Raw genomic sequence first — 60,948 nt, forward strand, 5'->3', positions numbered from 1 at the left:
AAGCAATCTATGATGGCTTCTGATATCTCAATTAAACTTAAAAAATCAGAACAAATGTCAGATTTATCAGTATCTACATAGCTGTGGTAAATAATAAGTTGACTTTTATGGCTATGGTCAGTGCTTTCATCACATAATAAATTAATGAAAGGGGCCATTTTTACTGCTTTAACCACTTACCGACCAGCCACATAGACCTACATCGGCTGCCTTTAAGTGATTGTACCAGGGTGATGCCTCTAGCTAGAGGCATCACCCCGGTACCGTTTTTTTTAGATCCGGCGGTCGGCTTTCCAACTGTAATGACCAATGCGCCTCAGGAGCCATTAGATTGATACCTCAGCGAGTGGGAGGGGACACCCCCACCGCTTTCAGCGGCTCTGCCAATTGTCTCCTGTCCCACTGTGAGACCTGAGCAACCAGCCGGGGCGTCCACCCACTGGATGGAGTCCCTATCAAAGTCGGGTGCGGCTTCGATCTAGTCTCCGATGACATAACCCGGAGGTGGCGTCCGTGACGTCACATCTGGGTTACTCGGCTGCTAAAGGCGCCGGATTTAAAAAGTGAATGCATCCACAAATGCCATTTTCGGCGTTTTGAATACAAGGAAGTGCAGTGGAGGGGTTTGGGGTCTTTTAGACCCCCGATCCCTCCATAAAGAGTACCTGTCACTCCTATTACTGTCACATCCCCCCACCCCCTCCCCCCCCCCCGATTCCTCCATAAATAGTACCTGTCACTGCCTATTACTGTCACATTCCCCCCGATCAGTGGCGTCACTAGGGTTGGTGTCACCCGGTGCGGTAACTCATGGTGTCACCCCAACCCCTTTTAATAATGTTTTTTTTAATGGCACTGATGGCCACTCCAGACCTTTGCCGCTCGTCTCGTTTGCCTGCTCCCAGGACCCCAGCAATGTACAGTACACAGGAGGAGCCAAGCCGAGGAGGTGGGGTCAGGTAACACACCCACCATCTGTTCGTGACAAACACTGCTGGAGGAGGCTGCTGGTCTGAATAGATTATAACACACTGCAATTTCGGCGGCCGCGAGACACAGAGGCAGCGAGTGGTGGGGCCACAGACTGGCAGCTTCGGCTCCCGCCTCAGGTACACTGGTGTCACCAGTGTTGCCAACCTACCAGACTGAAATTCACTGACACGACACTCAAAATTTACTGGCACAGCCAAGTTTTTACTGGCATTTTCCAAAAGTTACAAAATGACAGGTTTAATTGCAAATTTCAGTGCATAAGCTACAAACAAGTACAATATGCAATTAGCAATGTGGTTTAAGATAGACATTAAGGTAAAATAACATATTTCTTATGTTATTTTTGATATAGTAAGCCAGATTAGATTATAACCCATCAGATTTTGTCACCTATGTCAAACTGGAGAGATTTCCCCTTAATTTCTGTTCCATAGCCATCACAGAAAGTGGGGGGAAATCCCTGGAAGCCACCAGGATCACCCAAATATTATGTCCCCAATTCTAAGGACCGCCTGTCTGTCTCCATCACTCCATCCCTCCATCACCTCCTGTCTCCATCATCTTCTGACGCCATCACCTCCTGTCTCCATCACTCCATCCCCCATCACCTCCTGTTTCCATCCCTCCATCATCTTCTGACTCCATCCCCCCGTTTCCATCACTCCATCACCCCCTGTCTGCATCACTCCATCACCCCCTGTCTGCATCACTCCATCACCCCCTGTCTGCATCACTCCATCACCCCCTGTCTGCATCTCTCCATCACCCCCTGTCTGCATCACTCCATCACCCCCTGTCTGCATCCCTCCATCACCCCCTGTCTGCATCTCTCCATCACCCCCTGTCTGCATCTCTCCATCACCCCCTGTCTCCATCCCTCCATCACCCCCTGTCTCCAACCCTCCATCACCCCCTGTCTGCATCCCTCCATCACCCCCTGTCTGCATCCCTCCATCACCCCCTGTCTGCATCTCTCCATCACCCCCTGTCTGCATCTCTCCATCACCCCCTGTCTCCATCCCTCCATCACCCCCTGTCTCCAACCCTCCATCACCCCCTGTCTCCAACCCTCCATCACCCCCTGTCTCCAACCCTCCATCACCCCCTGTCTCCATCCCTCCATCACCCCCTGTCTCCATCCCTCCATCACCCCCTGTCTCCATCCCTCCATCACCCCCTGTCTCCATCCCTCCATCACCCCCTGTCTCCATCCCTCCATCACCCCCTGTCTCCATCCCTCCATCACCCCCTGTCTGCATCTCTCCATCACCCCCTGTCTGCATCTCTCCATCACCCCCTGTCTGCATCTCTCCATCACCCCCTGTCTGCATCTCTCCATCACCCCCTGTCTCCATCCCTCCATCACCCCCTGTCTGCATCTCTCCATCACCCCCTGTCTGCATCTCTCCATCACCCCCTGTCTCCATCCCTCCATCACCCCCTGTCTCCATCCCTCCATCACCCCCTGTCTGCATCTCTCCATCACCCCCTGTCTCCATCCCTCCATCACCCCCTGTCTGCATCTCTCCATCACCCCCTGTCTGCATCTCTCCATCACCCCCTGTCTGCATCTCTCCATCACCCCCTGTCTCCAACCCTCCATCACCCCCTGTCTCCATCCCTCCATCACCCCCTGTCTCCATCCCTCCATCACCCCCTGTCTCCATCACCTCCTGTCTCCATCACCCCCTGTCCATCCAACCTTCCCTCCCACCACTTCGCCCTCCATTATTTTCATTTTTCCATAACTCCATCGTTTTATCTCTTGGTCCATCCGTCCCTTGCTTCATTTGTCTGCCCCTTGCTCCATCTCTCCATCATACTGTCCATCCAAAAATCCTTGTGCCCTATATATCCCTCCCCCTTTTCTACCCTCCATCATTTTTATCCTATTATTCTGTGTGTCTCTCACTGTCTTTCCATAACTCCATCCCTCCATCACCCCATCCCTATATCCTTTGCTCCATTGTTCCATTTCTCTGTGTCTCTTACCATCCCTCCATCTATCTGTCACCCAATCTATACCTCCATCCCTTACTCACTCCTTCCATCTCCCTCCCCCATCACTCCACCACTCTGTCTCTGTCTTTCCATTTTACACTAATAAAAATGCTCCAGAGCACTTCCACTGCAAATGTGCTCTCTACTTACTCTGATAGGTATATGAATGGTAAGCACCTTAAGACCACCAAGCACAATAAATAAATAATGATCATACAGTATACAGTACATATACACTATGCAAATTTAATCTGAAAATCAGCCTGATCTGTCTGCTGCTGCCTCCCCTCTCCTGGCATGCTTGGATTTGTAGTGCCACAGACATAAGGTGGTAATGCAGGAGAGGAGTCTGTGCCTGAACTGGACTGATGAGCAGGTAAGGGATAGGGATTCTAGGGAGGTGTATTAGACACTGGGGTAGAATGTAGAAAATATCCACCCTTCAGCAGCAGAGTAGATCTCACACAAAAAAAAAAAAAAAAACACAGACAGCAGCCTGCTAGAGAGAGCCCATTCTCTCCCCCCCTCCCTCCAGACAACAAGCTACGGACATGACATGTTTATTGCCTAGTTTAGCTAGCAGCTTACCTTAGTGCTAGGCTAAACAAGTCCGTCCTCCCCTGCAGACTGCACTTCTCCCCCCTCCCGGCATCTCTTCCTGTTTAGATCAAATAAGGCGCGCTGGAGAAGGGGGAGGGTGCAAGAAGCATCAGAAGCACTCAGAAAGATCAGTGGAGACTCGTCAGGCAGGCTCCGGAACTGCAAGTGTCACAGACACAGGCTGAGACAGGCTGTTTTTTTTTACTGTCTGGCAGCCTTTTTACTTTACACTGGGTGTCACCCCCCCTCGATGGACACCCTGGTGCGGCCCGCCCCCCCCGCACCCGGCTCGTGACGCCTGTGCCCCCGATCCCTCCATAAAGAGTACCTGTCACTCCTATTACTGTCACATTCCTCCCGATCCCTCCATAAAGAGTACCTGTCACTCCTATTACTGTCACATCCCCCCACCCCCTCCCCCCCCCCGATCCCTCCATAAAGAGTACCTGTCACTCCTATTACTGTCACATTCCCCCCGATCCCTCCATAAAGAGTACCTGTCACTACTATTACTGTCACATTCCCCCCGATCCCTCCATAAAGAGTACCTGTCACTCCTATTACTGTCACATTTCCCCCCAATCCCTCCATAAAGAGTACCTGTCACTCCTATTACTGTCACATTCCTCCCGATCCCTCCATAAAGAGTACCTGTCACTCCTATTACTGTCACATTCCTCCCGATCCCTCCATAAAGAGTACCTGTCACTCCTATTACTGTCACATTCCCCCCGATCCCTCCATAAAGAGTACCTGTCACTCCTATTACTGTCACATTCCTCCCGATCCCTCCATAAAGAGTACCTGTCACTGCCTATTACTGTCACATTCCCCCCGATCCCTCCATAAAGAGTACCTGTCACTCCTATTACTGTCACATTCCTCCCGATCCCTCCATAAAGAGTACCTGTCACTCCTATTACTGTCACATTCCTCCCGATCCCTCCATAAAGAGTACCTGTCACTCCTATTACTGTCACATTCCCCCCGATCCCTCCATAAAGAGTACCTGTCACTCCTATTACTGTCACATTCCTCCCGATCCCTCCATAAAGAGTACCTGTCACTGCCTATTACTGTCACATTCCCCCCGATCCCTCCATAAAGAGTACCTGTCACTCCTATTACTGTCACATTCTTCCCCGATCCCTCCATAAAGAGCACCTGTCACTCCTATTACTGTCACATTCCCCTCGATCCCTCCAAAAAGAGTACCTGTCACTGCTATTACTGTCACATTCCCCCCGATCCCTCCATAAAGAGTACCTGTCACTCCTATTACTGTCACATTTCCCCCCAATCCCTCCATAAAGAGTACCTGTCACTGCCTATTACTGTCACATTCCCCCCGATCCCTCCATAAAGAGCACCTGTCACTCCTATTACTGTCACATTTCCCCCCAATCCCTCCATAAAGAGTACCTGTCACTCCTATTACTGTCACATTCCTCCCGATCCCTCCATAAAGAGTACCTGTCACTCCTATTACTGTCACATTCCTCCCGATCCCTCCATAAAGAGTACCTGTCACTGCCTATTACTGTCACATTCCCCCTGATCCCTCCATAAAGAGTACCTGTCACTCCTATTACTGTCACATTCTTCCCCGATCCCTCCATAAAGAGCACCTGTCACTCCTATTACTGTCACATTCCCCTCGATCCCTCCAAAAAGAGTACCTGTCACTGCTATTACTGTCACATTCCCCCCGATCCCTCCATAAAGAGTACCTGTCACTGCCTATTACTGTCACATTCCCCCCGATCCCTCCATAAAGAGTACCTGTCACTGCCTATTACTGACACATCCCCCCCCCCCCCGATCCCTCCATAAAGAGTACCTGTCACTGCCTATTACTGTCACATTCCCCCCCGATCCCTCCATAAAGAGTACCTGTCACTCCTATTACTGTCACATTCCCCCGATCCCTCCATAAAGAGTACTTGTCACTCCTAATACTGTCACATTTCCCTCCGGATCCATCTATAAATTGTACCTGTCACTGCCTATTACTGTCACATTCCCCCCCCCGATCCCTCCATAAAGAGTACCTGTCACTCCTATTACTGTCACATCCCCCCGATCCCTCCATAAAGAGAACCTGTCACTGCCTATTACTGTCACATTCCCCCGATCCCTCCATAAAGAGTACCTGTCACTGCCTATTACTGTCACATTCCCCCGATCCCTCCATAAAGAGTACCTGTCACTGCCTATTACTGTCACATCCCCCCCGATCCCTCCATAAAGAGTACCTGTCACTGCTATTACTGTCACATCCCCCCCGATCCCTCCATAAAGAGTACCTGTCACTGCCTATTACTGTCACATTCCCCCCGATCCCTCCATAAAGAGTACCTGTCACTCCTATTACTGTCACATTCCTCCCCCGATCCCTCCATAAAGAGTACCTGTCACTGCTATTACTGTCACATCCCCCCGATCCCTCCATAAAGAGTACCTGTCACTGCATATTACTGTCACATCCCCCCGATCCCTCCATAAAGAGTACCTGTCACTGCCTATTACTGTCACATCCCCCCGATCCCTCCATAAAGAGTACCTGTCACTGCCTATTACTGTCACATCCCCCCGATCCCTCCATAAAGAGTACCTGTCACTGCCTATTACTGTCACAAGGAATGTGGACATTGCTTGTGACAGCAAAAAAAGTGATCAGATTTTTTTTTTTTTTAAACCTGTGCTAAAATTTAAAAAAAATTAAAATAAATAAGGAAAAAAAAAATTTTTTAGCCGCCCTCGTCGCACTAAAGAAAACGTATATGGAAGTCGCGTGGCAAACTAAATCGCTGTTCAAACCACACATGTGAGGTATCGCCGCGATCACCAGAGCGAGAGCAATAATTTACAAAGAGAGCTACACTCTAACTCAAAACTGGTAACCGTTAAAAAATGTTAAAGCGTCACCTATAGAGATTTTTTTTGACCGTAGTTTGTCGCCATCCCACGGGGGGGGCGCAATTTTAAACCGTAACATGTTGGGTATCTATTTGCTCGGCATGACATCATCTTTCACAATATACAAAAAATTGGCTTTTTTTACTGTTTAGTTTTTTTTAAATGCAGTGAAATGTAATTTTTTTTTTTAAAAAATGGTGTTTGAAAGGACGCTGCGCAAATACCGTGTGACAAAAAATATTGCAATGACTGCCATTTTATTCCCCAGAGTCTTTGATGAAAAAAAAAAAAAAATATATATATATATATATATATATATATATATATATATATATATATATATAATGTTTGGGGGGTTCTAAGTAGTTTTCTAGCAAAAAATACTGATTCTAACTTGTGAACAAAATGTGTCAAAAATGGGCTCGGTCCTTAAGTGGTTAATTGTGTCACTGAACATATAATCGCCTATGTATTCAGTGTTTCTTGCTACAGTTCTGGCACTACAGTGTAGGTGTTGAAACAGTGCACTAAGCATTTTCCCCACTTTTTTGTTTGTGTGTTGTTTTCTTTGTTGTGTGTCACTTCACTTTCACCTTTTCTTCACACGATGAGTAGGGTGTGGGTCCTCGGGCCTACCTTGAAAGTCTTGAGAGGGGGCTGATATGGCCTTTTGGCTTAGTTTGCCTCTCTCATGGGGTCTCCCTTCGGCGGAGCCCCACCTAGTATTTGGGGTGGGCTGTTTCGGCAGTCCTCCCAGAGAACGGGGTTTGCCTGGTTTCGGTCGGGCAGACCATGGAAGTATCTCAGTCCCTGTCACGAGTCTTGCGCCCCGGGGGATCAAGGTCAGGGTCTGTCCTCTTTGGAGGTGGATCATTTTGCACACCCTGTGCACTTATTGTGTTTCTCACATTTGCGTGCGTGCACTTTTTTATGCACCAGGTGCTAGTCTGAGTGTTTTCACACACCAGGGGCTTTAACCACTTTACCCCCAGCCCTATTTCGGACACTTTTTGTTCACAAGTTAAAACCAGTATTTTTTCCTAGAAAACTACTTAGAACCCCCAAACATTATATATATTTTTTTAGCAAAGACTCTGGAGAATAAAATGTCGGTCATTGCAAAATTTTTTGTCACGCGGTATTTGCGCAGCGGTCTTTAAAACGCCATTTTTTTGGAAAAAATTTGAAAAATCACATTTCACTAATTTTAAAAAATACTAAACAGTAAAGTTAGCCCATTTTTTTTGTATATTGTGAAAGAACATGTCACGCTGAGTAAATAGATACCAAACATGTTACGGTTTAAAATTGCACCCCCCGTGGGATGGCGACAAACTACGGTCAATAGAGATCTCAATCTGCGACGCTTTAAATTTATTTAACGGTTACCAGTTTTGAGTTAGAGTGTAGCTCTTTTTTTTAAATTATTGCCCACGCTCTGGCGATCACGGCGATACCTCACATGTGTGGTTTGAACAGCGATTTCATTTGCGGCTCGACTTGCGTATACGTTTTTTTTTGTGCGCGAGCTAACGGTGACGGGGGCGGCTAAATTTTTTTTTTTTTTTCCTATTTCTTTTTTCTTTTTTTTTAACTTTATTACAGGTTTTTTAAAAAAAAAAATCTGATCACTTTTATTGCTGTCACAAGCAATGTAAACATCCCTTGTGACACCAATATGTAGTGACAGGTACACTTTATGGAGGGATCGAGGGTCTAAAAGACCCTAGACCCCTCCACTACACTTCCCTGTATGCAAAACGCTGAAAACGGCATTTTTGCATACAGCCGTTTTTTAAATCTGCCGCCTTTTGCGGCACAGTAACCCGGATGTGACGTCATGGACGCCGCCTCCGGGTTACGTCATCGGAGACCCGATCGATGCCATTTCCGGCATTCATCGGGACTCCATACAGCCGGCGGACGTGCCGGCTGGGTGCTCGGGGCTCCCGGTGGGACGGGAGCCCCGAGCAAAGCCGCGGAAGGCGGCGGGAGGGGGGGACGTCCCCTCCCGCCCCCCCGGGTAACGATCGAGCGGCTCCCGAGCCGCATCGATCGTTACCGACGGAAAGCCGACCGCCGGCTTCAAACAACGGTACCGGGATGATGCCTCTAGCTAGAGGCATCATCCCGGTATAACCACTCAAAGTCAGCCGACGTAGATCTACGTGGCTGGTCGTTAAGTGGTTAAAAAAAAAAAACGGTATGGGTTTTGGAGCAACTTCATTAAAAAATAACGCCAGCAGTAAATGTTAATTTGGCTTTAGCCAAACAAAAGACCAGATTGATGTCATTCTGTTCCTCTTTGGCATCTCTTTTGAAAAAATTTGACCGATTTTTTTACCTCTGTGACTCGCTTTGATTTTGACTTGTTTTTGTAAATGGGTCATATTTGACGTTTTAGACAACATTTTTCAGCATGATCACGAGCTACTGTTGACTTCAGTTGTTTCATTACTTGTCCACATCTCACACATTCCATGAGACAATCTGTTGATCTTTCAAACACTAAATATTCAACTTCCCAAGCAAGGTTGAATGTTCTCTTTTTGACATTTTTCGATGCCATTATCAATTAACAAACTTGTTAAGGCGGTGAAACTAGATGTGTGAGACTCAGTCCTACAATTGATAAAAATATTCGCTTTAGTTTTAAAAATGATAAACACTGGCATCTAAACTAAATGAAACTCCTGATCATCATGGATGGTTGGTTACTTACTTGGTTAGGTAAGGTTTGTTGCTGGTCAGAGTAGGCTCTAGGCAGAAGTCTTCACACCAGCACCAGGCTGTCGCACAGACAAAGATTCTCATCAGGAATTGGGATGGATCATAACTCACAACAGACCCTTTTCTTCCCATTATGTGCCCTACTGTCTCTTGTAGGAATACTGCAGTATATTCAAGTACTGGGTATAAAGAAGTATACACACCCCTGTTAAAATTTGAGGTTTCTGTGATGTAAAAAAATGTGACAAAGATAAATCCTTTCAGAACTTTTTCCACCTTTATTGTGATCTATAAGCCATACAACTCAGTTGAAAAACAAATTGAAATCTTTTAGGGGGGGGGGGATTAAAAATAAAGAACTAAAATATTGTGGTTGCATAAGTGTGCACACCCATTTAAACTCATGTTAAATAAGAGTCAGTACACACCTGTCATATTTTAAAATGCCTCTAATCAACCCCAAAGAAGGGTCCCCCATATACATCCCCCTTTAGAGCAGGCCAGGGTCCCCATAGATCCCTCCTTAAGAGCAGGTAAGGGCCCCCATAGATCCCCCTTTGGTCTTACCTGTTCACCAATATTCCCTGTGCAGTGCTACCAAGATTTCCTGCACCGCCAGGTACTCCAGGCTCTCCCTGCAAAGAATATATATACTATATATATATATATATATATATATATTAGGGATAGATTGATATGGTTTTTCCAGGGCCGATACTGATACCAATATTTTGGTCACTAAGTATCGGTATCGGCCGATATGGACCGATATTCTGCACATTCAATCACACATCCAATGCAGAGTGACCAGTGCCCCCATCAATGCAGAGTGGCCAGTGCCCCCATCCATTGCAGAATGAGCAGTGCCCCCAACAATGCAGAGTGACCAGTACCCCCATCCAATGCAGATTAACCAGTGCACCCATCCAATGCAGAGTGACCAGTGCCCCCAACAATGCAGAGTGACCAGTGCCCCCATCCAATGCCGAGTGACCAGTGCTCCCATCCAATACCGAGTGACCAGTGCTCCCATCCAATGCCGAGTGACCAGTGCCCCCATCCATTGCAGAATGACCAGTGCCCCCTTCCAATGCAGAGTGACCAGTGCCCCCAACAATGCAGAGTGACCAGTGTCCCAACAATGCAGAGTGACCAGTGCCCCCATCAAAGCGGAGTGACCAGTGCTCTCAATAATGCAAAGTAACCAGTGCCCCCAACAATGCAGAGTGACCAGTGACCCCAACAATGCAGAGTGACCAGTACCTCCAACAATGCAGAGTGACCAGTGCCCCCATTCAATGCCGAGTGACCAGTTCACCCAACAATGCAGAGTGACCAGTGCCCCCATCAAATGCAGAGTGACCAGTGCACCCAACAATGCAGAGTGACCAGTGCTCCCATCAATGCAGAGTGACCAGTGCCCCCAACAATGCAGAGTGACCAGTGCCCCCAACAATGCAGAGTGACCAGTACCCCCATCCAATACAGAGTGACCAGTGCACCCATCAATGCAGAGTGACCAGTGCCCCAAACAATGCAGAGTGACCAGTACCCCCAACAATGCAGAGTGACCAGTGCCCCCATCCTATGCAGATTGACCAGTGTACCCATCCAATGCAGAGTAACCAGTGCCCCCAACAATGCAGAATGACCAGTGCCCCCAACAATGCAGAGTGACCAGCGCTCCCATCCAATGCCGAGTGACCAGTGCACCCAACAATGCAGAGTGACCAGTACCCCCATCCAATACAGAGTGACCAGTGCACCCATCAATGCAGAGTGACCAGTGCCCCAAACAATGCAGAGTGACCAGTACCCCCAACAATGCAGAGTGACCAGTGCCCCCATTCAATGCCGAGTGACCAGTTCACCCAACAATGCAGAGTGACCAGTGCCCCCATCAAATGCAGAGTGACCAGTGCACCCAACAATGCAGAGTGACCAGTGCTCCCATCAATGCAGAGTGACCAGTGCCCCCAACAATGCAGAGTGACCAGTGCCCCCAACAATGCAGAGTGACCAGTACCCCCATCCAATACAGAGTGACCAGTGCACCCATCAATGCAGAGTGACCAGTGCCCCAAACAATGCAGAGTGGCCAGTACCCCCAACAATGCAGAGTGACCAGTGCCCCCATCCTATGCAGATTGACCAGTGTACCCATCTAATGCAGAGTGACCAGTGCCCCCAACAATGCAGAATGACCAGTGCCCCCAACAATGCAGAGTGACCAGTGCTCCCATCCAATGCCGAGTGACCAGTGCACCCAACAATGCAGAGTGACCAGTACCCCCATCCAATGCAGAGTGACCAGTGCCCCCATCAATGCAGAGTGGCCAGTGCCCCCACCCATCAATGAAGAGTGACCAGTGTACCCATCCAATGCAGAGTGACCAGTGCCCCCAACAATGCAGAGTGACCAGTGCCCCATCCAATGCCGAGTGACCAGTGCACCAAACAATGCAGAGTGACCAGTACCCCCAACAATGCAGAGTGACCAGCGCCCCATCAAAGCGAAGTGATCAGTGCTCACAATAATGCAAAGTGACCAGTGCCCCCAACAATGCAGAGTGACCAGAGCCCCCAACAATGCAGAGTGATCAGTGCCCCCATCCAATGCAGAGTGATCAGTGCACCCATCCAATGCTGAGTGACCAGTGCACCAAACAATGCAGAGTGACCAGTACCCCCATCCAATGCAGAGTGACCAGTGCCCCCATCAATGCAGAGTGGCCAGTGCCCCCACCCATTAATGAAGAGTGACCAGTGCCCCCATCCAATGCAGAGTGACCAGTTCACCCATTCAATGCAGAGTGACCAGTGCCCCCAACAATGCAGAGTGACCAGTGCCCCCATCAAATGCAGAGTGACCAGTGCCCCAACAATGCAGAGTGACCAGTGCCCCCAACAATGCAGAGTGACCAGTGTCCCCAACAATGCAGAGTGACCAGTGCCCCCATCCAACACAGAGTGACCAGTGCCCCCAACAATGCAGAGTGACCAGTGTCCCCAACAATGCAGAGTGACCAGCGCCCCCATCAAAGCGAAGTGACCAGTGCTCCCAATAATGCAAAGTGACCAGTGCTCCCAACAATGCAGAGTGACCAGAGCCCCCAACAATGCAGAGTGATCAGTGCCCCCATCCAATGCAGAGTGATCAGTGCACCCATCCAATGCTGAGTGACCAGCGCCCCCAACAATGCAGAGTGGTCAGTGCCCCCAACAATGCAGAGTGACCAGTTCCCCCATCCAATGCAGAGTGACCAGTGCCCCCAACAATGCAGAGTGACCAGTGCCCCCAACACTGCAGAGTGACCAGTGCCCCCAATAATGCAGAGTGACCAGTGCCCCCAACAATGCAGAGTGACCAGTGTCCCCAACAATGCAGAGTGACCAGCGCCCCCATCAAAGCGAAGTGACCAGTGCTCCCAATAATGCAAAGTGACCAGTGCTCCCAACAATGCAGAGTGACCAGAGCCCCCAACAATGCAGAGTGATCAGTGCCCCCATCCAATGCAGAGTGATCAGTGCACCCATCCAATGCTGAGTGACCAGCGCCCCCAACAATGCAGAGTGGTCAGTGCCCCCAACAATGCAGAGTGACCAGTTCCCCCATCCAATGCAGAGTGACCAGTGCCCCCAACAATGCAGAGTGACCAGTGCCCCCAACACTGCAGAGTGACCAGTGCCCCCAATAATGCAGAGTGGCCAGTGCCCCCAACAATGCAGAGTGGCCAATGCCCCCATCAATGCAGAGTGACCAGTGCCCCCAACAATGCAGAGTGACCAGTGACCCCATCAATGCAGAGTGAACAGTGCCCCCATCAATGCAGAGTGGCCAGTGCCCCCATCAATGCAGAGTGGCCAGTGCCCCATCAATGCAGAGTGACCAGTGCCCCCAACAATGCAGAGTGACCAGTGCCCCCAACAATGCAAAGTGACCAGTGCCCCCATCAATGCAGAGTGACCAGTGCATGGAGATTAGAGAGCCGCCTGATTACACAGAACAGGGTTCTTCTGCTTACACAGCGCGAGCGCTGTCATACAAAGTCTGCTCCTATGATAGACGTCACCAGTGTGCTGTCTATCAAAAGTAATAGCTGGTCCAGGAGGTGGGACTTCGTATGACAGCGCCCGCGCCGAGTAAGCAGATGAACCCTGTTCTGAATATAGACCTCCCCTCCCAGTAACACTAAATCCCTTCAGCAACAATAGACCCCCCCCCCTCAACAACTATGGAAACCTTCAGCAACAAAAGTTTTCCAAGCAACAACAGTTATGAACAGCAAAAATAAATGCCCCCAGCAACAGACCACCCAGCAATAATAGATCCATTTCAGCAAAGTTAGACCCCCCAACAGAAATAATAGATCTACCAGCAACAGTAAAACCCCTCCAGGGCCTGGACAAGGGTTGGGCAGGAGGGGCGGCTGCCCTGGGCATTGTGGTATCATGTGAGATTTGGGGGCACCCAGGGCCAGGACAAGGGGTGAGAAGGAGGGGGCGGGGCTGCCCTGGGTGCAATATTTTATTGCAAGGATGGGGGCACCCTGAACCTAACCCTAAGCAAAGGGGGGAGCGCAGTTTGACATCTTTGCCCTGGGTGCTGGATGGCCTTGTCTGAGCACTGACCCCCTCTCTCAGCAACAATAGAAACCTTCAGCAACAATAGTTTTCCACGCAACAATAGTTCTGAACAGCAAAAATAAATGCCCCCAGCAACGGACCGCCCAGCAATAATAGATCAATTTTAGCAATATAGACCCCCCCAGCAGCAACAATAGATCTGCCAGCAATCACAATACACCTCCTCAGCAACAATAGACCCTCCAACAACAATATAGGCCACCAGCAAGAATAGATCAACTCCAGCAACTATAGACCCCCCACCGGCAACAATAGATTAAAAAAAAACTTGTGGCACATATGACCATTGTCCACAATTGTATATATAGAAAATGAAGAAAGAAAAAATCAGACTGTACAGGCCAAATGGAGGGATATTCATAATTTAGTAAAAATCCATATGTTATTGCATCAAAGATAAAAACAAAAAATACACACAGAAAATACCAATTGTATAAAAACAGTCCCTTAGAGGGAAAAACATATATGGTAACAGGTTTGATAAGCACTGTGTGGTTAAGGGTCTTCAGTGCCGACGCGTTTCACCATTTCCTTCCTCAGGGCCGCAAAGACCCTACAATACTTATCTATAGATAAAAAAAAACATCATTTACTAATAGATCTTAATACATATATTGTACATATTCATATTCAAATACTATATAAGAATGCTGGAATATAGACAAGAACGAACCTCCAGTGGTGCACATGCGAGGGAAAATAATCCCTGAGCGGGCGCCAGGACCATCCTATAGGACAGCTATCCTATAGCTGTTATATTGAGCTTTGAGATATAAGAATCACGCCAATCAGGTTGCATCTGTTCATGTAAGTTTACTGAGATTGATCTTGCGCGCAAGGACCACAGCCGTTTCAGATCTGTGGTAACCCTCACTACGCAGTTACAGCTTTTTATACAGTTTTGATTACATACAAGTAAATGGTGGGCAGGCGCCCAAACAAAAGATTACACAATACATTCCTTGGTCGATTTGTTAATCATACAAAAGAGACAAATGGTCACCTTGACCTATGGAGAAATAAACTAAAGTTCATCTTGTCAACTAGCATGATGGACTATCTATAAGAATATTAAAAAAAGAATAGCGCACACATGCAAAAGAAATGACTATCAAATATGGAGACAATCCATAAATAACAATGGGGATTTAGTCCCACCATTTGGCCATATCGGGCTCAAGCCCACCACTGCCTCAAAGTAACCCATTATCAGTGGGTCCTACACTATCTATAAAAAAGGGGTGAATCCAGCCTCTCTTACCCTTGGAGACAACACTCCATCCCAGCAAGGAGTGTTGTCTCCAAGGGTTAGAGAGGCTGGATTCACCCCTTTTTTATGGATAGTGTAGGACCCACTGATAATGGGGTACTTTGACGTAGTGGTGGGCTTGAGCACGATATGGCCAAATGGTGGGACTAAATCCCCATTGTTATTTATGGATTGTCTCCATATTTGATAGTCATTTCTTTTGCATGTGTGCGCTATTCTTTTTTTTAATATACATGTTGCTTGGTCCATAGCTGCACCGGCTTTAGTTATCTATAAGAATAATTATTGCTTACTGCAAAAACCATAATCTAGGCTTATGGGGGGATTAGGGAGTTTTTGCACTTCCAGGAATAAGATAAGTGCTGTTATTCTAAACTATTCTAAGAAATAACTTTGGCCGCACATTTCCTAACATCTTAGCAAACAACTATTGCCACGAGTACATTTGCGCAATATCAGACAGGATTCTGAAAACTAATATATGAAAATATATTTCTAAGACAAGAGGGAACTCTAGACTATCAAATGGTTATAACTATATAAGTATATGTCATGGAGATAATTAAGAAAGTCTTTATAGGAATATAGAACTGGTAATATATTTTCATTTCATCTTTACAGTAATAAATTAGTTATTATACTATTGAAAATACCCAATGATCTATAGGGCCATATTCTATATACACTTACTGATGTTAATCTTTAGATATCCTATTCCGTGTGTCCAAGCCGACAAATGACAGTGTAAGACAAACAGTGGCGGACCGTCCATTGGGGGCGCAGGGGCGCCGCCCCCACTATCCATGAGTCCGACCCCCTAATCTACATGCAAGGCGCCGGATGCATGGATTCCAATGTTTTTTTGTTTTTTTTTAAGCATGTGATTAGAGCCAGAGGCTCTAATAGGCTTCAAAAAAGGGTGGGCTCGGGGCGCAGAGCACTGCACCCCGGCCCACCCAGTTGTGTAACAATAGTGAATGAATATTCGCTATAATCACACTGATTCTCCTCCCAGCCAATCAGTACATGGGGCCTGAGACCCGTTTCCCGATTGGCCAAAAGGAGAGGCCATGCTATTTGCCAAAGAGGAGGAGGAGGGAGGATACGCAGGGGAAGCCGCCGCCACAGCTGGGGGAAGCTGCTGCCTGCCCTCCACATCAGTCCAGGGTGAGTAAGCTGGCGACAGGGGGTGTTATGATGTGCGAGCTGGTGAGGTCTGATGCCCCCCCAACCCGGCCCATGGAGCATCAGCCGCCACTGAAGACAAAATATTAGCACATAGGAGGCTTTCTAGAAAAAATTAATTATATATTAAAGATATTATATATTGCATATATCGGACCAGCAACAAACAGAGGAATGCCTCTCCTCATAGAGGGCCGTTCCTCTCTAAAACAGTTCTCACTCCAGGCTGTAGAGAGGGGTAGATAGATAACCCCACTCTCAGTGTACTCCTATATTAATCAGAATCAAAAGGGCTATGTCTCTTTAAGATATATCAGCTGCTCCAAACGTTATATGAAGGAGTCCCATGGGCTATAATGTGTAGAGATAAGTAAAGCCAGTTACATGATTGTACACTTATAGAGCCGCCATTATATGGTTTGTCTGTATCTAGATGATGTCTCACATACCTTCTGTCATGATGCAATACCATGTGATCCTACTAAGATAGTCTGGCCCCCTCTGCCCTATGCTTGGCATCCGAGGAGATGGCTTCCATGGCCGCGTGCCACTGGAGGGGGAGCCATCCCTGACGCATCATTGCCACTACCACGTCACTTTCGTGTACTGACCTCGAGACGTCATACCCGGAACGTGGCAGAGTGGCTGACACCATTGGATAAAGGATGGGAGCACTGCATGTCATGTCCTTGGCCATAGGCCAGACAGGCAGACAGCGCACAGTGCGTCGGCACAACCCATCTGGTCACCAAGGCGACCACCGACAGCGACAGCCAAACGCCCGCCCAGGAAAAAGAGCCCCAACACACGCAACCACAGATGGATCGTTGGTCATACGGCCAGCACTTTACACAAAAAATCAGCTGATTGCTTGATAACAGAGAATAATTACATATTTATAACAACAAACAAAAACAGGAACTCAAAATCATACATATATCTTATCCTTGTGTAGGTCAGAGAAACAACAAGTATATAGTATTTTATTGATCACCTAATTTATGTCAGATAGACTAGTTCCAGAGGGGTGATCAGGCTCCATTCACAAAGGATCTCTTATATGTATCTAGAAGTTTTTTTTTTTAACTTAGGTATATTTTGGAAAGCTAAAGCTAGATCCCATTACAGAAATGGCTTATGGCTAACCGTATTCTTTCTATTCTATTCTGTTCTATTGTTTTTTTTTTTTTTTTTTTATTCTTTTCCATTCTGTTCTTTTTTTTTTCTATTCCATTTTGTTCTGTTTTTTCTCTACTATATTCTACTCTTTTATTTTCTGTTATATTCTTTTCTATTTTATTATATATATTTTTTTCTATTCTATTTCTTTATCTTCTTATCTTTTTTATTGTCTTTGGAAATTGGAAAACAAATCAAACTCGAATTCAAAGTTAAATCGAAAACTAATCTAATTCAGAAAATTTGAATTAATTTGAATACAAAAATCAAAATGAATTCTGAAAACGAATTTGATTAAAAAAAATTAACTAAACAAATTTATGCAAATAACAAATCGAAAAAGAAATGAAATTAAACAATTTTTTTTTGTTCGGCACATGTCTATCCGGTATGCCTGTTGCTCAGTCCCGACGTGTAGCGTCACGCCCACGTGACTTCAACAGGGGATGACGATAGGTTGGAAGGTATGTCCTTTTATAATGAAGAATGGGGTGTGTAAAGTGGCGGCCATTTCTTTGTAGTCCTCTATACAGGAAAAATACGTCGGCCATTTTCCATTGGTCTCAAATAGAAAAAGCAAGAGCGGCCATATTATCGTAGTCATTATATGGTAAAGGTTGAGTGGTCGTAATTAGGAAGCACAATATACTGAATATGTATTAATGGACCACCAGGGCACACAAGTTAAACTAGATAGCTAACGACCAATAGCGGACATTCTGGATGTCCCAGAATGAATGCAATATTAACATAAATGCATTGGTATATATTAGCAAGTTTGCATTAATAAAACAATAAAATATGAATGGAACATAGGGCACGGATTAAAATAAAACCTAAAACATATAAAAATCTAACTTGGATAAAAAATGTATAACATAGATGAGAGTAGCGATCACAAAAGGATATATAAGATCAAAAAAAAGAATGTAAAAAGTGCATGAGATCATCAATCATCAACCCCAAACACAATTGGGGGTGATAAGTGCACAAATATGTGATCTTCAGACACATAGATATCTGGATGGAAAAAGTGGGACCCCAGACCTCCACCAATGGAATGAGCCAAGAGTAAATGGGGAAGAGAGAGGCTCATCCACAAGATATATGGATAAATTGCTAGAGATGAATGTGCAAATAGAGAGAGAGAGAGACAAATATAAAGCTTCTGGACCGGAAGGATTTACACCCTTCCTGACCAGGCCCTATTTTGCGATTGGGCACTGCGTTACTTTAACATACAATTGCGCAGTCATGCGATGCTGTACCCAAACAAAATGTATGTCCTTTTTTTTATCACAAACAGAGCTTTCTTTTGGTGGTATTTGATCGCCTGTGCGATTTTTATTTTTTGCGCTATAAACAACAAAAGAGACACAATTTTGAAAAAGAAACAATATTTTTCACATTCTGCTATTTAACATTCCCCCCAAAAAAAATCAAAAAATCAAACATTTTTTACCATTTTAGGCCAATTTGTTTTCTGCTACACATTTGTGGTAAAAAAAAAAAAAAATCGCAATAAGCATATTTTGATTGGTTTGCACAAAAGTTATTGCGTCTACTAACAACGGGAAAGATTTTTGTCATTTTTATTGTTTTTTTTTTCTTACTAGTAATGGCGGCGATCTGTGATTTTTTGCAGGACTGCGGCATTGCGGTGGACAGATCGGACCCCTAACTGACATTTTTGACACTTTTGGGGGTACCAGTGACATTACTACAGTAATCAGTGCTAAAAATATGCACTGTCACTGTACTAATGACACTGGCAGGGAAGGGGTTAACACCAGGGGTGATCAAAGTGTTAAATGTGTCCCTAGGGGGTGCTTTCTAAGTGTGTGGGGGATAAGAAGGATCCCTGTATTCATAACTGACAGAACAGTGGTCTGCCGTGTTTACAACAGCAGACCGCCATTTTGTCTCCACGAGAAGCGATTGCGGGTGCCCGATTGTTTTAAAAACACATTTTTGCATTGATACATGTCCCCCAGGGCAGTACCCGGGTCCCCATACACTTTTTATGGAAATCATTTTCATACAAGCCTTTGAATGAAGACTTTAGATTTTTCTTGTATCCCATAGACTTTAATAGAGTTTGCATGTTTACTAGAACATTTCCTCTGTTTGAGATGTTCTGGTGCAAACCAAACAGGGGGGGGGGTGATCTGCCCATCACTAGTGATCAGTGGACAGATTGGACAACTTGGAAGGGGGGGGGGGGGCTGCATATATACTGCTAACACCTATCACCCCAAATGGTCAATAGGCACTAAGCTCTGATGGCATGTGACTTATTCAGGACATTCAGTATGGCCACCCTAACACGCACTGATAACATTTTCTGCAGTTGATCACAATCGCTAATAAAGCGAAAAACTCTAAAATATCTACAAATTTGTCTCATACATTAGAGCAGGAGGCTTTCTTCTGTGGTGGGCTGGTTCTCATTGGATGGTGGGGATAATAAATTCTCCCTAAATATATTTTGCATGATCTCCCCAATAGACTGTCTCAGCTTTTCCTTCATAGCTTTCCCCATGAAGACATAGAGTATTGGGTTGATGCAACTATTAAACAAGGCCAGAGGCACTGAGACAGCGTCCAGGATGTCCAGTATCTCATTGTCAGTGTATTGCACGGTTACTCCTAGGATGTGGTAGGGGGCCCAGGTGAGGAAAAACACGATAATAATAATTATTGCCATTTTGATGGGTTTTCTTCCTACTTCAGAAAATCTGATATTTTGTACTTTAAAAGCCAGATGAATGTAACAGATACAAATGATAATAAGAGGGATCAGAAATCCAAAAATTGCATATGTAAGATAGATTGGCTCCATCAAGTGTGGGTCTAAATAACATAAGGTCCTGTTATCAGAGGTGTCATATGTTCTGTAGATGGTGGCAGGCAGACACATCGAGAAGGACAACATCCAAATAGCCAAGCATATCATCCATGCCATTTTGATTCTTCTGTGATTTCGGGCCCACACGGGATGGACAACCAGAATCCATCGGTCAACGCTGATAGCCACCAGGGTGAAGACACTGGTATACATGTTAAGGTAAATGATGAAGGGTGAAATCTTGCAGAGGGCAGGACCGTACAGCCAGTCTCGGTAGAAGACCTGCACTATAAAGAATGGAAGACACAAGCAGCACATGATATCGGCCAGAGCAAGGTTCCCAAACCAAATGGTGGTCACGGTCCGCTCCATCTTCACTCCAGTAACCCAAAGCACCAGAGCATTGCCGGGGACACCCACGAGAGCAGTGAAAGATAAAACCAGGAGAAACAAGAAAGGCTCAGGGCTGTAAATCATGGTTGGTTCCATTCCACTGCTGACATTGGACATCTTGTTTACCTGTAAAGACATCAAGAGTTACTTCATCTGTCTGATAATTATTCAATTGTAAGGAAAATAATGTAACTTCTAGTATAAAAAAAATGTGTGTATATATATATATATATATATATATATATATATATATATATATATATATAAAAACACACACACACGGACTATATTACCAAAAGTATTGGGATGCCTGCCTTTACACGCACATGAAGTTTAATGGCATCCCAGTCTTAGTCTGTAGGGTTCACTATTGAGTTGACCCACCCTTTGCAGCTATAACAGCTTCGACTCTTCTGGGAAGGCTGTCCACAAGGTTTATAAGTCTATGGTGTCTATGGGAATGTTTGACCATTCTTCTAGAAGTGCAATACTTCCAGGCATCCCAATACTTTTGGTAATATAGTGTATATATACTATTGTATATACAGTATGAGTACAGTACTGTGCAAACATTTTAGACTCTTATGTAGAAATGCTGTAAAGTGAGGATTCCTTCATAAATAATGACATGAGAAGTTTTAAATGACCAATTAACAACCTACAAAGAAACCCCTAAAGGTGGGCACTCACTATAAGAGAATGAGGTGACCCATCGTCCGGTTTTTCTCGATGTTTCACAGAAAGTCGGAACCGAGGATGGAAATAATGGATGAAAATTCTCATACAACAAAGGCTTTATTTTTTGTTATTTATTATTTCTGATCATGCGCAGTTTTTCGTATCTGATTTTTCCCGTAGGAAAACAGTACACATTAAACAAAAATCGTTCGTTCTGTTTTGTTTGTTTGTTCATTTGTCCCTTCGGAATTATTTGTTTGCAAAGTCAGAATCAGATGCGGAAAGTTGTGTACGCAGTATAGGCGTTCTGAATCGGGGGAGGAATTGCCGCCATTCAGCCCAAAAATTTCAAAATGCACTATTAAATATCAAATCGCACATCAGTGTGTTCAGGTACCAATTTTTTAAAATGCGGTGAAATTCTGCCGCAATTTTTGCACAACAAACCACGCTGCAATCGCACTACTGTCACACAACCCAAATCGCAAGACGCATGGGGCAACACATGACACGCAATTTGTTACGCCTAATTGCAGCGTGATTTGTCTCGTGACAATCGTGGCAGAATCACTCTATGTTTTTGGGTGCCATTGAAATTGTCGGGATTATTGGGGGTAATTAACTAATATAAAAAAAAATGGATTTTAAAAAAGCCATGTATATTTCATATTATGCATATAAGATTCTGAATGGTGCAGCGTCCATCTTGTTCAGGGTGAAAGAAAGTTCATATATGTTCTGTTGCAAAATGTCTCTTACAAGTTTACAAAGGGTCTATGGTTTCAACAGAGATCTTTGTATTTCTTTTAAAATCATAAATAAGGTGATACATTGACATCTCTATCAGATAAGACTCAGTTAGCCTGACGCTATACCAGATGTTTGTAACGCTCATGCGTTTTATGTATAATGTGGATTTACAGCTGCAGAAATATTCCACTTCAGTAGTCATGTAGAGAAACGCTGAGACACCAATCCCAACTCCCAAGACTCATCATGTGTGGATGATCTCAATTCAGCAAGTAAATACACACACTCAATAAGATGTTCCTAGAGTGACTTATGTATACAGTAATACAGTGATGATAGGCTGAAGAGACAGGTTGGGTAGAGATGGTAGATGACAGACACCTGAAAGGAATGTTCTTGAAAGTAAGATAGTAGCAGATGGGATGCAGATAGGTTTAGCAATCATGTATGGTAGCAGATGATAGAGTAGCAGGTGAACATACAGGAGAGATCAACCCAGTGCAAGAGCAGATGGTAGTAGGCTCAAGAGCTAGCAATCGTAGATAATGCAGATGCAGTAATAGTCTTTAGTATGCAGCGCTAGATAGTGTAAGCTTTTAGTATGAAGGGTATAGAGGTTTCCCCTGTGGGGTACTTATCACTAGTAGTAATGTAGCAAAGGAGAGGTTCGGCAAGAGCGGATGATCCGGTAGCGGGATACAGGGATCAGCGCAGCGTGGTTCCGACGGCGAGGTATGCTTGCAAGCATGAGAGCTTCAAGGCAGGTTAGCATCAAGGCACACAGCAGGTGTCAGAGCAGGTTGAACGAACACATGTGAGTGAAAGCTGGTGATTTAAATAGCTGTGCAGTCCGGCGCTCAGTGATGACAGCATCAGTCTTAAAGGTGTATGCGCACCTTACCAAAAGAGAATGGTGGGGCGCATACACTTAGGAAAAGAGTAATTAGGGTACCCAAGGTACCAGAACATTACAGTACCCCCCCCCTTAAGGCCGGCTCCTGAAGGCCTCTGGAGCTGGTTTGTCTGGGTACTTCGCATGAAAATTGCGGATTAATCTAGGGGCATGTATGTCAGAGGTGTTTAGCCAGGTGTCGTCTTGGGGCCCATAGTTCTTCCATCGAACTAAGTATTGAAGTCTTCTTCTGTGGATACGAGAATCCAGAATCTCTTTTATCTCATATTCTTCTCCACCTTCAACTTGTACAGGAGGAGGAGGTGGGATAGTAGGCCTTATTCCTTGGTCGGGAACATGGGGCTTCAGTAGTGACACATGGAAAATGGGATGTATTTTGAGGTCTATTGGCAATGTAAGCTGTACTGCAGCTTTTCCAATAAGTTTCTTGATTGGGAAAGGTCCCAAGAACAGAGGTCCAAGCTTTTTGCTAGGGATTTTCAGTCTTAAATTTTTTGTTGAGAGCCAAACGAGGTCCCCAATAGCATACTGAGGAGAAGGTCTTCTGCGAAGATCATAGTACTTCTTTTGTTGACTATGAGCGTGTGCAATGGTAGTATTAAGCAAACCCAGAGAGTCCTTTATTTGGGTAAGATAGTCTGAGGCTACTGGGTTATTTGAAGGAAGGATGCGTGGTGGAAGAATAAAGGGGGTTAAACCCATAGTTCAAGTAGAACGGACTCTGCTTGGTCGTACTGTGGGTTGCGTTGTTGTAGGCAAATTCTGCCAGAGGGAGAAGATCCACCCAATCATCCTGTTGGTAAGAAGTGTAACAACGTAAATATTGCTCGATGCATTGGTTGACTCTTTCAGTCTGTCCGTTGGTCTGCGGATGGTAAGGAGAAGTGAGCTTCCGCTCAATTCGTAGTATGTGACATAGTTCTTGCCAGAACTGGGAAATAAATTGTGATCCATGGTCAGACAGAAGAGTTTTTGGGATACCATGTAACTTAAAGACATGTTTCATCAGGAGTTCTGCCGTTTGTTTGGACGAAGGTAGTCTGCGAATAGCAATGAAATGTGCCATTTTTGTCAGATGGTCCACGGACACCAAGATGGTATTAAATCCTTTGGAAGGGGGTAGTTCTACTATAAAGTCCAAGGACACAACTTCCCATGGAGTTTGGGGTATTGGTAGACTGCATAGTAGACCGGATGGTCTCGTAGTGTCAATTTTGGACCTGGCACAGACATTGCATGAAGAGACGAATTTTTGTATAGATGTTTTCATGTCAGGCCACCAGAATTGCCTGGTAATCAGATTGAGAGTCTTTGTCATACCCATATGTCCTGCCATAGGCACATCATGCGATAATTCCAAGATCTTGGTGCGCATGGTAGGTGGTATGTAAAGTTTGTCGTTGTGGTAGAGGAAGCCTTCTGCATCAGTATTTAGTTGTGGTGGGGGTGAATCCAAACTTATACCATGCAAAACCTCTTCCTTCAAAGAACGGACAACTCCAATAATACGTTTGTGAGGTATTATAGGAACGGAAGGGATTTCGAAGTAGTTTTCTTCAGTTAGTCGTGATAGTGCGTCCGCCTTTTTGTTCTTATCTGCAGGTGTGTAGGTCACTAGGAAGTTAAACCTTAGAAAGAATAGTGACCATCGTACCTGTCGGTGAGAGAGAGTTTTGTTAGTCTGAAGATATTGAAGATTTTTATGGTCCGTGTATATAAGTATTGGTAGTCGGGTGCCTTCGAGTAGATGTCGCCAATTCTCCAGAGCCAATTTTATAGCGAGCAGTTCCTTTTCACCCACGGGGTAATTTACCTCTGGACTGCTTAAGGATTTAGAAAAGAAGGCGACTGGATGAAGTGGTGAAGTGTGAGTTGGTCGTTGGGAAAGTATTGCTCCTACTGCCATGTTTGACGCATCTACTTCCAGAATGTATTGGAGGGATGGGTCTGGATGGCGTAGTATGGGACCAGAAGTAAACCTTGTCTTTAACAGGTGAACAGCCTTATTTGCTTCATCTGACCATTTGAATGGTCTTTTAATGCTAGTGAGCTGTGTGAGGGGTCTCACAATGGCAGAGAAGTTTCTGATGAACTTCCTGTAGAAATTCGAAAATCCAAGGAATCGCTGTAGCACCTTGCGTGTGGTTGGTGTAGGCCAATCCTGAATGCAGGATATCTTACTCATGTCCATCTTGATTCCTGTTTTGGATATGATGTAGCCTAGAAACAGTACTTCTTCTTTATGGAACAAGCATTTTTTTAGTTTCACATAAAGGTTGTGTGCAAGCAATCTCGATAATACTAGTCTTACATGTCTTATGTGTTCAGACAGGGATTGTGAATATATAAGTATATCGTCCAGATATACCACAACACAGACATCTAATAAGTCTCTGAAAATATCGTTTATAAATCGTTGAAAGGCTGCAGGGGCGTTGCATAGCCCGAATGGCATTACAAGATATTCGAACAATCCGTATCTGGTTCTGAATGCAGTCTTCCACTCGTGTCCATCACGGATTCGAATGAGATTGTATGCTCCTTTCAGGTCCAATTTTGAAAAATAGGTAGCTCCACGCACCTGCTCAATGAGCTCAGGGATAAGCGGTAGAGGATAGCGATCTTTTATTGTAATAGAATTCAATTGCCTATAGTCGATGATAGGCCTGAGACTTGAGTCCTTATTGCGGACAAAAAAGAGTCCTTCTGCTGTGGAAGAAGTGGAAGGTCTAATAAAACCTTTTTTCAAATTCTCATCCAAATAGTCTTTGAGATGGGAAAGTTCATCCTGCGAAAGAGGATAACATGACCGAACGGCAATTTGCTATTTGGGAGTAGATCAATACTACAATCATAGTCTCGATGGGGAGGTAGTGCTTGAGCATTTTTCTCAAGAAAAACCTCAGAGAGATCCTGATAACATAGTGGTGCAATCTCATCTTTCACCACAGACAGGATCTTCCCAAAAGACGGGAGGTTACACGTACCCTCGCAATAGCAAGAGAGGAAGGCTAGGGTCCGTTCCTTCCAATCTATGGTTGGTTGATGTGTGTGTAACCAGGGAAGTCCCAAAACAATGGGAAAGTGGGGTGAAGGTATTAGATCGAAGGTAGTGGTCTCCATATGAGACCCGTTAGTAGTGACTAGGAGTGCCTGTGTCTGATCAGTGATCAGACCAGAGGATAAAGGAACACCGTTAATAAGACTCACTGAGACAGGTTTAGGTTTAGAAATAATAGGAACTTTATTTAAAGCAGCAAAACGTATGTCAATATAATTTCCACAAGATCCTGTGTCAATCATGGCCTTAGTAGTAATCCTGTTCTGGTCCCACTGTAATGTTAAGCAAACAAAAAGGTAAGGGTTAGTGGTTGAAGTTGCCAATCCCCCTAGGAGGACATGTGAACACTCACCCCTCTTTTTGTAGACTAGGGGACAGACGTTTATCTTGTGATCCGGGGATGCACAGTACAAGCAGAGATTACCAGATCGTCTTCTGGCTCTTTCCATAGTTGATAGAGGTGGGCGTATGGTTCCCTATCTCCATAGGAACGGGGTCAACGGCCGAAATCCGAGAAAAACTGGATAATGGCATTCCCATTTTCTCAGCCTTTCTTTCTCGTAGTCTTCTATCTATGGTGATACTGAGTTGTATCAATGCATCCAGGGTTTTTGGAAGATCCGCTCGGGCGAGCTCGTCTTTAACGGCCTCTGATAGGCCAAGCCTAAATTGGGTTTTCAGAGATGCATCATTCCATTCTGAATCAAGGGTCCATCTCTTGAATTCTGCGACAAAGTCTTCCACAGGTCTCCTACCTTGTTTCAAGGATCTTAATTGAAGATCGGCAGTACTCTGCCTATTGGGATCATCATCATATAGGCTAGTAAGTTCTGCTAGAAACAAGGCATAGGAGTTGAGAAGCTGATCGCTTTTCTCAAAAAGGGAGTCTGCCCAGGCCCGAGGATCGCCTGTTAGAAATAATAGTACAAACCTTAATGTGATCAGTAAGGTAGGTACAGGGTTTTAGCAAGAAAAGTAACTCACATGCGTTTTTAAATTCGCTGAATTTTTTACGATCGCCTGTAAATACCAAAGGAGGATTTATTTTGGATTCAGCGGACTGAGCAGTGGTAAGTTGTGTCAGTCTAGTTTGTGTCAGAGCCTGATTGTCTTCTTTTAATTCAGCAAGTGCGTGTATTAACGCAGTTACTTGCTGTTTTAATTGTGTCACCTGAGTTGTTATTTCTGCTGAATCAATTTTAGGTTCGTTCAATCTGTAACGCTCATGCGTTTTATGTATAATGTGGATTTACAGCTGCAGAAATATTCCACTTCAGTAGTCATGTAGAGAAACGCTGAGACACCAATCCCAACTCCCAAGACTCATCATGTGTGGATGATCTCAATTCAGCAAGTAAATACACACACTCAATAAGATGTTCCTAGAGTGACTTATGTATATAGTAATACAGTGATGATAGGCTGAAGAGACAGGTTGGGTAGAGATGGTAGATGACAGACACTTGAAAGGAATGTTCTTGAAAGTAAGATAGTAGCAGATGGGATGCAGATAGGTTTAGCAATCATGTATGGTAGCAGATGATAGAGTAGCAGGTGAACATACAGGAGAGATCAACCCAGTGCAAGAGCAGATGGTAGTAGGTTCAAGAGCTAGCAATCTTAGATAATGCAGATGCAGTAATAGTCTTTAGTATGCAGCGCTAGATAGTGTAAGCTTTTAGTATGAAGGGTATAGAGGTTTCCCCTGTGGGGTACTTATCACTAGTAGTAATGTAGCAAAGGAGAGGTTCGGCAAGAGCGGATGATCCGGTAGCGGGATACAGGGATCAGCGCAGCGTGGTTCCGACGGCGAGGTATGCTTGCAAGCATGAGAGCTTCAAGGCAGGTTAGCATCAAGGCACACAGCAGGTGTCAGAGCAGGTTGAACGAACACATGTGAGTGAAAGCTGGTGATTTAAATAGCTGTGCAGTCCGGCGCTCAGTGATGACAGCATCAGTCTTAAAGGTGTATGCGCACCTTACCAAAAGAGAATGGTGGGGCGCATACACTTAGGAAAAGAGTAATTAGGGTACCCAAGGTACCAGAACATTACAATGTTAAGGGGATGGTAGTGCCAGTCTGTCTATAAGTATTTAACAATGGACAATGGCTCAGTGTCCTTCATCAGACATCTAAAATATAAATGTTAAAGATACATTATTATATGTGAGAAGATATTAGCCATAATTATGTCATTATATTATGTAAGGCATATACATATATATTTAGGAATGTTATATCACATTTTGGGTTTATATTCTTACAGTAGTAATCTTACTTAGACTTAAGACTAGAGTGAATACTAATTACTTCATTTTAAGGTATGTGGTAGGAGTGTTTATATAAGAATTGCTTTAGAATAGACTAAGTAATAGATCTTCCAATTCTAGACGCTATGTCTGACAACATGTGGCATGGTCAAATAAGTAATGGACTTTCACTAGCCAGAGGTCAAAGGTCATCAGATAATAATGGTGTCTAATTATTAAATGTACAAAATTTAATGAATGGTACGATACTGCCCTCTATAGACGAAATAACAAATGCAGTTTTGGGATATTTCAGATATTCCCATATAGAAATATTATATTGTATTAAAAATAATTATTATTGAAATGGTTTACCGGATCCAATAATTGCAAGGTGAATGATGGAGATACAGATGGACATTTATGTATGTACTGGGAGTATGGACAAAGTTTATATGTGTTTTATGATTACTCTTACATATAGAGAAATCATCCTTTAATTTTATTATACCAAGTATTGGGTTAATTATCAAAAGAGGTATGTCTCTAACCTCACCAGTTTAGGTATAGAATATCCCAACCAATGGAGATAATGTTTCATCGCTCTGGGTTTAACTTATGGTAATTTTTATAGCCCTTTGTTCTTACCATATAAAAGAACACCCCAGATATGAGACACAGGACATTACACTACTGACAACACACCTTACACTTACATCACACACGCTACTACGTCCATCTATAGACTCATCCAGACATACTCCATCATCCATCATTCATCTGAAACTTGAAGGGAAGCCACCATCTTAAGAAAGGCATCCATCTTAGGACTCTGGTAACGACCATTTGAAGCCAGCGGCCATCTTAAGTGTGGTAAATATGCCTTGCTATGTTATTTGATTTTATTCAATATTGTTTATTTCCTTCCTTATATGTTTTATATTGCAAATTTTAGGGTAATAAGATTACAAATCCAGCCGTATAAACCATAGTAGATTTTTCTCTAAAAAGCTGATTTTTGTTTTTATACATTTTTATTAATATCAGATTTAGTGCATTATTTGCAATTTTAAGTCTTCCGTTTTGCATGGCTTATTCTCACTCCATCTGCAGTGGAATGACTTTCGGCCGTGTGATTTGCAGACAATTGTGGTCTGTTTATGTAGAACACTTAGCTATGGTTCATGCTATACCTGGAGAAATGGTAATCTTGCTTTCAGTTTGCTTTCGTTTTGCTTTCACTTTGTTTTACTTTCACTTTCATTATTGAGCTAAACATCACATTGCATTGATTGTTTGAAGTTAGTATTTTTCTGTAAGAGTTATCTTTTTGTGTCATTTCTTGTTTGATCATATATCGTGATTACATGTCTGGTGAATAAATATTTTTATATATATTCAATACTGTAGACTGTACTCACTAAGATTGGTATATGCTTTTAAAAAGAAATTAATCAATTAAAAAGAATTCACGACATATTGATTGTGGCAATAGGTGAAGATTCTCCTTTCTTATAGATCTTTGCTTATTAACCATAATGGACACTACTATATTCAGGGCAGTATAAATATTCTTACATAATGAAGTACGAGCGCAAGATATTATTATTAAATATTCTTACAAAATGAATGGAAACTGAACACGCTGATGTGGGATTGGATATTTTAACACCCTGTTTTGAAATTGCGGGCAGAATCACGACAATTTCACCTAAAATTCAAAACTCCTATCTGTGAATGAAGCCTCAATCAAATCATGAATTGATAAGTCCACCCTTTGCCTTTCAGCATCAATTTTTCCCGATACATTTGCAGACAGTTAAGGATTTTGCAGGCATATGGTGCAATGCACGATGAAATAATTACAGAGCATCCGATAAAGTATTCACAGCGCTTCACTTCTTCCACGTTTTGTTATGTTACAGCCTTATTCCAAAATGGATTCAATTCATTATTTTCCTCAAAATTCTACAAACAATCCCCCATAATGACAATGTGAAAGAAGTTTGTTTGAAATCTTTGCAAATTTATTTAACCACTTAAGCCCCGGAGGATTTGGCTGCTAAAAGACCAGGGGGTATTTTGCGGTTCGGCACTGCGTGACTTTAACGGACAATTGCGCGGTCGTGCGACGCTGTACCTAAACGAATTTGACGTCCTTTTTTTCCCACAAACAGAGCTTTCTTTTGGTGGTATTTGATCACCTGTGCGATTTTTTGATCACGCGCTATAAACAAAAAAAGAGCGTCAATTTTGCAAAAATAACAATATTTTTCACATTTTTTTATATGAAATTCCCCAAAAAAAAAAGTAAAAATCTAAATTTTTTAACATTTTTGGCCAATTTGTTTTATGCTACCTATGTTTGGTAAAAAAAATCGCAAAAAGCGTATTTTGATTGGTTGGCACAAAAGTTATCGCGTTTAATAACAAAGGGAAAGATTTTTGTCATTTTTGTTGTTTTTTTTTTTTAACGCGTAATGGCGGCGATCTGCGATTTGTTTTGCGGTACTGCGACATTGCGGCGGACAGATCGGACCCTTGACTGACATTTTTGACACTTTTGGGGTTACCAGTGACATTTCTACAGTAATCAGTGCTATACATATGCACTGTTACTGTAAAAATACACTGGCAGTGAAGGGGTTAACTTTATTTGAGAGGGAGGGGCTGTGTGTGTCCCTAGGGGCGTGATTCTAACTGTGATTGGCTGTGGCTTGAGGTGTAGGGACACTGATCAACGGTCCTACATAGTAGAACCATATGATCAGGGTTTCTACACAGGGAGAACTGACAGGCAGCTTGTTTACACAAGCTGCCTGCCTTTCTCCCTCTCCCCCGCCGATCGCCGAGTGACCGGCGGACATCGGGTCCGCCGGTCACACGCGTGGGGGGGTTCGTGACCGCGCGGGAGCGCGCCGCCGGCGGCGCGAGCTCGCTTCCCAGACCCTCCCAGGCTAGTGACGTTTATATACGTCACTTTGCCTGTGAGGGGCTGACCGCCGCAGTATATTTACTTGCGGCGGTCGGCAAGTGGTTAAAGTAAAAAAGGAAAAAAATCCCATGTATATAAGTATTTACACCCTTTGCACAATACTTTGGTGAAGCTCCTTTGGCACCAATTACAGCCTCAAGTCTTTTTGAGTATGATGCTACAAGCTTGGCACACCTATTTTTGGGCAGTTTCTCCCATTCTTCTTTGCAGAACCTCTCAAGCTCCATCAGGTTGGATGGGGAGCGTCGGTGCACAGCCATTTCCAGATCTCTCCAGAGATGTTCAATCAGGTTCAAGTCTGGGCTCTGGCTGGGCCACTCAGGGACATTCACAGATAGTGATGGACGAACATCGGCCGGGGTAGTTCGCGAACATTAGCCGCAAATTTTCTCAAATGTCCGCAAACCGCAAGTTCCCACCACATGGACAATGTCATAACAGAAGTAATTGGAAAAGTTGCCCTAAAAATTATTATTTTTATTTACAGCAAAAAAATGTATTTTTTTCCCTAAATCAGCCAGAACTGACAGCAGCCAGTAAATACATGTCAAATACATATAGGGTCCATTCACACGTCTGTAAAATGGGTCCGCATCCATTCCACAATTTGGTGGAACGTTTACAGACCTATTGATTTTCAATTCCAGTATGAAAAATTAGGCATTCACAGGATAAAGAAGTAAGCGTCGGCCATTACAGGCCCCAAAAATTAGCCCACATGGGTTTACCTGACAGCTAAGAACGTAGTATTCTGTGGCTGAAGGTACATTAGGCATTCACAGGATACAGAAGTAAGTGTTGCCCATTCCAGGCCCCAAAAATTAGTCCACATGGGTTTACCTGACAGCTAAGAACGTTGTATTCTGTGGTTGAAGGTACATTAGGCATTCACAGGATACAGAAATAAGTGTCGGCCAGTATAGGCCCCAAAAATTAGCCCACATGGGTTTACCTGACAGCTAAGAACGTTGTATTCTGTGGCTGAAGCTACATTAGGTATTCACAGGATACAGAAGTAAGTGTCGGCCAGTACAGGCCCCAAAAATTAGCCCACATGGGTTTACCTGACAGCTAAGAACGATGTATTCTGTGGCTGAAGGTACATTAGGCATTCACAGGATACAGAAGTGTCGGTCAGTATAGGCCCCAAAAATTAGCCCACATGGGTTTACCTGACAGCTAAGAACATTGTATTCTGTGGCTGAAGGTACATTAGGCATTAACAGGATAAATAAGCAAGTGTCGGCCAGTATAGGCCACACATGGGATTACCTGACAGCTAAGAACGTTGTATTCTGTGGCTGAAGGTACATTAGGCATTCACAGGATAAAATAAGTGAGTGTCGGCCAGTATAGGCCCCAAAAATTAGCCCACATGGGTTTACCTGACAGCTAAGAACGTTGTATTCTGTGGTTGGAGGTACATTAGGCATTCACAGAAAAAATAATCGTCTGCCATGAAAAGCCCCAAACATTAGGCATTCAATGGACATGAAATTCCTTTTATGCTGCTGTATTTACCGAAGACAAGGACCATGAATTGTTGTGGATGGTGGTCCATCCGTGGATGGCGATATTTGTGGCCTGTCATAAAGGAATTGTAATCAAACATGGTCTACTGGTCACATGTGTTGAATTTCTCTGAAATCTATGCCTCATTCATTTTTAAAAATGTGAGGTAGTCAACACTGTCATGAGCTAGGCCAGTGCGCTTATCGGTCACGATCCCCCCTGCTGCGCTGAACATCCTTTCGGACAGGACACTGGAGGGGGGGCAAGCCAACAGTTCCATTGCAAATTGTGCAAGCTCTGGCCAAAGGTCAAGCCTGCCCACCCAGTAGTCCAGGGGTTCATCACTCCTCATTGGCCGTTAACCCAATGTAGTCGGATACCTGTCAGTCTAGGCATTCCCTGATGCTGGGATCCGGAGTACAGCTGTCGATGGGTCGGGTGAAAGAAGGATCTCATATCTGAAGTGACCAAGACATCTTCAAAACAGCCCTCTTCTTGCAGGCATTGTTAGATTGCTACCCACAACTGTTTCTCTATGAGTGGAAATTCCTCTGCCAGCGCACGCAAAAGCAGAAAGCAGCATTTCTCGCAGCAAATCCTGGAAGTGCTGCATTCTTACCGCCCTCTGTGATGGTGGTAACATTTCCGCCATTTTTTGTTTGTGCTGGGGGTCTAAGTACATTGCCACCCAGTACTGGTCCTTGCCCTTTATGCTTTTTATACGGGGGTCCCCCTTAAAACACTGGAACATGAAGGCCCCCATTCGCAATAAACGATGCAGTGTAGTGGCCTGGCTCCAGCTCATCATCCAGGATAATGTCGTCCTCATTCTCCTCCCCCCATCCACGGACAACACCAGGGATCCCTGGGGTTTAAAGCATGCTCTTCTTGCTCCTCCTCATCTGCCCTGGCACCATCCTCCTCTGACTCCTCTTCATACTCCTGTTGTTGACTTGTCTCAGATGGAGTAGCACCCCCTGGGAATTCATCCAACATTGCGACTTCCTCATCTTCCTGCTCCTGCTCCTCGACGGCTTGATCAATGACACAACGCAATGCACGCTCCAGAAAGAAGGCGTAAGGTACGATGTCACTGAGGGCGCCCTGGCCGTGACTGACCAGTTTGGTGATCTCATCAAATGGCTGCAGAAGTCTGCATGCGTCGCGCATGAGCAGCCACTGGCGAGGTGAAAAAAACCCAAAGCTGCCCAGAACCTGTCCTGCCGCAGAGTTTGTATAGGTAGTTGTTAACTGCACGTTTCTGCTGGAGAAGCCTATCAAGCATATACAATGTTGCGTTCCATCGCGTCAGGCAGTCACAAATAAGACACCTGATGGGCAGATTGTGTCGCTGCTGAATGTCAGCAAGGCGAGCCATGACTGTTTAAGATCTTCTGAAATGGCCCGAGACTTTCCTGGCCTGCCGCAAGACGTCCTGGACACCAGGGTATTTGGCAACAAACCACTGCACGACCAAGTTCAGGACGTGTGCCATGCATGGCACGTGTGTAATTTTGCCCTGTTTCAGCGCGCTCAGCAGATTGGCACCGTTGTCACACACCACTTTACCAACTGTCAAATTGAGCAGTGTCAGCCACTGATCTGCCTGTGAACGCAAAGCTGAAAGGAGTGCAGGACCAGTGTGGCTCTTGGCTTCCAGGCACAACAGACGCAGAACAGCATGGCAACGTCTCACCTGGCATGTGGAATAGGTTCTGGGGATCTTGGGCGGCGCAGCAGAAGAGACGGTAGCAGCGAAAAAGGAGGAGTCAGCCGAGGAGGAGAAGGAGGATGGAGTAGGAGGAGGAGAAGAAGAGGCAGGCCTGGATGCAATCCATGGCGGTAAAACCAAATCTACACAGGTGCCACGGGTTACATGCTTGACGGCCGTCAGAAGGTTCACCCAGTGGGCAGTAAAAGTGATACCTTCCCTGCCCGTGTTTGCTAGACCATGTGTCTGTGGTCAGATGTATCTTGGCACCGACACTGTGTGCCAGAGATACATTCACTTGCCACGGAACATGGCCATACAGCTCTGGAATGTCCTTCTGCGAGAAATATTTCCTGCCTTGGACCTTCCATTGTGGTGTTCCAATGGCCACAAATTTCCGAAAGGCCTCCGAGTCCACCGGTTGATATGGCAGTAGTTGGCGGGCTATCAGTTCCGACAAGCCAGCAGTCAAACGTTGGGCAAGAGGGTTATCCGGCGTCATCATTTTTTTACACTCCAAAATTTGGGCCACGGAAGCCTGCCTTTTTCCAGAACAACGTGAGGATGGCATGATGGAAGGTGGAGTGGAGGACAATTGTGAGGAGAGAGGAGAAGGAGAAATGGCTGGATGTTGAAAGCCTGGAGTGTGGCTTTGTGGGTTCTGATGGCATTGCTCCCACTGGGCTCGTGATGGGAGTTCAGGTGCCTTCTTAAAGCAGTCGTCCCTAGGTGAGTGTTGGGCTTACCGCGAGTTATGCGTTGACTTCAAAGGCTACAGATGGCAACACTATTGTCAGCAGCGGACACATTAAAAAAAGTCCACACTGAGGAGCCATGTGCCGACGTCCTGGGTGTGCCAGATGTGACTGTACATGGTTGATGGCTCGCTCCTGATACAATTGCAGTCTGCTTTGTCCCTCCTGTGCAATGCAAGTTCCACCTGCTTCTCCTCACTATCTGCTGGTCCGTCTCTCCCTCTGAACTCCCCTCCTCTTCCTCTCTTGTGGCCACCCATGTGACGTCCATAGACACGTCATCCTCAACGTCACCTTCCCCACCACTAACATTTGAGATCTTGGGGGGCCACTGGTCTATCACACCATTTTTACAAAAAAGTGGCCAGTAAGTTTGGCACTGTGTGTAGCAGAGTTAATGCAGCAAAAGAGGCAAAATTGTTGCAGGACACAAATACAGATGATGAAGGCCATTGTGCTCATTGAGACCTTCAATGCTGCAGAAATCTTTCTGTACCTTTCCCCAAATCTGTGCCTCAATACAATCCTGTCTCAGGGGATCTACAGACAGTTCCTTGGACTTCATGGCTCAATTTGTGCTCTGACATGCACTGTTAACTGTGGGACCTTATATAGACAGGTGAGTGTCTTTCAAAATCATGACCAATCACCTGAATTTATCACAGGTGGACTCCAATCAAGTTGTAGAAACATCTCAAGGGTGATCAGTGAAAACAGGATACACCTGGGCCCAATTTTAAGTGTCATAGCAAAGGGTGTGAATACTTATGTACATGGGATTTTTTCATTTTGTATTTTTAACCACTTTAAGACCAGAAGATTTTGCTGCTTAAACCAGGCCACTTTTTTCAACTTGGCACTGCAGGACTTTAACTGACAATTGCGCGGTCATGCAATGCTGTACTCAAACAAAATTTATGTAATTTTTTCCCACAAGCAGAGCTTTCTTTTGGTGGTATTTGATCACCTCTGCGCTTTTTATTTTTTGCGATATTAATAAAAAAAAGAGCGAAAATGGCAGGGCAGTACAAACCCCTCCCCAAATTACCACAATTTTTTGTAAAGTAGACATCCTAAGGAATGTCCTGAGAGGCATGTTGAGCTCATTGACTATTTAATTTTTTTGTCACAGGTGTTTGAAAAATGCCTAAAAAAAATAAAATGTATTTTTTACACAAAGTTGTCATTGAAATTATATATTGCTCCCGCATTCCATGGGTATATGTGTAAATACACCCCAAAATATATTCTGCCCCTTCTCCTGAGTACAGGGATACTACATGTGTGAGACTTTTTGGGAGCCTAGCTGTATACGGGACCCCGAAAACCAATCACCACCTTCAGAATTTCAAAGAGCGTAAATTTCTCATTGCACTTTCTCGTTAACTATGACAGTTTCGGAGGCGCTGAAATGTCAAGATAGCACAAACCCCCACCCCACCCCAAAATGACCCCATTTTGGAAAGTAGACACCCCAAGCAATTTGCTGAGAGGCATGGAATATTTTATATTTTGCCACAACTTTTGGGAAAATCAATTATTATTTTCTTTTTGTTTTTTCTTTTTTTACACAAAGTTGTCACTAAATTATTTATTGCTCACACATGCCATAGGTATATGTGAAATTACACCCCAAAATACATTCTGCTGCTTCTCCTGAATACAAGGATATCACATGTGTGAGACTTTTTGGGAGCCTAGCTGTGTACGAGACCCCGAAAACTACCTTCAGGTTTTCTAATGGCGCAAATTGTGCATTTTACTTTCTCACTACCTATCCCAGTTTTGGAGGCCCTGAAATTCCAAGATAGGACAAAACCCCCCCAAATGATGTAAAGTAGACATTTCAAGCTATTTGCTGAGAGGCATGGTGAGTCCATGGAATATTTTATATTTTACCACGAGTTTCGGGAAAATTATTATTATTTTTTTTTTGTTTTTTTACACAAAGTTGTCACTAAATGATATATTTCTCACACATGCCATGGGTATATGTGAAATGACACCCCAAAATACATTCTGCTGCTTCTCCTTGAGTATGGGGATACCCCAACTGTGAGACTTTTTGGCAGTCTATCCACGTCAAGGACCCCGAAAACCAATCACCGCCTTCAGGCTTTCTAAGGGCGTAGTTTGTTGATTTCACATTTCACTCCTCACTATCTATCATATCATGTCTCGGAGGCCATGAAATGCCAAGACAGCACAAACCACCCCCCCCCCCATGACCCCTTTTTGGAAAGTAGACACCCTAAGCTATTTCCAGAGAGGCATGTTGAGTGTTTTGCAGATCTCATTTTTTTGTCACAAAGTTTTGAAAATTAAAAAAAAAGAGGAAAAAAAATGCATTTTCCTTTTTTTTTTCTTCATTTTCAAAAATAAATGAGAGCTGCAAAATACTCACCATGCCTCCTAGCAAAGACCCTGGGGTGTCTACTTTTCGAAAAGGGGTAATTTGGGGGGGGGGGGGGGTTGTGCTATTTTGGCATTTCATGGCCTTCAAAAGTTTGATAGGTAGTAAGGAGTGAAATCAACAATTTACGCCCTTAGAAAGCCTGAAGGCGGTGATTGGTTTTTGGGGTCCTGTACACGGCTAGATTGCCAAACAGTCTCACACATGGGGTATCCCCATACTCAGGAGAAGTAGCAGAATGTATTTTGGAGTGTCATTTCAAAATTAACCCATGGCATGTGTGAGCAATATATCATTTAGTGACAACTTTGTGTAAAAAAACAAAAAAAAATTATAATTTTCCCCAAACTTGTGGCAAAGTATTAAATATTCCATGGACTCACCATGCCTTTCAGCAAATAGCTTAGAGTGTCTACTTTGCAAAATGGGGTCATTTGGGGGGGTTTTATACTATCTTGAAATTTCAGGGCCTCCTAAACTGTGACAGGTAGTGAGGAAGTAAAATGCACAATTTACGCCATTAGAAAACCTGAAGGTGGTGATTAGCTTTTGGGGTCCCGTATAGTGATGTTGCGAACATAAAATTCGCCGTTCGCGAACGGCGAACGCGAACATTGCGAACCGCCATAGACTTTAATAGGCAGGCGAATTTTAAAACCCACAGGGACTCTTTCTGGCCACAATAGTAATGGAAAAGTTGTTTCAAGGGGACAAACACCTGGACTGTGGCATGCCGGAGAGGGATCACACAAAAAAAAGTTCTTAAAAATTGTAATTTTTTGATAGAGAGCCAATTATTGGAAAAATTAAAAAAAAAAAATAAAAAAAAAAAATTTCTTTGGATTTAGCATCTGGGGGGTCTAAAAAGTGTACCTGGGAAGTTTCAGCTCTGTAGCATGTCCGAAACCAGAAAAAAATACGAATTAGGGTTAGGGCTAGGGTTAGGCTTAGGGCTAGGGTCAGGGCTAGGGTTAGGGTTAGGGTTAGGGCTAGGGTTAGGGTTAGGGTTATTTTTATGGCTAGGCTTAGAGGGTTAGGGTTAAGGTTAGAGGGTTAGGGTTATGGTTAGAGGGTTAGGGTTAGGTTTAGTGTTAGGGGCTAGGGTTAGGGTTACGGTGAGATACTTAGGGTTAGAGTTAGTAGCCCTACCCCTACCCCTCTAACTCTAACCCTCTAACCCTAAGCACTTAAAATAACCCTAACCTTAGCCCTGACCCTAACCCTAGCCCTAACCCTAATTCTATTTTTTTTTTCTGGTTCTGGACATGCTACAGAGCTGAAACTTCACAGGTACACTTTTTAGACCCTCCCAGACACTAAATCACACAAAAAAGTTATTAAAAATTGTCCTTTTTGATAGAGAGCCAATGATTGGAAAAATTAAAAAAAAAAAAAATTTCTTTGGATTTAGCATCTGGGGGGTCTAAAAAGTGTACCTGTGAAATTTCAGCTCTGTAGCATGTCCGGAACCAGAAAAGATTACGAATTAGGGTTAGGGTTAGGGTTAGGGTTAGGGTTAGGGCTAGGGTTAGGCTTAGGGTTAGGGCTAGGGTTAGGGTTAGGGTTAGGTTTAGGGTTATTTTTATGGCTAGGCTTAGAGGGTTAGGGTTAAGGTTAGAGGGTTAGGGTTATGGTTAGAGGGTTAGGGTTAGGTTTAGTGTTAGGGGCTAGGGTTAGGGTTACGGTGAGATACTTAGGGTTAGAGTTAGTAGCCCTACCCCTACCCCTCTAACTCTAACCCTAAGCACTAAAAATAACCCTAACCTTAGCCCTGACCCTAACCCTAGCCCTAACCCTAACCCTAACCCTAGCCCTAACCCTAATTCTATTTTTTTCTGGTTCTGGACATGCTACAGAGCTGAAACGTCACAGGTACACTTTTTAGACCCCCCAAACAATAAATCCAAAGAAATGTTTTTTTTGTTAAGTTTTTTTTTTTTTTCCAATAATTGGCTCTCTATCAAAAATGACAATTTTTAAGAACCTTTTTTTGTGTGATTTAGTGTTTAGGGGGTCTAAAAAGTGTACCTGTGAAGTTTCAGCTCTGTAGCATGCATCACAGAACAAAAAAAATTACACAAATACCAGCCCTCAAAAGGGCTTTTGGGGACAATAGATATATATATATATCTATCACAGAACAAAAAAAATTACACAAATACCAGCCCTCAAAAGGGCTTTTGGGGACGATATATATATATATATTATATATATATATATATATATATCACAGAACAAAAAAAAATTACACAAATACCAGCCCTCAAAAGGGCTTTTGGGGACAAAAGATATATATATATATATATATATATATCCAAAAAAAACCTCAAATACCAGCCCTAGGAAGGGCTTTTTGGGGTGCTGTCCTTACAGCAGGAGTGTACCAAGAACACTGGCTAACAAGACCGGGAACTGTCCCTAGCTATAACAGCAGCAGCAGCACTTTCCCTGCTCTCAGTAACACAGAAATGATCTAAGATGGATGCTGCCCTTGCTTATTTATAGGAGGTGGGAGGGTGTGGGAGGGAGGTATGCTGATTGGCCTGGAATGTGTCTGCTGACTGTGATGTTCAGGGTCAAAGTTTGCCTCAATGATGATGTATAGGAGGCGGACCGAAGATCGCATATGTTCGCCCACGGAGGCGAACGCGAACATGCGAAGTTCGCCGGGAACTGTTCGCCGGCGAACAGTTCGGGACATCTCTAGTCCCGTACACAGCTAGGCTCCCAAAAAGTCTCACACATGTGGTATCCTTGTACTCAGTAGAAGCAGTAGAATGTATTTTGGGGTGTCATTTCACATATACCCATGGCATGCGTGAGCAATATATCATTTAGTGACAACTTTGTGTAAAATAAAAAATAAAAAAAACAAATTGTCATATTCCTGAAACTTGTGGTAAAATATAGAATATACTCCATGGACTCACCATGCTTCTCAGCAAATAGCTTTGGATGTCTACTTTCCAGAAAGGGGTAATTTAGGGGGTGTTTGAACTGTCCTGGCATTTTATGCTCAATCCTAGCCACACATCACCCACTCTTCTAACCACTTGAAGACCAAGCCTTTTCTGTGACTTTTTGTTTACATGAAAAAATATTTTTTGTTTACTAGAAATTTCCACAGTAATCCACAGTATAGTATACTTGGTAGAAAGCATATTATAGTGGATTAGTAGTATTATTGTGCACTGTGCAGCATTGTGACAGGTGTGGTGGTGAGACTGAGCGTTTCTGCAGAAATACTACACAGTGAAAAAAGCACTTATAATGTATTATAACTGGTGTGATAGACCAATTGCCCCCCCCCCCCAATACCACAGATTGAAGTGGGGTGTTATCTGAGTATACTTTTACATGTTTATTTGTGTCCTGCAACAATATTGCCTCTTTTGCTGAGTTAAGTCTGATACACACAGTGCCAAACTCACTGCCCAATTTTTTTGAACTGGTGTGATAGACCAGTGGCCCCCTAATACCACATATTGAAGTGGGGTGTTATTTAACAGTATAATTTTCTAAGAGTGTATTTTAGTCCTGCAAAAATGTGGCCTCTTGCTGTGTAAACAGTGCTACACACAGTGACAACAGTTACTGGCCAATTATTTGTAGAACTGGTGTAATAAACCTATGGCTCCCCAATACCACATATTGAAGTGGGGTGTTATCTGAGTAAACTTTTACAAGTGTATTTGTATCCTGCAACAATATTGCCTCGTTTGCTGAGTGAAGTCTGGTACACACAGCGCCAAACTCACTGGCCAATTTTTTGAACTGTTGTGATACACCAATGCCCCCCCCCCCCCAAATACCACATATTGAAGTGGGGTGTTATTTAACAGTATAATTTTCTAAGAGTGTATTTTAGTCCTGCAAATATTTGGCCTCTTGCTGTGTAAACAGTGCTACACACAGTGACAACAGTTACTGGCCAATTATTTGTAGAACTGGTGTAATAAACCTGTGGCCCCCAATACCACATATTTAAATGGGGTGTTATCTGAGTAAACTTTTACAAGTGTATTTGTGTCCTGCAAAAATATTGCCTCTTTTGCTGCGTTAACTCTGCTACACACAGTGCCAAACTCACTGGCCAATTTTTTGTACAACTGGTGTGATAAACCAGTGGCCCCCCAATACCACATACTGAAGTGGGGTGTTATTTAAAAGTATACTTTTTATATGAGTGTATTTTAGTCCTGCAAACATTTGGCCTCTTTTGCTGTGTTAACTGTGCTACACACAGTGACAACAGTTACTGGCCAATTATTTGTAGAACTGGTGTGATAAACCAGTGGCCCCCAAATACCACAGATTGAAGCGGGGTGTTGTAAACCTTTTTCCAGATATACTGCACTTCTCTAGAGACTTTTGTCACAAGGTAATTAAAAAAAATTACAGGCAGAGGAAGAGGCAGACACTTACACAGGGGTGGTAGGGGTAGGGCAGTAGGCCGGAGCCAAAGTGTGAAGTTTCAGAAGGTGCGTTAGATTACGTCAAAGGAATGCACCAGACTTGATTGAGTGGCTCACTCAACCTTCCTCTTCTGCACCCTCCTCATCCTCTCTATCTGCACCCTCTTCATTCTCTGCTGTGTGCACCCCCAAAGACACCCCCACCACCACAATATACCCTCTGCTTGAATCACTGGAATTATTTTTCCATCAGAAGACATTTGCGATGCACAGCCATTCTTGGCATCGGATCAGGAAGAGGAGATAGCAATAGCCGCCACTCAGCAGTTTGGTGACAGTACCCAGATCAGCCCAAGGAGGTTGGTCCCCGCTGTTGCTGCCTACTCCGAGATCTCGAATGTTAGTGGTGGGGAAGGTGACGTGGATGATGACGTGTCTATGGACGTCACATGGGTGGCCACAAAAGAGGAAGAGGAGGGGAGTTCAGAGGGAGAGACGGACCAGCAGATAGGGAGGAGAAGCAGGCGGAACTTTCATTGCACAGGAGGGATAAAGCAGACTGCAAATGTATCAGGAGTGAGCCATCAACCATGTACAGTCACATTTGGCCCTCCCAGGACGCCGACGCATGGCTCCGCAGTGTAGGCTTTTTTTTAATGTGTCCACTACAGACAATAGTGTTGCCATCTGCTGCCTTTGCAGCCAGCGCATAAGTCACGGTAAGCCCAACAGTCACCTAGGGACGACCGCCTTAAGAAGGCACCTGAACTCCCATTACCGAGCCCAGTGGGAGCAACGCCGTCAGAACCCACAAAGCCACACTCCAGGCTCTCACCCTCCAGCCTCTTCTTCTCCTTCTCCTCTCTCCTCACAATTGTCCTCCACTCCACCTTCCATCATGTCGTCCTCACGTTGTTCTGGAAAAAGGCAGGCTTCTGTGGCCCAAATGTTGGAGCATAAAAAAAATGATGACACCGGATAACCCTCTTGCCTAATGGTTGACTGCTGGCTTGTCGTAACTGATAGCCCGCCAACTACTGCCATATAAACTGGTGGACTCGGAGGCCTTTCGTAAATTTGTGGCCATTGGAACACCACAATGGAAGGTCCCAGGCAGGAAATATTTCTTGCAGAAGGGCATTCCAGAGCTGTATGGACAAGTGAATGTATCTCTGGCACACAGTGTCGGTGCCAAGATACATCTGACCACAGACACATGGTCTAGCAAACACGGCAGGGAAGGTATCACTTTTACTGCCCACTGGGTGAACCTTCTGACGGCCGTCGAGCATGTAACCCGTGGCACCCGTGTAGATTTGGTTGTACCGCCACGGATTGCATGCAGGCCTGCCTCTTCTTCTCCTCCTCCTACTCCATCCTCCTTCTCCTCCTCGACTGACTCCTCCTTTTCCGCTGCCACCGTCTCTTCCGCTGCGCCGCCCAAGATCCCCAGAACCTATTCCACATACCAGGTGAGACGTTGCCATGCTGTGCTGCGTCTGTTGGGCCTGGAAGCCAAGAGCCACACTGGCCCTGCACTCCTTTCAGCTTTGCGTTCACAGGCAGACCAGTGGCTGACACCACTCAATTTGACAGTTGGTAAAGTGGTGTGCGACAACGGTGCCAATCTGCTGAGCACGCTGAAACAGGGCAAAATAACACACATGCCATGCATGACACACGTCCTGAACATGGTCATGCAGTGATTCGTTGCCAAATACCCTGGGGTCCAGGACGTCTTGCAGCAGGCCAGGAAATTTTTGGGCCATTTCAGAAGATCTTACACAGCCATGGTTTGTCTTACTGACATTTAGCGGCAACACAACCTGCCCGACAGGCGTCTTATTTGTGACTGCCCGACGCGATGGAACTCAACCTTGCATATGCTTTATAGGCTGCTCCAGCAGAAATGTGCAGTTAACGACTACCTGTACGAACTCTGCGACAGGACAGGTTCTGGGGAGCTTGGGTTTTTTTGACCTCGCCAGTGGCAGCTCATGCGCGGTGCAAAAAAATAGGAAACACTCACATTTAAAATGAGAATGAAGGAATCCCTTGAAAAAGTCACGTGGTTTGTGACGCAACACGTCGGGAGGCATCGGGTGACGTCACTTCCGGTTTACGGCTGTAGCCGGAAGTACCCAGAGGATTGTTACCGCAATAGTGCGGCTGCCTGTGATTTTCATTGGAGGTTGACAATATTTTGATCCTTTTTTGTCTGCGATTTTAATCACATGATGCGATAATTTGGCTGTTCGATACATTACTCCAGTCATTTTTGGGACATTTGGTTGTATATGTCCCAGACTCACCAGACCAGTACAATATAATATTTCTACTGTTCTTATTAATTCAGACATTTCTATCCAGGATTTTAGGCGATGATGCATTGTTAGCTTTTTTAGAATTATAGAGATTTCATTCCATTAGCGCTGATTCATCTCTTGCACTTTATCTCTTCTAGTATTAGGTGAAAATACTAGAATTGGCTGCTGATGGTTTAGGACTTTGTCCTAATCTCATACTTACCATTTTATTAGTGATTCACCATTCATAACACATCAACAGCTCCCTTTGAGTCCCTCTCATTCTGATACCCAAGTGGCAGCGCATATATCACCCCCTTCTTTTGTTTAATGGCCGACACTTACTTCTGTATCCTGTGAATGCCTAATGTACCTTCAGCCACAGAATACAACGTTCTTTGCTGTCAGGTGAACGCCTGTTGGCTAATTTTGGGGCCTGTAATGGCCGACACTTACTTCTGTATCCTGTAAATGCCTAATTTTTCAGACTGGAATTGAAATTCAATGGGTCTGTAAAGGTTCCGCCAAATTGTGGAATGGATGTGGACCCATTTTACAGATGTGCGAATGGACCCTATATGTATTTGACATGTATTTACCGGCTGCTGTCAGTTCTGGCTGATTTAGAAAAAAAGAAAAATACAGTAAAACCTTGGATTGCGAGCATAATTCGTTCTGGAAACATGCTTGTAATCCAAAGCACTCATATCAAAGCGAATTTCCCCATAAGAAATAATGGAAACTCAGATGATTCGTTCCACAAGTCCTTCAGTTTATAGTCTATATACAAAGATTATAGCAATGTGATAGGTTGTGTAACCATAAAATGTCCATCCACAATATGCAGCCTTCCCAAGGGGATTAGAAGCAAAATCTAGCAGAGCTACAGAGTATAAAAGAGATGAGAGGCGCCTGTAAGTGTAGTAATATGGTTACATTTAATGAAGGTTCAACATTTAGCAACTCACATGGTTGATGATTAAAATAGGCATACCTAAGTATGCAGGCATCTGGGGTAAAGCTGTCCACATAGACCATCTTCTGAACAACCGACTCTCACCACTGTCAGTCTGCAATCGCCTGCAGTAGAGTGATCTGAAAGTGAGGCTTTGAATCACTTGTGGAATGCAGCGGGGAAGGGATGATGAAGATGGCTGTGCAGAGGATGGTCTATGTGGACAGCTTTACCCCGGATGCCTGCATACTTAGATGTGCCTGTTTTAATCATCAACCATGTGAGTTGCTAAATATTGAACCTTCATTAAATGTAACCATATTGCTACACTTTAGGAGGCTCCTCTCTTCTTTTTTATACATGACGCAACTGATATATCAAGACATCGCTTGTATATCAAGTCAAATTTTTTAAAAAAAATGTGCTTGTCTTGCAAAGCGCTCTCAAACCAAGTTACTCTCAAACCAAGGTATTACTGTACATTTTTTTGCTGAAAGAAAAAAAAAATGTTTTACGGCAACTTTTCCAATAGCAATACTTCTGTTATGACATTGTCCATGTTGTGGGACCATTTGTGCACAGCTAGTAAGTATTTTGTTGCTGCAAATATGACCTAAAGGTTTTTAAAGTTCGCCTCCCATTAAAGTCAATGGGGCCCGCTGCAAACTTGCGGTTCTCTAACATTTGAGAAAGTTTGCGGCTAACATTCGCGAACCGCCCTGGCCAATGTTCGTCCATCACTACTGATGATCCCTCCAGTAATATAAAGATCTATATTGAGTATTCAGGTCCTCCTTCCTCCTGCTGGTGTGATTATGCAACAATTCTATTAGCTGTCCCCACTGCCTACTCACACTGTTTTCTCATATGGCAATCATCTGAAATGACCCCCCCCCCCCCCCCCCAAAAAAAAATATTTTTTTTCCTCCTGCTGGTGACCCCTCTAGTGATATAAAGATCTATATAGAGGAATCAGGACCTCCTTCCTCCTGCTTGTGACTACTCTAGTGATATAAATATCTATAAAGAGGAATTGAGACCTCATTCCTCCTGCTGGTGACCCCCCTAGTGATGTAAAGATCTATATAGATATATAGAGGAATCCAAACTTCCTTCCTTCTGCTGGTGACCCCTCTAGTGATGTAAAGATCTATATAGAAGAATCATGACCTCCTTCCTGCTGCTGGTGACCCCTCTAGTTATATAAAGATCTATATAGAGAAATCTGGACCGCCTTCCTCCTGCTGATAACCCTCTAGTAATATAAAGATCTATATTGAGTATTCAGGTCCTCCTTCCTCCTGCTGGTGCGATTACGCAACAATTCTATTAGCTGTCCCCACTGCCTACTCACACTGTTTTCTCATTTGGCAATCATCTGAAATGACCCCCCCCCCCCAATTTTTTTTTTCTGTAGTTCTGGTTAACATTGGATCCCCAATAATTTACTTTATCAGAGGATTCTTGTCACCTAAGTGCTTTATTTTCACATTCAGAAACATTGACCTGCAGTTTCCACTGTTTTAAACAATCTTCTAGCAATGCCAAATTCCATGTTCCTCCAGCAACATCATCCCGATTCCCTACTACAAACCTTTTTGTAATCAGCAAAAAAAAATACCTTACCCACCAAGCCTTGCACTTAGACACGGATTGAATAGAACAGGACCTAGCATAGAGCCTTGTGGCACACCACTAGTGACTGGTCTCTCTCCTGAATGTAATCCATATACAACCAAACTCTGATATCTGGCCTTCACCCAACCACGCATCCACTGACCTGTTGGTAGAGTCTTACCTCCTGTCTGCAGCAGATCAGAAGAATCTTCTTGAATGGTATCAAGTAATCTGGAGCTTAGTAACCAAATGGCAGCAGTATCTGCTTAAACAGAAAATCCAGATATAATCAATAGTGGAAAAGCTTCATCCCCATGGATCTAAAAAATAGTACAAGGTAGCAGCACGCAGGGAACTCTGAGAATGTCACCAACACAATTCTACTCACATCCTCAAACTAGTAAAGAGAAATAACAGATGAGACAGCTGAACACATTGTAGTAAAAATGGAAAGTTCTACAAGTCTTGAATTCACGAAACTTACCTTTCACAACTTCCTTTCTAAATTGTTTTTAAATATCGGCACTTAGAAAGAAAAAAGTGCATCACTGTAGTTTTTAGGTGGAAATAACACACACAGTCCCAGTACAATGAAATAACTTGTAATGAAATAAAGCAGTCAGTTCACAAACGCCTGGTGGGAAGGCAGCCAAGCCGGGAACGCTCACATTTCCATCAGCCTGCAGAAAGCGACAGCATCTGTAAAGACGGACAGAACGCGGCCTAGCAGTCTTGAGCACAAACATAGTTACTGTACATAGTGAGGTTGATAAAAGACACAAGTCCATCTGGCTCAACCAATAAAAAACAAAAAACAGTAAAGAAAACCAAACCATACAATCCCATATACACAATCCTATACCCAGAGTTGATCCAGAGGAAGGCGAAAAAACCCAGCAAAGCATCATCCAATTTACTACAGCAGGGGAAAAAATTCCTCCCTGATCCCCCGAGAGGCAATCGGATATTCCCTGGATCAACTTTACCTTTAAATATTAGTACCCAGTTATATTATGTACACCTAGGAAAGAATCCAGTGAGCTGGCCAGAACCACCTCTGGAGGGAGTCTATTCCACATTTTCACACCTATTATGGTGAAGAAACCTTTCCGTATTTGGAGATGAAATCTCTTTTCCTCTAGACATAAAGAGTGCCCCCTTCTCCTCTGTGATGACCTTAAAGTGAATAACTCAACATCAAGTTCACTATTAGGGATGATGTTCGACTCGAACATCGGTCATTCGATCGTTCGTTGAATGATGAACAAATGTGCTTCTTTGTGGGAAATTCAAGTTTCCCATAATGCACTGCACATGCGCCGCCCGTTATGTGATTGGCCAAAGCATGCACCCTGACCTCGTGCTTTGGCCAATCAAATGATCTCTGCCATGATTGGACTAAAGGCAGGCTGCCTTTAGCCAATCATGGCTCAGGGGCCAAGTACAAGCCACACATTACATAAAGGCTGCTCGCGCAGCCGCAGCGTGTAGTGTCATTGTGCAGGCGGCGAGACTGGGACAGGCACGCGATTGAGGCAGGTAGAGAGTAGTTTTTTTTTTAGTTTGTCAGACAGTGACATTGCTAGCATTGTAGGAAGGGCCAGGTATGTGTGTGAGGTACGGAGAGATTTATTTCTTTACATCATATCAGACAGTGCAGCGCCAGTGAGTGAGTAGCAGTGTAGGGAGGGCCAGGTTCCTGTCTGAGGTAGGGAGAGCTTTCTTTCTTTGCATCAGATACCAGTCACAGTATTGTTCATCGGTCAGTTTCTGCAACATTATATAATATCCACGGACCTCTAGGAATAGAGATCACTTCAGATATCAGCCTGAGTAATCATTGCTCAGTTGTGGAACATTCTATAGGCATCACAGACCTATAGGAATAGAGATCACTCCAGATATCAGCCAGAGTATTCATTGCTCAGTTGTGGAACATTCTATAGCATCACAGATCATCCATCTATAGGATTATAGATTACATCAGATATCAGTGAGAGTATTGATAATCGGTCACTTGCGTACATCTATAACCACCACAGCTCATCTATAGGGCTATCAATTACATCATATCAGGCCATTGAGTATCTATTGGTCAGTTGCGTATACCCTATATTGATCTGTATCAACATCATGTCTGAAAGGCCGTCAAGGAGAGGCCGATGCTCACAGGCCACAAAAAGAAGGCAAGCAGCCTCTGTGTCAATTGTGAAAAGTGTATTTATAACACCGAAATTATCCCAGCTACGGTATATGATGAAAACTACCCTGTACTGCTGAAATCTATACGACTCCTGCAAAAATGGGGTAAGGGATTGTTCTCATGGTGGGCTAGATGTAATATTGTAAAAATGTCTATCCTACCAAAATTTTTGTATTTCTTCCAAACTTTACCTATATTCATTCCACAGAAATATTTTAAACAAATAGACAGTATACTGAAAGAATTTATATGGGCAGCTAAACATCCCAGATTGAGTAGGAGAGTGATGTCATTACGAAAAGAGGAAGGAGGATTGTCGGTACCAGTCATGAGGAGGTATTACCAGACTATACAGCTGGGTAGATTCGTGGATTGGTGCCGCCATAGAAATACAAAACTATGACCAACCATGGAACAGGCACAATTTGAAATCCCATTGGAAAGAGCTCTGTTCTGTAGCCATTTCTTGCCAGCCCCTATGAGAGTGCACCCGCTCATAGGCCTTACAATTAAGGCCTGTGCAAAAATCTTTCAAAAATATAAACTGACAAGAAAATATTCTGCCATATTTCCGGTCTTGGGCAACCCTAGATTTACACTGGGCTTCCAGGATAAGAAATTTAGGGATTTGATGGAAAAAGGACTCTTCCAGGTAGATCACTACATGAAACCGGAGGGATGGATAACAGAGAAGGAGCTGGTGGACCCTCTAGGGCATTTCCGGCTGGACCGCTGGAGAGCGATCCAGCTTGGACATTTTCTGGGGACTCTACCAAAGCCTAATGAGGAGGACCTACAATATACAAAATTCGAAGAGATCTGTGTACAAAAAGGGACGTTATTACATTCCATATCTAAATTGTATGCATTGTTGAGTGACAGTGGAGATAATAGCCAATTAACATACATGAACGAATGGGAGAAAGAATTGAATAAGACTTTTTCGGAGGTTGAGAGAAGGCAGATATACCAGACAGCCCACTCAACATCTATTAATACAAATACACAAGAGATGAACTTTAAAATACTGTTGAGATGGTATCAAACCCCAGTAAAAATGCATAAAATATCACCAACAAATACAGATAGATGTTGGAGGTGTGGAGAGGGCGAGGGGACACTACTACACATTTTTTGGTCGTGTCCCAAAATGGAAAAATTCTGGAAACAGATCTATGAAATTACACAAACTCTGACAGAGCATCAATTGATAATGGATCCAGCTTTCTTCCTTCTCCACAAAACTAACATCTCAAGAAAACAATACAAAAATTCAATAATACCCCATTTACTCAATGCAGCAAAAATGTGCATCCCCTTAAAGTGGAAAAAAGAGGAACCACCAGATTTGAATATGTGGATCAATAAGATGGAAGAGGTTAACAAATTAGAAAATCTTGTACTAAATGCTAATCATAAAATAGGAAAATATAAATTAATATGGAATGGATGGAATGAATATGTAGTCTCGAGAAGACAGAACCCTTTATGAAGGCATAGGAGATAGATATCCTAAGTCCAGAGAGAATCCCTTAACCCAGACATCCCCCCCCCCCCGCCCCCCATGGAAGGAAAGAAAAAGGGAAAGAAGAGGGAAAGGGAAAGAATTCCCACTGTGGTTTGCTTCTTGTTTAATGTTTTCTTTTGTGATGTGGCCCTTCAGAGGTTAGATTAGAAAAGGTGTATAAATAGCCCTGTCACTTGGGGAATACTTAAGTTATCATTGTTTTATATTGATGGTGTAATCTTCCCCCAATATGGGAAAGACATGGAAGTTAAAAATCATAACCTCTGTTACAATGTAAATAGTGTTTGATACCATGAATGTATGTAATGTATAAGGAAAAAATGATAAATAAATACAATTTTGCAAAAAAATTGTGAAAAGTGGTGGTCACAGTCGACATAGTGCATCCTCTGCAGGTGGGGCACGTCCGTCCTTTATTTCCGGTGTTGCCCGTACTATTCATCCACAACATGTGGAAGAGTTGGTGGAGTGGATCAATAAGCCGTCCTCATCCTCCTCTTCCTCTGACACCCACACTCCCAGTAGTTTGCCTTCCACCACAGCTGCCAAAGCGGGCCGTTCCCCAGGCTCCTTCTCCACAGCTACTCCTTCAGTCGCCCCACCATCATGCATGGAGGAGTCACCTGAACTATTCAATCATAGTGTCAGTGACATGCTCCTGGAGGATGCGCAGCAATTTGAAAGCTGTGATTTTGTTTCCCAGGTTGATGATGGGAATAACTTGACCCTAGAGAGAGGGGATGACAATGACGGACAAGAGACCAGCAGTCATGTTGCCACAGCTGAAGCATATTGCCAAATTTGCTCCAGTGACGAGGAGGGAGGGGATTATGAGGTCACTGACTGTACTTGGGTACCTGACATGATAAAGGAGGAGGAGGAGGGGGAGGATAAGGAGGACGCACAACTCCAACGAGGCAGGATGTGCTCCAGGGGCCGCCATGGCAGTAGCCAACCTATTGCTTCACAGCACAGAGCTCCACAGGTTCAGGTTGCTGCAATAGCCAAAAAGTTCATTAGTGTGGGCTTTTTTCAGCACCTGTACAGTAGACTGCAGCGTTGCTGTTTGCAACATCTGTCTAAAGTGGATCAAACGTGGCCAGAACACTAGCCGCTTGGGGACCACATGCTAGACAATGCATATGACGACCTGCAATGCAGTCTATTGGCAACAGCACCTGAAAGAGGCACCAGATCAAAACAAGCATACATCACCTTGCTCCCCATCTGCAATCTCTAACCCTACTATACCTCATGCCTTCTCAAATACTAGCATTGAGAGGGATAATGGTATAGCAATGAGTGGCACAGAGACTTGCACCCAATCTGCTAGCAGTACACCACTGCTTGATTTGAGCAGGAGGCAAATTTCACTACCCCAGTTGCTGAACCGTAGAAAGAAATACTGTCCTAGCCATCCACATGCTCAGCGTCTTAATGCTAGCTTGGCAAAATTGCTAGTATTACAGTTGCTGCCTTTTCATCTGGTACACTCGGCTCCCTTTTGCGAATTTGTGGAATGTGCTGCACCACAGTGGCAGATCCCAAAAAAGCATTTCTTTTCACGTAAGGCCATTCCGGCTCTCTACCGTCATGTGGAAGGTAGTGTTTTGGCCTCGTTGGACAAAGCGGTCAGCAGGAAGTGCATATTACTGCTGACTCTTGGTCCAGCAGGCATGGACAGGGACGTTACATTTCTTTCACGGAGCACTGGGTAACTCTGCTGGCAGCTGGGAAGGATGCAGGACAGGGTTCAGTGCTGGAGCTTGTTTTGCCACCACGCCTCCAAAAAGCTGGTGCTGGTTCTGCCACATATGGCTACTACACCCCCTCCTCCTCCTCTTCCTCCATGTCCTCTTCTGCACAATTCTCCTCTGCAGCAGCAGTGCTCCCTAAGCATTTAAGGGTCTACGCAAGCGGTCAGGCTAAAAGATGCCATGCTGTGCTTCAGTTGGTCTGTCTAGGGGATATGAGTCACACTGGTGCAGAGATTCTGTCAACTCTGCAAGGGCAGGCTCGGAGATGGTTGACGCCACGACAGCTTGAGCCAGGAATGGTTGTATGCGATAATGGCACCAACTGTTTCTCTGCCCTCCGACGGGGACACTTGACACATGTTCCATGCTTGGCACATGTTCTGAATATGGTGGTGCAGTGTTTCTTGAGCAGATACCCAGGCTTCCAAGATCTCTTGAGGCAGGCCAGGAAAGTCTGTGGCCATTTCGGCCGCTCGTTCAATGCCAGTGCTCGCTTATCTGACATTCAATGGGAATTCAACCTGCCCACCAACCGCCTCATTTGTGAAATGCCCACCAGGTGGATCTCAGCGTTGGTAATTCTGCAGCGGCTGCACATGCAGCAGAGGGCCATCAATCAGTACCTGTGTGAGTATGGCACAAGGACAGGGTCAGGGGAGCTTGGCTTTTTTTTGCCACACCAGTGGCTTTTGATTAAGGATGCATGCATTGTCCTGTTACCATTTGAGGAGGCCACTCAGATGGTGAGCCGGGATGATGCATGCATCAGTGACACTATCCCGCTAGTCTACCTACTGGAGCACACGCTGCGTGGAATCATGGACAGGGCACTTGAGGCAGAACAGCGGAAGGAAGAGGAGGGCTTCCATTCCTCACATGGCCCCCCTTATGCAGATATCATTCCTGCAGGGTCACAAAACACACAGGAGTAAGAGGAGGAGGAGGATGAGGATTTTGGCAGAATGGATGTAGAGGAAGAGGATAGCATACAGGAGTCTTCAAGGGATGGTTTTGATTCCCAAGAAACCACAGGAGTTGTATGTGGTTGGGGAGAGGTCGCTCCTGCTGACAATGTCTCCTGACAAGGAGAAGCAGTGGAGAAGGCAGCCGGCTTACCAATTGCTTTAAACAGTTCTTTTGTCTTCAGCAGCACCCAGGGCTGTTAGGTTTAAGCAACCATCGCCAGCGTCTCCATCATATGGTGTATGATTATTTAGGCGCAAAAGCAGACTTGGAGACCTTTCCAGCTGCGCATCCACTGACTTACTGGGTCTTGAGGATGGACCACTGGCAAGAACTTTCTCAATATACATTGGAGCTACTGGCCTGTACTGCTTCCAGCCTGCTTTACGAACAGACGTTCAGTGCTGCTGGAGGTTTTGTGATGGACAAAAGAGTAGTGCGTCTGTCCACAGATTCTGTTGGCCAGCTGACTTTCATCAAAATGAACCAGTCCTGGAAATTTTTTATGTTCACTAATAACTTAGCCCCCGTACATTAGAGACCCCCCACGGAGCCCCCCCCCTACATCAGAGACCCCTCACAGAGCCCCTCTTACATCAGAGACCCCCCACAGAGCCTCCCTTACATCAGAGACCCCCCACAGACCCCCCTTACATCAGAGACTCCCCACAGAGCCTCCTTACATCAGAGACCCTCACAGAGCCACCTTACGTCAGAGACCCTCACAGAGCCCCCCTTACATCAGACACCCCCACAGAGCCTGCTTACATCAAAGACCCCCCACAGAGCCCACTCTTAAATCAGAGACCCCCGAAAACCCCCCTTACATCAGAGACCCCCCACAGAGCCCCCCTACAATCAGAGACCCCCTACAGAGCCCCCTTACATCAGAGCCCCTCACAGAGCCCCCCCACAGAGCCCCCCTTACATCAGAGACCCCCACAGAGCCCCACTTACATCAGAGAGCCCCCCTCCACAGAGCCCCCCTTAAACATAGCCCCCCTTACATTTGTTACATACTGAGGCAGGAGAGAGGGTAAGCTTACTTACCCCAGGATGTAGGCTCAGGCTGTCTGCAGCTTTTCTTCTGTGTTTAAACTTCCCGCCCACACATCCCTGGGGATTGTGGGTGGGGCAGACCCAGGAGCAGAGGGGCGGGAGGAGGAGGAGCTGACGATCTCTCTCTCTCCTCTTGCGTCCCTGCAGATTGGAGGGGGATCTGTCAGCAGCATCTCTGAGGCTGAGCTGTGTGAGAGAGAGATACAGCTCAGCCCTGCAGTCCGGACTCGGAATGGAAACACAGGCACAGCCGCACTGTGGGAGGTAAGCCTGTGTTAACCCTGTCCAGGCCGCGGTCACCGCTTACCTCCTGCTGTCCAGTCTTATCATCTGCGAGCTGTGATGGCTGTACAGTGCACCTGTTGCCCATGGCGCCCTGTGTGGCCGCACAGCTCGCACACCCCAAAGGCCGGCCCTGGTCCCCCAAGGATCAGTCCTGGGACCAATCCTATTTCATTTTTTCATAAACGACCTAGAGGATGGGATTAACAGCTCAATCTCCATATTTGTGGACAATACTCTTCTACGCTGGATGTTCAGAGAAAGTGGATGTTGGGCGCTTCTAACCAAACAAGAGGAGGGGGGATCCACCGCAATAAGGGAGCGCAGGGGATGTCTCCAGGTTCTTGGTGTGAACTGTCCAGGATGGCCGGGTACAAGGCAGCACTGGCGGGAAAAACTCTGAGAATTCCGCTGGCAGAAGTGAGAAGAGAAACAGGCGCCACTGTAATAAGCCAAAGGTTTTATTGCACAAATTTACATAGTAACTTACATAGAAGTTAACGCCAGTCCATGTAGCAACACCTCCAGCCGCACGATCCGGCCGTCCACCGGCCCAGAAGTGACGTCGCAGGAAGCTGGTCTGAGGAGCTGGTTTCACCGGAAGCCGCAATGGAGCGCAGGCTACCAGAAATGACGCAACGCGTTTCTGAGCATGCGCACTCAGCTCCTTTCTCAAGCGTGAGCGGCTGCCACCTGAAGTCAGGTTTAAGTAGGGCAGCCTACAATCAGTTGTCATGGAAATAATAAACAAAGCGGAGTGATACTCAGCGGGACTGGCTACGAGGCCAGCCTAGCCGAAGAGTACACACAGCGCTCTGGATCATACAGATGGGCTATTGGAACTGGGGCTTCTTTTTTATAAAAAAACAGCAATTATTAAGAGACAGTAACACACTTCCAACATATTATAAAAACATGTACAAATATATGCGTCATCCATGGCAAATGGGTTTTGACATAACTATACCATAGCAAATGTATCTGTACCAAGAAAAAGAATTAAAAAAAATAAATAAAATAAGCAAAGAAAAAAGAAAACAAGGGGAGGGAAGAGAGAAAAGAAAAGGAAGAGCAGCCCTATTACAATAAACAATAAATGATACTATGGGCTCATGAATAAAATTTATAAAATTTATACCATGGGCTCATGATGAAAATTCATATTCCCATTATATGGAGGAAATTAACGCACATCTTAAGGGGGGCTTATTATATGATTATGAGCATAGGTATCACATAGAGGATGCACACCTCTATAAGACTGTAAGGTAAGTTACTCACTAGGCGGAGAGTCTTTGGGGAAATCAAAGATGGAAAAGGATCTGGGGATCCTAGTAGACAACAAGCTCCGCAATGACATGCATGTCAAGCTCCTGCAAGCAAAGCCAACAGAATATTGGCATGTATAAAAAAGGGGATTCACTCCAGAGATAAAACAGGAATTCTCAACATGGAAATGGCAGTCATATTCAATATTTCTTTAATATTTCCTCTGTGTGCTTCTTGACAGCATAATTGAAGGACTATAACACAAACACCAATACCTAATTACATTGCCCACATAGGTCCTAAATCGGACACAGTATGTTCCCATAAGGGGTGTCTGATTGGGCAATTCCTGCGAAAGCCCATCTTCATTGCATTAATACTCCTGAAGCCCGTTTAACCTTCACTGGATATCTTCTTTTTGTGTATACCCTGCATATCCTTTATGCTACTCACAATATATGTATCATGTATCTTATATACCCGAAGCATGAATATGATTTACTTATATGTTTGCAACCTGCATTTCTTAAAAAACATTAATAAAAACATTGAAATGGAAAACAATAATTCTCCCACTGTACAAGGAATCTGGAGTAGTCCATCCAGTTCTAGGCACCGGTCCTCAGGAAGGATGTGCTGGAACTGGAGAGAGTCCAGAGAAGGGCAACAAAGCCAATAAAGGGACTAGAGGATCTTAGCTATGAGGAAAGACTGCAAGCATTGGACCTATTCTCTCTGGAGAAAAGACGATGAGAGGGGATATGATATCAATGTACAAATACCGTACTGGTGACTCTAGCATAGGAAACAAAATATTCAGATAAAGGGAATACAAAAGGACTTGCGGCCTTTTGCTAAAATTAGAAGAGAAGCGATTTAACCTTAAACTGTGTAAAGGGTTCTATACCGTCAGAGCGGTAAGGATGTGGAATTCTCTTCCACAAGCAGTGGTGTCAGTGAGGAGCATCGATAGTTTCAGAAAACTATTAGATTGGCAGTTGGGCACCTTAACGACCACAACATACAGGGATATACAATGTACTAGTGACATAAATACTTATACACACACTCATCATAGGTTGAACTGGATGGACTGGTTTCTTTTTTCAGCCTCACTAACTATGTAACTATGTAACTATGACCCTTTGTGAAACCCATCCCCCACTGCACCACTGCGGTGCTTGGGGGGAAAAAAAGAGACGTTTATTTTTGTCTTTTTTAGTAAGTGGAGATGCATTGAGGACCCACAGGAATTCAATAAACACATCCAGCAATGCATGTAATGCAATAAATGTCCATGCATCAAGCAAAGTGTACAATGTAAGCACATGAGGTGTGAACAAAGCATTTGTATGTAGTTACCAATCATTCCTGTTCAGGTTCTGTGTCATCTTTTGCTGAATGCAAGACAGACTCTTCTGAAGAAAACAAAATTACAGAAATATGTTTTCAGTTCCTGTTATGTTATCAGTTCACATGAGTTGATTTACAAAATCTGGTAGGAATAATAGTGTGCACAGATTACTGAGAATGGAACCAACCACAACCACATTTTTTCTGCTGCATTGTCCAGGCTGTGTCCATCATAGGCTTGGCTCACACCTATGCGTTTTTTAAAGCTTTTTTTTTTGCAGAAACGCACTACAGTCCATTTAACATGGTTTCCTATGGTACACTCTCACACCTATGTTTTTTTAACCGCTGCATTTATGGAAAGGGTCACGATTTTACAGCGATTTTGATGCAATTTGCGTATACCATTTTTTTAAATCCACCCAACAACAAATTGGCCAAAATGGAAAGAGAGCCACTCAGGTAGAATATAAATGCTGGTACCGACAAGCCACAAATATTGCAAACAAAATTGAAGAGAGACTGATTACCCATCTATCATGTCTCCACAAGGATGAAACAGGACTTTCTGGGTACCTTTTAAACATGTAAGTATACAAAGCAAGTATAAAAAATATACATTTTATTTAACATATCTTAGTTTAAAATTAGACAAGTAGAATATATGTCCAAGACCTACCACTGGCTAATAACTAGTGGTTAGTGCATCAACGGACAATTTGCATTTTGAATATCAACCGAAGTTCAAATCTTCTATCACTATTCACCTGCAAAACAACATTAGATGAGCAACGTAGATATTGCAATCCAGGGTTGGAGCATTACCACCTCAGAGATGATACTACAACAAATCAATCTCCTGCCTTAAGCTCTGAAAGCTTTTTCAGAGGCAGGGGGAAGTGATTAGAAACTCCCAGACTGTGAAACCATGAAAACCCAAGGACATCCACAAGGATGAAACGGGACTTTCTGGGTACCTTTCAACATTTAAGTATACAAAGCAAGTATGAAAAATATACATTTTATTTAACATATCTTAGTTTAAAATTAGGCAAGTAGAATATATGTCTGACAAATAAGTTCCAGCATAGATACATATAGATACAGCCATAGCCAAACATGGCAAATTATCTATTACAAACAATAAAAAAGTGTACACACATTTGAAGGATATAACAGCATGAGGCCTTCCAGGAGTGTTTACAGTCCCCAACATGTTTCGCTGGTAATAACTTGCTTCTTCAGGAGCATATTTGTTATAATCACTCTGAAAGGTGTAATAATAAAATGTAAGTGTACATACACAGGCACAAGCATACATACATTCACAAAACATGCTGGATCATAAGCAAAGAAAAAAGTTTTTTTCAGGAAAATATAAGTTTTATGAGTAGATATGCCAAAGGTATAGGGGGATAAAACAGAGGAGAAACATCTGCTCACCAGAGGAGGTACATCAGGTGTCCACTATGGCAGAGAGGTCCTGCCAACATGTGACACTCCCCCAGCGGACACGGGGGACAAAGGAATAACCTGAGCAGTAACAAAGGATCACAAGGTAACATACTAAGAAAAAGCAAAAATGCACATCAAAAAAGTTAAACAACCCATTTAATCTGGTCTGTCAAGGAGGTTTGCGGCGCATATTCACGCGCATGCGAAAACCAGCTACTGCCCAGGCTAAATTACATGGTTGTGGACCAGGGAATGTGCAAAGGCAAATGTGCATGCGCACTGGTGAATATGCGTGCACTCGCGACCGTGCACATACACGTACGCCTGTTGGCGCCAGGCGGGCTATTTAAAACTCCTGTTTTCTGTGCTGACTTCTGATTCTGATCCGGCTTTCTCCTGACTAAGGTTGTTCTGCTTTATACCCCGACCTTGGCTCTTTTTGGACTCTTCTTCTGCCTGCTGTTTTTGCCTATCTGCCTGAACATTTCCTACCCAGCTCGTCTGACTTTGCACCTGCATCTTCAGTCTGCTTTAGCTGTTTCTTCGGTCTGCCAAGCTCCATGCCAGCATACCCTCCATCAGCCTGTGTGCTGCACATCCTCCTGCTGATTGCTGCTTCACGGAATACTGGACTGATTGCAGGCACTCCTGCATCTCCGTGCTCTGGTGGCTGCTGTCTCCACTTCAGTATCCCCTGAGCCAGTGCTGTATGAGAGGCCCTACTCTACATGTCAGGCTCACTGACCAGGTACGTGACATGGTCAATGTGAAACTGACCTTTAAATAGATGTAACTACAAGAGTACGATCCAGGGTGGAACTAGGGCAGAGTACTTCACTCTTAACAGGGGCAGGTGATACAACTTATAGTTATAAATAAATTGAAAAACGATTAGCGATTCATTCTATGAATAGCAGATAGAGAGTAGCCATGTATGCTTCCTGAAACCCCAGGAGGGAAGGTATCAGATCCAAGCTGAAATTCCACAAAGAGGAGAAGAGAAAGGTAAGTATCAGCGTAGGGTACCTAATAGTGAAATGTGGTATAGTATCGGAAGCATAGAGGAAGTTACCTGCACAGAGATTCCACCCTGTATATCGTCACCCTGGATCAGGAAATACTGACATACCAGCAGGCAAACACACCTGCTTATGTAGTCCCCAACCCGGCAGCAAACAGCATGCTGACAGAGCGTCGGTGCACAATAAGCCGTCGGGTCTGATGTGCCATATTGCGCATGCACAAGACTTGCGCATGCGCTCTGACCGCGGTCCAGGCTGTAATGCAGCGCATGTAAGCGGGAGAAGGAAGACCTGTTCCCGCCCGGCATATCACATGTCCGCCAGGGAGAGATAGAGGCAGAACCCCCACCACAAACAGACGGCCGAATCCTCAAGCATGCAGAGCGATCTCCCATGCTTGAAGTAACAACAATGTGTATAGAAATTATAAACAAATAGATAGATGAGATTCAATACATATTGGCAATAACAGTTATAGACATATTGAAGACAAGCAATAAAGAGCAAACAGTATTACACAATATATTACATATATTATACGAATATAATATAAGTCTACCAAAGATTATTGTAAATGACACCAATTTAACCCACAAACATACCTAGGTAGACGTGGTAACCAAGGAGAGATAAGGGTACGAAAGGGAATAGGAAAAAGAAGAGGAAAAAGAATTATGGAGGCCATTAGGGAAGGGTGTTGTGACGGTACCCACCATCTCTGGGAGTGAAAGACAGATATCTAATGGTTTGGATTGCTTCAAGTGGGACAGTAATATTTGTCAACAATATATCTCAAAGAATATATGAATACTCTGGGACTCTAGGCCTAGCTGCCTATTGCCAATAAGGCTTCACACAGTCAGACTCCTAGCAGATAATCTCATCAACTCAACAACCTATTATCTACTGTGGGGATGTGTTTACACTTTAATAATGTCTATTGTTCTTTGGGAGCTCGATA

General features: G+C 44.3%; 1 protein-coding gene across 1 annotated transcript; it reads right to left on the reverse strand.

Moving 5' to 3' along the window:
- Nucleotides 1–19,934: 19,934 nt before the first annotated feature.
- Nucleotides 19,935–47,395, reverse strand: LOC309563247 (C3a anaphylatoxin chemotactic receptor-like; the record flags this gene model as incomplete). Its single annotated transcript, XM_082267647.1, has 2 exons — nt 47,260–47,395; nt 19,935–20,891 (listed from the first exon to the last, which is right to left on the reverse strand). The coding sequence occupies exon 2, from the start codon at nt 20,880–20,882 to the stop codon at nt 19,935–19,937; it is 948 nt and encodes a 315-aa protein (XP_082123773.1). The 5' UTR covers nt 20,883–20,891; nt 47,260–47,395.
- Nucleotides 47,396–60,948: the final 13,553 nt, after the last annotated feature.

Source organism: Pelophylax lessonae (genome assembly GCF_965119305.1).
Source record: "Pelophylax lessonae genome assembly, chromosome: 9".
Taxonomy (NCBI): domain Eukaryota; kingdom Metazoa; phylum Chordata; class Amphibia; order Anura; family Ranidae; genus Pelophylax; species Pelophylax lessonae.